The sequence below is a fragment of the Pelodiscus sinensis genome, chromosome 28 (assembly GCF_052426305.1).
Source record: "Pelodiscus sinensis isolate ZL-2025 chromosome 28, ASM5242630v1, whole genome shotgun sequence".
Classification (NCBI taxonomy): domain Eukaryota; kingdom Metazoa; phylum Chordata; order Testudines; family Trionychidae; genus Pelodiscus; species Pelodiscus sinensis.
The window spans coordinates 11,961,974-12,028,026 of NC_143079.1; the positions used below are offsets into that span (position 1 = coordinate 11,961,974).

General features: G+C 64.9%; 5 protein-coding genes across 7 annotated transcripts in view; 2 read left to right on the top strand and 3 right to left on the bottom strand.

Annotated features, from left to right (window-relative positions):
- The window catches only part of CNNM4 (cyclin and CBS domain divalent metal cation transport mediator 4), a 24,132-nt gene extending 17,889 nt beyond the window's left edge, over positions 1-6,243 (top strand). The window contains exons 4-7 of the mRNA XM_075910701.2: positions 1-120; positions 1,337-1,436; positions 2,566-2,747; positions 5,690-6,243. The exon at positions 1-120 is cut by the window's left edge and continues 50 nt beyond it. Of these exons, the coding sequence (XP_075766816.1) occupies positions 1-120; positions 1,337-1,436; positions 2,566-2,747; positions 5,690-5,896 (609 nt within the window). The 3' untranslated portion in view covers positions 5,897-6,243. The remainder of the gene's footprint in view (positions 121-1,336; positions 1,437-2,565; positions 2,748-5,689) is intronic.
- Positions 6,244-17,735: 11,492 nt separating this feature from the next.
- On the top strand, positions 17,736-27,535 carry CNNM3 (cyclin and CBS domain divalent metal cation transport mediator 3). Its single transcript, XM_075910974.2, is given in 9 exon segments — positions 17,736-17,822; positions 17,824-19,054; positions 23,353-23,496; positions 23,920-24,072; positions 24,310-24,479; positions 24,742-24,838; positions 25,046-25,179; positions 25,617-25,752; positions 26,847-27,535. Coding segments are annotated over 9 exon segments (2,187 nt in total). The 5' UTR covers positions 17,736-17,750; the 3' UTR covers positions 26,897-27,535.
- Positions 27,536-28,105: 570 nt separating this feature from the next.
- Positions 28,106-35,652, bottom strand: ANKRD23 (ankyrin repeat domain 23). Of its 2 annotated transcripts, XM_075910975.2 has the most exons (9): positions 35,521-35,652; positions 33,605-33,760; positions 32,384-32,527; positions 32,132-32,239; positions 31,456-31,554; positions 31,194-31,292; positions 30,694-30,792; positions 30,483-30,581; positions 28,106-30,118 (listed from the first exon to the last, which is right to left on the bottom strand). In XM_075910975.2, exons 1-9 carry the CDS (start codon positions 35,545-35,547, stop codon positions 30,017-30,019), a joined length of 933 nt encoding a protein of 310 aa, XP_075767090.2. In that variant the 5' UTR covers positions 35,548-35,652; the 3' UTR covers positions 28,106-30,016. The 2 variants fall into 2 exon arrangements, with proteins under 2 accessions (XP_075767090.2, XP_089630012.1); XM_089773886.1 differs by lacking the exon at positions 31,194-31,292.
- Positions 35,653-35,802: 150 nt separating this feature from the next.
- Positions 35,803-40,418, bottom strand: ANKRD39 (ankyrin repeat domain 39). The gene is made up of 4 exons (XM_075910976.2): positions 40,242-40,418; positions 39,684-39,787; positions 38,423-38,626; positions 35,803-38,038 (listed from the first exon to the last, which is right to left on the bottom strand). The coding sequence occupies exons 1-4, from the start codon at positions 40,339-40,341 to the stop codon at positions 37,886-37,888; spliced, it is 561 nt and encodes a 186-aa protein (XP_075767091.2). The 5' UTR covers positions 40,342-40,418; the 3' UTR covers positions 35,803-37,885.
- An 11,110-nt stretch (positions 40,419-51,528) lies between these two features.
- Positions 51,529-66,053, bottom strand: part of SEMA4C (semaphorin 4C) — an 18,073-nt gene continuing 3,548 nt past the window's right edge. For both annotated transcript variants that reach the window (XM_075910661.2, XM_075910662.2), the window contains exons 2-15: positions 63,543-63,720; positions 59,130-59,278; positions 58,930-58,992; positions 58,668-58,766; positions 57,824-57,920; positions 57,613-57,729; positions 57,147-57,298; positions 56,797-56,972; positions 56,437-56,581; positions 55,879-56,101; positions 55,604-55,719; positions 55,182-55,339; positions 54,792-54,862; positions 51,529-53,324 (exon numbers count right to left, since the gene is read on the bottom strand). In XM_075910661.2, coding sequence (XP_075766776.2) covers positions 52,489-53,324; positions 54,792-54,862; positions 55,182-55,339; positions 55,604-55,719; positions 55,879-56,101; positions 56,437-56,581; positions 56,797-56,972; positions 57,147-57,298; positions 57,613-57,729; positions 57,824-57,920; positions 58,668-58,766; positions 58,930-58,992; positions 59,130-59,278; positions 63,543-63,720 — 2,580 coding nt within the window. In that variant the 3' untranslated portion in view covers positions 51,529-52,488. The remainder of the gene's footprint in view (positions 53,325-54,791; positions 54,863-55,181; positions 55,340-55,603; positions 55,720-55,878; positions 56,102-56,436; positions 56,582-56,796; positions 56,973-57,146; positions 57,299-57,612; positions 57,730-57,823; positions 57,921-58,667; positions 58,767-58,929; positions 58,993-59,129; positions 59,279-63,542; positions 63,721-66,053) is intronic.

A 66,053-nucleotide genomic window follows, 5' to 3' on the forward strand; every position in this document is an offset into this window, starting at 1 on the left:
CTGCTCAAACACCCCGACGTCGTCCACGAGCTGAAGTTTGACGAGCAGAACAAGAGACTGGCCCGGCACTTCCTGTACCACCGGAACAAGCCGTCCGACTACTTCATCCTCGTCCTGCAGGTGCTGCCCAGGCCGGCCCGCGGGGAACCACCCCTTCCCCCCACGAATGTGCCCGACGTGCCAGCAGCCTGCTTGGCTACCAGGCGGACTCGCGCCCAGCTTCTCGCCCACTGCGGTCCCAGGCCCCTTTCTGCCGATCGGCGCCCGGCTGGGGACTCTGCCCGCCCCGGGCAGGACTCCGCACCTGTCCTCCAGCCTCGTCCGATTTCTTGGGGCCCAGCCCGCCAATGTGTCCGGGCCCCATCTCTGCCCCCCCAGCTTAGCGCCCCCTGCGGATGCGATCCACCCCCTCGCCAGGTCATTAGTGAGGCTGTCGCCCCAGGCCTGCCCCTTGGGATCCCGGCTGCCGGCTGGACGGCACTGGGGGGCCGCAGAGACGCTGGGGGAGGTGTGGGAATTAGCCTGTTGGGGGCCTCGGAGCAGCAGGTGCCGGGCGGCCTCAGTCCTGCCCCAACCTGCCTGGCCAGGCCCTGGTATCCCGAGAGGAGGCCTCTCACCTGGGCCATCGCCGTCAGCCCCTCTGGAGATCCCCAGTGCCCCTCTGTCTCCCTGCCCCATAGCCTGCTGGGCTGGAGTCGCCCACAGACACCCACCTCCCCCACTCCCCTGCCAGCACCTGTCCATGGGGAAGGAGGGGGCAGGCTGGGGGGCTGCGGGCGAGGAGGGGGGCTGCACAGCTGCGGGGAAGCAGTGGAGGGGGCTGTGGGAGAGATGGGGACCTGTGGAGGGCTGTGGGGGGGAGGAGAAGGCTGTGGGGGGGGGGGGGCTGTGGGAGAGATGGGGACCTGTGGAGGGCTGTGGGGGGGCTGTGGGAGAGATGGGGACCTGTGGAGGGCTGTGGGAGGGAGGAGGAAGCTGTGGGGGGGCTGTGGGAGAGATGGGGACCTGTGGAGGGCTGTGGGGGGGGGGAGGAGGAGGCTGTGGGGGGGCTGTGGGAGAGATGGGGACCTGTGGAGGGCTGTGAGGAGGAGGCTGAGGGGGGCTGTGGGAGAGATGGGGACCTGTGGAGGGCTGTGGGGGGGGGGGGAGGAGGAGGCTGTGGGGGGGCTGTGGGAGAGATGGGGACCTGTGGAGGGCTGTGGGGGGGAGGAGAAGGCTGTGGGGGGGGGGAGGGGGGGGGCTGTGGGAGAGATGGGGACCTGTGGAGGGCTGTGGGGGGAGGAGGAGGCTGTGAGGGGGGTGTGGGCTGGGCTCTGACAGTCCCTGTGCCATGCAGGGGAAGGTGGAGGTGGAGGCCGGCAAGGAGAACATGAAATTTGAGACGGGCGCCTTCTCCTACTATGGCATGATGGCGCTGAACCCGCCCCCCCAGCTGGGTAAGTGTCCACCCCCCACAGGGCCAGAGCCTGGGCACCATTGGGAAGGGTGGACTCGGTGTCTCCAGGGGCAGTGGGAGCAACCAGGCAAGGCTGCGGCTCACAGGGACAGCGTGCCAGCCCTGCCAGTGCCCCTCAGTCCCGACCCACAGCCCCCACCAGCCCAGTCCTCCTTTCCCTCCCCCCCCCAACGGTGCCCCTCACTCCTGCCCCACAGCCCCTCCCCCCCGCCCTGCCGGGCCTCCCGCTACCCCACCCCGGGGCCTTTCTCAACACAGAATTGGGCAAAACTTGTCTGATCCGCGTGTGCCTGGCGCCACCTCGTGGTCCCAGGCGGGTGTGGCAGCACATCACGCTCTGCTGGTGGCCGTTCCCGCGTAGGGCCCTGGGGCGCCACTCTCCGTCTCCCTGCGCGGCCGGCCCTCGTCCCCAGGGAGATTTCCGCAGCTTCGGCCTGGTTCCCTGGCTCTCGCCCCGGCCTGGCTGGGCCTTGCTCACGGGCCCCACGCATCTGCCTCGGGGACTGGCCCACCGGAGCCGCCCAGAGACAGGCGCGCCAGGGAGGTGGAGAGCATCTGACCAGGCTACAGCCCCCCGCCCCCGCCAGGCACCCAGAGGGGCAAGTCTGCTGCCCCCCCCATAGCGGGGCGGCTCCTCCCAGGCAGAACCTCTCGGAAGGCCTCCGCGGACCATGGGGAATCCACCCCCAGACCGCACGGTCATTGGCGTTTCCATGGGATGGGCTCCGGGATCCCGAGGGGAGAGCTCTGAGCAGGGCCCCGGGGCTGGGCCAAGTTCTGTGGGCTTGCAGCGTCCCCATGCTGGGCCAGACTCGGGCCTCCCTCCCTGCAGCTTGCCTGGTGCTGAGGCCAGACCCAGGGCGGCCTGGGAGGAGCTGGGGCCCAGGATGGCTCTGGGGATGAGGCTCAGAGCCCGGGTCCAGTGGTCCGTGTGCGGGGAACGGGGCTTGGCCGGCTCCCAGCAGAGGGCAGGGTGGTGCTGCTCCCTTCCAAGAGCGGCCCCAGGCCTGGGGCTCTCTGGACGGAGGGTGCTGGCTGCAGCGCCGGGCCTGGGGCGGGGGCTGGCTGGCGAGGGGGCCGCACCCGCTCAGCTGCCCGTCTGTCTGCAGAGCTGCACTCCCCATCGCACATGAGCAGCCTGAACCGCTCGGCCTCGCTCATCTACCACGAGCGCTCGGACTCCATCGTCTCGCCCATCAGCGGCAGCGCCAACCAGCTCAACCTGTGCAGCAGCTCCCAGTACATCTCCGACTTCAGCGTCCGCGCCCTCACCGACCTGCAGTTCCTCAAGGTGAGGGCTGGGCCAGCGGCGTGGGGCGGGCGGGGCGAGGGAGCGACGCAAGGGGCCTCGGACTGCTGGCAGAGGGACCCGAGGCCCTGAGCTTCGTAGTGCTGGGATCCTGGGGCCCGGTCAGTCCCGGCTGGGTTCCCTTTGAGCCCTGCTGGTCTCCTCGCCCCGCCCCAGGGGGCTGCACCCCGGGCTGGCTTGTGACCGTGGGGGGGTCTGGAAGGCAATCGGGCCCCCCCATGAGACGTGTTTTATGGGGGCCAGCTGCAGCGTGCTCCCTTCACAAGACTCAGCCGCACGCAGGGCCCAAAGCCCCAGATCGTTCCTGTAACCAGGCCAACGTGCGCCGTGTGAAAGGCTCCAGCAGACCAGCCACGCGTGACCCCGTCACGTGTAACAAGCCGGCAGCGTCTGCTCACCTCCCGGCTTTGAACTAACCCGTCACGCCTCTTTCCAAGTCAGCGCGGCAGGAAAAGGCCCTTTCTGCACCAGGCCTGGGCTGGTCTTCCCACGCCCAGCCAGAATCGGGGCTTTCCACCGCCTGGACTGCCTGCGCTGGGAGAGCACTGCGCGGCCGGAGGCGGCAGAGGAGGGCTGCGCTCAGGCTTGGCGCCCCGGTGGAGGCGGTGCGGGGAGACCAGTGGGCTGGGGGGGATGTGGGAAGCAGAGCCTCCGGCGGGGCTGGCTGGTGTGAGCGCCGTGGGAAGCAGCGGGACTGTTTGGAGACGATGCCCGGAGCCGCAGATACCTGGTCCCGGGGAGCACGGTTAGCGCACAGGCGGGTCGGACGCGCGGGGGCCTCGTGGACGACGACGGGGAAAGCCAAAGGAAGTGGAATTGGCCTGGTGGCTCTGTCCCCTTTAGCTCAGACAGTGGAGGAGGAGGAAAGTTGTGGGAAGACCCGAGTCCGACTCCGCTCACCTGCTCAACGACGGGCGAGGCAAAGGGCCTCTCCTCCCGGGACACGTCAAGCCGCAGGGTGTTCGTCGTGCCGCCCCACCGGCCGTGCGCCTGCGTTCTCGGGGAGGGGCAGAGGGTGGGACTGAAAGGTGCACCAGGAAAGGAGGAAGAGGTTTTGCTACTTGTGGCCATTTGAAAGATGCAGCCCGAGGAATATCTGCCGTCAGTTCCTCCAGACACTGCAGCGTCTGCCCGTCAGCCCCGGGGCCAGGGAAAGACCAGAGCTGCCAGTGCCCACGGGAGTTGACACTCGGAGGATGCTCAAGAACCCCGGCTCCGCGCCGAGAGGGCTGGTCGTAGCGCCCAGGGCAGAGCCCCCGAGAGCACAGCAGCCCCGGGGCTGAGGAGGGGCTGGCGTCGGGGACGAGGCCTTCGCGGCACAGCCCACCCTGCTGAGGGCCCCTGCGACTGGGCCCAGAGACCGACGGAAACGAAACCCAAATGACGAAGAGGCGGCGCCGAACGCGACAGCAACTTGACAAGTGGCCTGTGGCGCAGGGGCTCGGGCAAAGGCCGGCGACGGTGCAGCCCGGGGAAGTGCGCAGCCAAGTGCCAGACGCTCCGCTGCGGTGACAGGCAGCAACACGCTGAAATCGGCGCAAACGTTCCAGGCCGCCTGGCTGGCTTAACGGGAGGGGCCTGTGCTGGGCTGCAGTTGGGGAGATTGGTAACTGGCTCTGCGGCTCCGAGGTGTCTCGCTCCGAAGGCTGACGCCTGCTGGGCAGTTGTCACAGGCTGCCCAGCAAGTGCCTCGAATAAAGGCACCAGACTGGGGAAAACAGGCTGGTCCACTGGCAAGTGGGGAAGGGTTTGTTCCCTGGGGAATATGTTTAAAGTCTAAAGTCCGGGTTCCCAAGCTGGGGGGCATGAAGAAATTCCAGGCGGGGCACAAGGGATTTTTGAAACCCTCTTCCCCCCACCACCCCCACAATCAAGTTTTACAGCCCCGGTCAGTTCAAGTTTTGACAATTTGGGGGTGGGGGGAGGGGCTGAGGGTTTTTTCGAAAATCAAAAAGGGGGCGTGATGCCAAAAAGTTTGGGAACCTCTGGTCTAAAGTATTGAACTCTAGTAACTGACGTGTTTTCAGCTGGGGAGAAAGCCGGATGTTTACAGCGTCACGGCCAATTTCATGCGTTCTTTGTAATTCTGCTTATAAGAACCAAAGTGTCCAGCACAGACGCAATTCTTAGAAAAGGGAGTGTGCGGGATTATCCTACTGGGGGGAATGGAGCATGGCATGCTGGGATCTGTAGTCTGGTAGAGGTGGGAGGGATGGAGCATGGCATGCTGGGATTTGTAGTCTGGTAGGGGTGGGAGGGATGGAGCATGGCATGCTGGGATCTGTAGTCTGGTAGAGGTGGGAGGGATGGAGCATGGCATGCTGGGATTTGTAGTCTGGTAGGGGTGGGAGGGATGGAGCATGGCATGCTGGGATCTGTAGTCTGGTAGAGGTGGGAGGGATGGAGCATGGCATGCTGGGATTTGTAGTCTGGTAGAGGTGGGAGGGATGGAGCATGGCATGCTGGGATCTGTAGTCTGGTAGAGGTGGGAGGGATGGAGCATGGCATGCTGGGATCTGTAGTCTGGTAGGCGTGGGAGGGATGGAGCATGGCATGCTGGGATCTGTAGTCTGGTAGGGGTGGGAGGGATGGAGCATGGCATGCTGGGATCTGTGGTCTCTGGAGGCAGTAGGAAGGGCTGGAGCATGGCATGCTGGGATCTGTAGTCTGGTGGGGGGTGAAAGAGGAGCTGGAGCATGGCATGCTGGGATCTGTAGTTTGGTGGGGGTGGGAGAGGGACCAGAGAGTAGTGTGCTGGGATCTGTAGTCTCTAGTAGGAGTGGGAGAAGAGCCAGAGCATGCTGGGTTGTGTAGTTTGGTGCTGCTCGTCTACACTCAAGACGGCAGTAGCCAAAGGCCCGGCTCTGGAGCTCTGTTGGGCTCGTCCGGCTGGTTGACCACGTCTGCCCTCTCCCCCTCTGCAGATCACACGCCAGCAATACCAGAACGGCCTGCTGGCCTCGCGCCTGGACAGCTGCCCTCAGTCTCCGGACAGTGGTGCCCCCAAAACGGACCCTGGCACGACAGAGAAGGCGGAGCCCTCGGCGGCCGAGGAGACCTCAGCCCTCCTGAAGGAGAGGAATTGCCAGAAGCACAGGAGCAGCCACAGTCCCCAGGAGAACGCCATCTGAGCCGGCCTCCCCGCCGGACACTGCGCACCCTTTGGGAGGGGGAGCTGGGGGCTGCCCTCCCTGCACCCACCAGCTCTTAGTGCTCCCCCCGGTGCTTGGATCGCCCGGGGCAGCCCCCGCCAGCGCTGCTGAGGATGCGGGTTCGTGGCACCGTGGCCACGGCAGGATGCACAAGGGAACCCCCAGCCCTGCCCGGAAGTGGCCAGGGAGCTGCTGGGTCCCAGCGCCCGGCTGGACCTCGGATGGGGCAGAGAGGGGCCCCCAGAGGGCTCACCCAGAGAGCCCAGTTGCTGCTGTTTCTAAACTGGCTTTTATTTAAATGAATAAAGATGGAACCAAAGGGATGAGCTCTCAAGGCCTAGGCCTGCTGGAAGAGCCCAGCCAAGGGCAGCTCAGCATGGCCCCGGCCCAGCAGCAAATCCGTCCCTGGCCAGGCAGCCTGGGGAGGGGGGGTCGCTGGCCCGACTCTGGCGGGGTCTTGGGTTGTTGTGGGGTTGTCGGGGTCCGTTCAGAGGAGCCGGGGCTGGGCTGGGACTGGCAGGGCTCCTCAGCCCACCCCCTGGGCTCTGCCCTCCCTGCCTAGGGCCCAGCTGGGGCCAGGGGGCCCGGCCCAGCAGCTCTCTCCCCGCGCTGGGCAGGCTGGGCCCCTGCATGGCCTCAGCGGGTGGGGCGGGGCGGGAGCGCAGGTGTGGGGGGGGAGGGGAGTGGAGGGCCAGGCCATGGGGGCGAGTGCCGACCCCCTCTGGCAGCACGGCTTCTGGTGGGCCTGCTTGCCGGCTTCGGCTCTGGCGGCGCGGGCCTTGGTGCCTGGCGCTCTGCACTCGCCCGCGGCCTGGCTGGCCAAGTCCCTGGGGCAGACCCTGCCTCGTTCGCTCTCGCTGGGGTCTTAGTGCGCCCCCTCCTGCAGACTCAGGGAATCTGCTGCCCCCCATCTGTGTCCCCGGGGCTGCGGCCTGGTCTGGGGGCACCTCGGGGAGAGGGCTGGGCAGGGAGCACTCCCCAGGCAGCTGGTCGGGTGTCATGGGGCGGTGGCCTCTCCCAGTCCGAGGTGCCAGCTCAGGGCAGTGGAGCCACCATGCTCAAAAGCCCCCTGGACAGCGAGTGGTGCCCCCGTGCCCTGTGTCCCGCTGCTCCTTTGTGGGGCAGAGCCCCCTTCCCGCCTTCCTACCCCCTTTTCCCGCCATCCCGCCCGCCCCCCCCTTCCCGCCTTCCCGCCCCCTTTTCCCGCCATCCCGCCCGCCCCCCTTCCCGCCTTCCCACCCCCTTTTCCCGCCATCCCGCCCACTCCCTTCCCGCCTTCCCACCCCCTTTTCCCGCCATCCCGCCCGCCCCCCCTTCCCGCCCCCTTTTCCCGCCTTCCCGCCCGCCCCCCTTCCCGCCTTCCCGCCCCCTTTTCCCGCCATCCCGCCCACTCCCTTCCCGCCTTCCCGCCCCCTTTTCCCGCCATCCCACCCGCCCCCTTCCCGCCTTCCCACCCCCTTTTCCTGCCATCCCGCCCGCCCCCCTTCCCGCCTTCCCACCCCCTTTTCCCGCCATCCCACCCACTCCCTTCCCGCCTTCCCGCCCCCTTTTCCCGCCATCCCACCCGCCCCCCTTCCCGCCTTCCCACCCCCTTTTCCCGCCATCCCGCCCGCCCCCCTTCCCGCCTTCCTGCCCCCTTTTCCCACCATCCCGCCCGCCCCCTTTTCCCGCCATCCCGCCTGCCCCCCTTCCTGCCTTCCCACCCCCTTTTCCCGCCATCCCGCCCGCCCCCCCTTCCCGCCTTCCCACCCCCTTTTCCCACCATCCCGCCTGCCCCCTTCCCGCCCCCCTTCCCATGCTCCGCGGCCCCTGGCTGGGCAGGGCTGTCTCAGGTTCTCTCTACCACAGACTCATGGAGGCTCTGGCTGGGGCTGCTGCTTGGGCAGGTCTGTGGGTGCCTTGTTGGGGTGGGCGGGAAGCTTGTAAGGGCCTGGCCCCTGTGACCGGGCCCCTGGCAGCTGGCAGAGCAATACGCCGGCACCCAGCTGAGCCCTGGATCGGTTCCTGGGGCCGGCTGCAAAGTGGCGCCGTGACACTCCCAGATCCCCCCTGGGCCCCCGAGCCGTGGGCCTGAGGGCAGAGCTCGGTGGCACCGGGGTCTCACCCATCAGCTTGGTGGCCCCCTGGCCCAAATGCTGGGGTGCGGCAGTTGGCCAAGGGGACAGGGCAGTTGTCTGAGGGGGGCAAAGTGGTTGGCTGAAGGGGAGGCAGGATAGTTGGGGGGCAAGGCAAGGCTTGAAGGGGGCTGACTGAGGCAAGGACTGTGGTACGCGAGGGGCGGTTGGCTGGAGGACGAGGCCATTGGCATGGAGGACCGGGGGCACAGGGCTAGAGGGCGCAGCTGGGGGTGCAGGGCTGGGGGGGGCAGGGCCGGGGGGGGGGCAGGGCTAGAGGGAGCAGGGCTGGGGGGGCAGGGCTAGAGGGAGCAGGGCTGGGGGGGCAGGGCTAGAGGGAGCAGGGCCGGAGGGGGCAGGACTGGGGGGGCAGGGCTAGAGGGTGCAGCTGGGGGCGCAGGGCTGGAGGGGGCAGGGCCGGGGGGGGCAGGGCTAGAGGGAGCAGGGCCGGAGGGGGCAGGGCTAGAGGGTGCAGCTGGGGGCGCAGGGCTGGAGGGGGCAGGGCCGGGGGGGGGGCAGGGCTAGAGGGAGCAGGGCCGGGGGGCAGGGCCCCGCTTGGGGCTGACCTAGCCCTGGCTCCTCGGGGGGCGGGTTGCCCAGGATCTCGCTGCCAGGGAGCTGCTGTAGCTGTGGGACACGCCAAGGCCGGCCCAGGGGTGCAGCCCCTCCTCAGTGGATCCAGGTCTTCCCCCTGGGACAAACCGCTCCGCTGAGGGCAGGCTGGGACCTCAGTGCAGCACCCGAGAGGACTGGGGGGCCCATGATGGCGGAGCCTGGGGACCCTCAGTCCCTGATCCGCTGGCTGTCGGGCTCTGTCCGTTCTCAGCCAGTGATCCAGGCAGCCCCCCTCTCGTTCCAGGCGCCCACCCGGCTGCCTAACGAGCAGAACTGTGGAGTTCTGGGCTCCGCCGCGCTGCCCGGGGACCTGCCTCGGCGCCAGACATTGCGCCTCACTGGGAATTGTTAATCCCAGGGGAGACGGCTGCTTGGAGCCAAGAGAGCAGAAGCCGGCCCGATCTGCTGCAGGGTTTTCCGGCTTGGCTGGCTTCATCTGTTTCCATTTGCTGACACTAACCCTAGGTAAAAGCTCCGGGGGGGGGGGGGGGGGGGCGCGTTGGTCTGTCAGTGGAAAAACTTCAGCAACAACGAAGAGTCCTGCAGCACTTCAGAGCCCAGCAAGCCATGGCGATGGGCTCATGAGCTTCTGGGGGCACAGCCCCCGTCTCCAGACGACCGGAGTTATTAACGGTCCAGTTTCTAAATAAATAGGCGATTGGGGGGGGGGAGAAGAAAGGGGAAGAGAGAGTCAATGTCAATAGTCTCTGTCTCTAATTGACTCCCCTTTTTTCTGTTTTTTCCTTCCCTCCCCCACCTCCATTTATGTAGAAACTGGACCTGTAATGACTCCGGCCATGGGCAGGGCAGTGCCCACGAAGGCTCGTGCTGCCGCCTGCTTGTCTGTTAGTCTCTGAGGTGCTGCAGGCGATTTGTTGGTTTTTACGATTTTCCTAAGTAAATGGCTGTTGCACCTGACCCTTCGGGGGGACTGGGGATTGCTGCTTTGAGCCGGGGTCTCCAGCTGAGATTGCCATTGGCTGCTCCGGGGTGGCCGCAGGCTCGGAGGTCAGCACCTGCGACGTGCCAGCAGGGCTCTGGCTGTCGGGGTTGGGAGATTGGATCAAATAAGCGGCCAGGCTGCAGCTGTTGCTACGTGTCTGGAGCTGTCCAGCTCTCGGGGGCCTCCCCTGGCCCCTTTGGCCTCCCTTGTCTGGGGCTGTAGACTCGCTTTAGAAGTAGCCAGGCCAACTCTCAGGGATGAACGTGGCCTGAGCAGATGGGATAGGGGAGTCCGAGGCAGCAGCACAGACGGTGCTTTTGTGCTACGGCCTTGCCCGTGTCCTGCCACCACCTGCTCAGGGTTAGGAGGATCGGGCTTGAGTGCCCACGCCATCGGCGATCCTGTGCGGCTGCTTCGGAGCTCTGCCTTGGCCGCTGGACCTTCCTCACGAGGGAGGGCTGGCGGCTTAGTCACTCCTTAAACAGGCCGCGGCACGCCTTGCTGCTGGGTTCATTCTGCTCAGTGGCCGGTGTGCACAGAGCGGGTGTCGCACACGGACGTGTGACCTGCGAGGCCCCAGCTCGGCTCTGGGGCCCTGGGCCGTGATCTGGGACTAGTGCAGGGTTGGTTTTGTTTGTGACGGAAGCTCTTCAGGGTCTAAGCAGAAGTCGCGTCTGTTCCACAGGAATCCTCCGCCTCGGGGCAGGTCAGAAAGCCCCATCTGCAGATCCAGGCAGCCTCTGAATTTCCATCTGAGTTTTGGAAATTGTTTTCTCATGGAAAAAATTGCTCTCTTGCGCCTCACCTTTCAAGCTGGAATCATTCCAAGCTGGAGAAACGTCTCCCTTCAGAGCCCCGGCCGAGCGCTCCTGGGAAGTGTCTTGTCACCGTGGGGTTCGTGTAGAACCTCCCGTCTGGGGTGCAGGACTCTCCGATGCCAGGCAGCATCTGCAGCTTAATGGAAATGGAGCCGGTGTGGCTTCCTGACCCACCTTTTCCAGGCTAATTACAGACCTTTGGTCCTCAACATCTCATCACCATTCATGGCACCCGGCATGAAAATGGGAAAAGCTGCGAGTCCCCCCCAAGCCTCTTCGCAGGGCACCCCAGGGTGACGGGTAATTTGGGCCATTAGGGTGAGCAGCTCTGGCGAGGGACTGGTGCAGGGAGCTGGTCTTTCGAAGGCAAACAAGCCATTTTTACATAGTCACTCATCCGGGGAGACGCACCCCGCAAAGCCGCTGTGCACTCCAGCTTGGTTTCCACAGGAGCCTGAATTTTCTCAGTCATGATCAGTCTCTTGCTGAGACCCCATCTCCGGGTATGTCTGCACTACAGAATTTTGTTGGAAAAACAGTCGTTTTTCCTACAAAACTTGAGGAACATCCACACTGCAATTACATTCTTCCGCAGGAAAATCGAAAGAGCAGAGGGGTTAATCCTCCTTCTACGAGGAAAAAGCCTTTTTCCCAAAGAGCCCTTTCGCAAGCAGCGTGTGTGGCCGGGGAAGAGGGAGCTCTTGCGGAAGAAGAGGAAAGAGGAAAAAGCACAGGTGCCCTGCTGGACACGCCGTCCATAGCAGGGAGCCTCCATTCGGTCTTGGACAGAACCTGCAGGCCTGAGCCTGTGGGGAGGCCTCTAATGCAGACTAATAGGGTGGGAGTGGGAGGATCCCAGGGGAATGAATGTGGCCAGGTTAGAGGAGAAGCTGGAGGGGGGCAGGGTGTTTAAGTCCCTGATTGTGCAATTGGATGCAATGGAGGTGGCCCTGGGACCTAGGCAGAGCCCATCCAAGTAGCAGAAATACCTCACGAGCCGCGATCCACCTGTGGGGAGCAGGGTTCAGGATTGGCGCCAACCCGGCTCGCTCCTCAGCATTTTAAAGGAACACTCCAGTGACCGGACTTCTTGCCCCCATTTCCCAGTTCTACTTGCAGAATTGGCTTTGTACGTCTGTTGCATTCCAGCGGCAGTGTCCGTGGAAAGGCAGGGGCTGAGACACACTGTGCACCTCCAGCCCCCCCTTCCGGAGACGTGGGGCAGCCCCCAGCAGGGGCCAAGGCACAGACACAGCTTGCACAGTGTGGTGGTGTTCCTGGGAATGTCTTCCCTTCCCATGGACAGGCTCTTGTTGGCTGTTGCTTCGATCTGGTGGCGCGAGGTACTTTATTGCAGACAGACGCCAGCAGCTCCCAAAGGGGGTGACTTTATAGCGGGTTGTGGGGAGCTTGATTCTCTAAGTTACACTGGTAATGAGGAGAGACGCTCGAGGTTTTAAAAGTCCATGTTTTCAAGAAGGAATGTTGATCTCGGCGACGCTTGGTTGAGAAAAGCCAGTGGGTCTTCTGACACCGCTTTCTGCCGTCCCTCGTGGCCGTGCGGGCGCAGCCCCCATGCTCCTGTCACCTGCCTCGTCAGAGGGGTGTGGGCAGCCGCTCTTCGACTGCGGACTTATGGGGCCAGTCCAATGAATGACAAGAGGCAGGTTTCTCTTTCAGTCCATGTGTCCTTGCTGTCCCCTGTGGGAGAGCAGGCAGGGACCTCAGAAGCAATGATGCTTTGATCGTGTTTTGGGCCAGCTTGGCTCCAATCCAGCAAAGCACCCCCTGTATTCAGAGCTGCCCCTGGCTATGTGCTTCAGCCCCTGTGCAGTTGGGGGGAGTAAAGCACATGGCCCGTGGAAGCCGACCCATTGGTGTTTCCCTGCATCTGGGCTGCACGCACCCCTGGACCTGCTTTGGCTGGGGGGCGTGATCTGCTGACATTAGAGGACTGACTCCAAACCCATGCTGCTGGGAGAGCAGACTGGAGTGGCCCCTCCTGTCCTTGCTTATCAGAGTCTAGGCCTGTTAGGAGGGGCAGTGGGTTCTGTGCAAAGGCCCAGCTGATGCTCTCTGGTCACTTTCATGAGTCCTGTTGAGCTTTTCTCCAGGGTAGTCCATGAAACGCTGCCTAGCCTACCCCTAGCAAGGGCAGTGGGTTTGGCAGCTGCTGCTGGCACTGACGTGCACAACACCCGGACATGTGCCAGTCTTGCTCAGTCCTTTCCCCACTGGCATCGCTGGGTGAAACCCAGATCAAGACGCCAAATGCCCTCAAACGTAGCGGCCGTCCCATAGTCTGTGGGTCTGATTCTGCCCTGCTTTGCATGCAGACAGGTACAAAGTGTTGCATTCGGATGCGGGTGCCTTCTCTACTCTTGTGCACCAGTGGGAGTGTCTCACACATCCTCTGCCGGGACCTTTAGCTCCTCTCCCTGATTCCTCTGGCTTTCCTCCCCTGCCAATCAGCAATAACCCTGCACTGGACTCCCCAGCATCCTGGCTTTGCATAGCTGAGGGGGCCAAGCGCCGCAGATGGGCCGTGCCAGGGAGCAACTGACGAATATTTATTTTGCCCCAGAGGTAATCTGTACATGTTTGTGATTCTTTGGGGGCCGTCGTTTCTCGGACGATACTTTTTCCATTGGTCTGAGTTGTGCCCTTTTGGGAGGGGATTTTGTTTTGTTTCATTTCTGAGTCTGCGTCTCTGTTGCTAAGAAATGATATTTGCTAAACGAAATATGGAATTTATTTTTGATTGAGTAATAAAATCTCTCTCTCTATTCCCCTCCTGCTGTGCTCTGTGCGCCCCCAAGATTCCTTCCCATCCTGTAGGCAGAGGGCAGGAGGCAGAGCCTGCATCTGATTTCACAGGCAGTGGAGAGCCTGTTCCCGTTTAATCGTTTCTGGTCACATGTGGTAGGAAGCGAATGATGTCATGTCACAAGCGCTGGCGTTTTGGGCCAGATCCACAGTAGATGGAAGCTGCTGGGATTCCCTTGAAGTCAGTGACGCTCAGCCCTGTGCTGTTTTCGTGTCTGTATTCAGCTCTAGGGGACAGGCCACCCGCTGAGGCAAATGGGCCATCACCCTGTGGGAGTCGATGGGCCAGATCCCAGCTGGGGTCCATGCACATAGCCCCACCCCCCTCAGCAGTGCTGCTTTACCTGGCCCTTGGAGCTTAGTAAAGAGATGAAGTGGGAACTGACCGAATCCAAGTTTCTGATGTTTGTTGAGTTCGGGAAAGAGAAGACATGGGGCAGGACAGCAGCTTTCAAGCACCTAAAAGGGTGTCACAGAGAGGAGGGAGAAAACTTGTTCTCCTTGGCCTCAGGACAGGACAAGCAGCAATGGGCTTAAACTGCAGCCAGGGAAGTTCAGGCTGGACATTAGGAAGAACTTCCTGCCTCTCAGGGTGGTTAAAACTGGAATAAATTGCCTGGGGGGTTGTGGAATCTCCATCGCTGAAGATATTGAAGAGCAAGTTAGGCAGACACCTGTCAGGGATGGTCTAGATGGAGCGTGGTCCTGCCGTGAGGGCAGGGGACTGGATTCACCGACCTCTCGAGGGCCCTTCCAGTTCGAGGATTCTGTGATTCACTGATATTTGCTTCTTCATTTTCCATTCGCCCAAGCTGGTAGGGCCTTGGTTGAGTGACAGGCAGCCGCCTCCAGAGCTAACCTGCTCCCTGCCCTGCTCCTCAGCACCCAACCTGGCTCCAGGCGCTGCTAAGAATGCAAAGGGACAGGGCAGAGTTTGGGTTCTAAACCTACTTTACAACTAAAACAAACCCTCATCTTCCTGCTCTGACTGTGGGGGCTGCAGCATGGGGCTGCTTTCACCAGGGCCTGCTCCGTTGCTGCCTGGGTGACTGGCCAGGGCTGGGGGCTGTGTGTGCAGTGCCCTCGAGGCTTCCTGTGTAAGACCCCAACAGGAAAAGCAGGTTCCGCACGAGGCCCTCGAGCCAGATGGAGTCAGAGAAAAGGCCCGTTTAGCTCTGTATTCTCTTTTCCGACAGTGGCTGGTGCCAGATGCGTCAGAGGGAATGTACAGAACAGGGAAATTGTAAGTGATCCACCCTGTTCTCCATTCCCAGCTTCTGGCAGTCAGAGGTTAGGGACACTCAGAGCTTGGAGTTGCATCCCAGGCAATCTTGGCTAATAGCCATGATTTTCCTTTTTGAACTCCGTTAAAGGTTTGGCCTTCACACTATCCCCTGGCAAGGAGTTCCACAGGTTGCCTGTGCCTTGTTTGAAGTACTTCCTTATTTTGTTCTAAGCCTGCTGCCTATTCATATCGTTGGGTGAATAATAATTCCTTATTCACTTTGTCCACACCAGTCATGATTTTATTGATTTCTATCACGTCCCCCTTAGTCCTCTCTTTGCTAAGCTGAACAGTTCCAGTCTTTTTAATCTTCCCCTGGCATGGAAGCTGTCCCAGACCCCCTAATCTTTGTTTGCCACCCTTCTTTGTACTGTTCAAATTCTAATCAATCTTTCTCAGATGAGGCAATGGGAATGGCACACTTTATTCAAGGTTGGACTCACGATGGATGCCTGGTGTCCTGGGGCTGCTCATCGATTTTCTACCCTGCCTGGCTTCTGCTTTCTAGGCATGACTGTCAACATTCCCTTTCTCCCACCCCCCTCGAAATAGCTGCCTTGACTCCCCCCAACCCAGGCTGACTTCTTACCCAATTCCGCCTTCTCCCTTGGCAATGGGCTTGAGGCTTTCTTGTGAGCTGGTAACATTCCCATGATCATTCTTGCTTTTCTGAGTAAATCCTTCCTCCCAGCTGATTTGGCTCCTCATCTGTTCCAGCCTTTTAAAGCACCAACTGTGTAGATCACGGGGCTGGGCTTCCTGCTGTCTGCAGGCTAACCATGGCCAAGGGGAAAAGGAGGTGAGATCCTGCCCTTCTGAGCCCCTGGGCCCTTCCAGGTTGCTCAGCTCTGCCTTGGGCAGGGAGAAGTTCCTCCAGTCCCGGACTCAGGCATGGGCAGGTCTCATGGCCACTGGATACTGGAGGATGGGGGACAGGGCTTGGTTTGCCTGCACAGCCAGGTCTGTACCTCCCCCCACAGGCCCCGCGGAGGCCCCTGGATGTTCACACCGTCCAGCCAGGAGCATGTTGGCCTTTTTTCACCGCCTCCGAGGGCTCCAATTCAACCGGCAGCTTTTTCCCTCCTGAGAGGTCTGCGAGAGCTCACTGAGCTCCAGTGTTCTGCCAGGGCCTCCTCCGGCCCTCGATGCTCTTCTCAGGGAGCCCCTGCTACACAACCTGTCTTTGCAGGCACAGGCTGCAGAGTCCCCCTCGGTGTGTTAGAGACTGGTCCTGGCAGGAACCACCAGGGCTCCTGGACGTGACCGAGGGACTGGGTAGATCCCCAAGTGCTCAGTTGCTGCATGGGGCTCTCCGCCCTTCAGAGCCCCCCAACATGCCTTAGAAGGTGCATGTCCCTCTCTCGTTTTTCTACAGCGGGCCCCATGGGAGGGGACGTCCTGCTCCCCCTCACTGCAAGCTCTCCAGCCTTTTTCTTGGGCCCCTGTTCCGCGAGTCCTCTCCCTCCCCCCCCCCCCACACACACCTGGCTTCCTCCCCTTTGCAATCCCAGCCGGCTGTGAGACCTGCACCCACGGACCAAGTGTGCACACGCTCCATTTCCTGACCCTCACGTCCTGGCCCAGCCCCAAGTGGCGGGATTGCTACCCCCTGTGGAGGGTGAGGACCCCCAATGGGCCAGTCTCTAGTCCTCCCTGATTCCACGGTTGGCCAGGGATGTCAGTGGGCAGCTTCTTCACAGAGCCACGAGCACAGGCGTGGACTGGGCACGGTTCAGCCCCATCCCTGAGGCCTGTCCCCTTAGAGGCGTGAGGTAGAAGCTGGCGCCCGCCTACCTCCAGTGCATCAGGTTGCAGCCCCTAATCTGTCTCCTCCTGCTGAGGCTCTGGCTGCACCTTTCCCTGCACCTCTTTACTTCTGCGCCCTCTACGTGTGGCCCCACAAAGCCACAGGGCCTCCTTGCCAAGGCCGCCAGCAGCAGCAGCAGCAGGAGGATGCTGCGCAAGGAGGTGCTCAGGGACGGTGGGTCCTGTTTCCACTCCTCCCTAATTTCATGTATCTGGGCGGAGTTCCCCAGGGCAGTGTCCACTGGCTGCCCAGATGACTTTGAGGATCAGTGGGCGTGGCTGGGGTTCCCCCTTCTGGATCCCTCGCTTTGAACCTCTACCCAGCTGCCCTGAACCTGCTTGTCATTAATTGATCCCTATATTTATTTGGAACATGGGTCCAATGGCCCTGCCCACAGTGCTGGGGGCGGGGCCTATAGAAGAGGATTTTCCAATAAGGCCCCTGGATACAGGCAGGTGCCACCTGTCCAGGTTTTTTCAGGCTTGTCCCTTTTTGAAGGGGCTAGTTAGATGCACGGTGCAGCCCTTGGGGGGAGGCTCTGTACCCTCTGACCTGCTGTCCCATGGCTTTGGGGGGAGCCTTGCTGTGCGCTGCCCTGTACGTGGGGGCTCAGTACCCACTGCCCCACAGGTGTGGGGGGACTCTGTACCTACTGCCAGGGGGAGGCCCGGGGGGGCTGCCCCATTTGTGGGGGGCTTGGTAGCAGGGATGTTAACATATCTGTGTTTAAACAATAAGCCTGGGGCACACTCCACACCCCACCCCTGCTGCCTCCCTGTCAGTGGCAGCAGCACGGGGCCAGGCCGGAGCCGGGAGCCATCTTAAAACCTAACGAGTGTGACCCCCCCCCCCCCCCCCCCGGTGTAAATGTAACTGCTGGAAATTCTACAGAAAACCACAATCCTTAGCATCCTTGTGGCACCTGCTGCCCATGGGGGTGGGAGGGGCTCGCTGGGCGCTGCCCATGGGTGTGGGGGGGTCTCCAAGTGCTGCCCAGGGGTGTGGGGGGGCCCTCTAAGTGCTGCCCATGGGGGTGTGGGGGGGGCTCGCTGGGCGCTGCCCATGGGGGTGGGGGGCTCGCTGGGCGCTGTCCGGGCTGTGGGGGGGGGTCTCTAAGTGCTGCCCATGGGGGTGTGTGGGGGGTTCGCTGGGCGCTGTCCAGGGGTGTGGGGGGGGCTCTAAGTGCTGCCCATGGGGGTGGGGGGGCTCGGTGCTGGCTGCGTTCACTGGCCCTTTAAATCCAGCCCGCTCGCCCCGCCCCCTGCTTGTTTATATCCCGTCGCAGCCCAACCTGCGCTCCCCCCGCCTGGGCCCGCCCCCTCCGCCCATTGGCCGGAGCCCGCCGGCCCCGCTCCCCGATTGGCCGGCCCCGCGCGGCAGGCGAGGCTGTGCGCGCGCGGGGGGGGGGGCGGTCAGCTGACTGGCATGGCGCGCGGCTGGGGGCTGCGCTGGGCCGTGGCCGCGCTGTGCCTGGGCTGCGCCGCGGGGCGCGACGGGCCCCCCCTCCTCCGCCCCCCCCGCGCCGCCCCCTCCCCACGTGCTGGGCTTCCGGCTGGAGGAGGGGGCCTGGGCGGCGGGGGGGCTGGTCCGCGCGCGCCCCGGGGCCCGCTTCCGCCTGCGGCTCTACGGCACCGGGCTGCGCAACCGCAGCGGGCCCTGGCTGGCCTTCGCGCGCGCCGGCGAGCCCTGCCCGGCGCGCGCCCTGCACGTGCAGCCCGACGAGCGCGCGCCCGGCGCGCCCGCGGCGCTGCTGGTGCGCGTGGCCGTGTCGCCCGCCGGCCCGCCCGGCACCTACCAGCTGTGCAGCCGCGCGGGGCCGGGCCGCCCGTGGGCCCCCGCCGCGCCCGGCGACGCGGTGCTGGTGGGCGACGAGGGGCCGGCGCCCTGGCTGCTGGCCCTGCTGCTGGCCCTGCTGCTGGCGCTGGCCGGGGGGCTGCGGGCCCTGCAGCTCAGCACCCTGTGGCTGGAGCCCGCCGAGCTGGCCGTGCTGCGGGAGTGCGGCTCGCAGGCGGAGCGCCGGGCCGGGGCCGCGCTGCAGCGGGTGCGCCACCGGGGCGCCCTGGCCCTCTGCGCCCTGCTGCTGCTGAGCACCCTGGCCAACGCCGCGCTGGCCGTGCTCATCGGCTGGGCCCTGCGGGCCCTGGCGCCCGCCATCCTGGCCGCGGCCGCCTTGGTCTTCCTGCTGGCCGAGGTGCTGCCCTTTGCCCTCAGCGCACGGTGGGGGCTCTGGCTGGCGTCCCGCGGGCTCTGGCTGACCCAGCTCTGCATGGTGCTCACCTTCCCCATCTCGCTGCCGCTCAGCAAGCTGCTGGAGCTGGCCCTGCGGCACGACGCCAGCACCTGCCTGCTGCGGGAGAAGGTGCTGGACATGGTGCGCAGCAGCGACCCGTACAGCGAGTTCGTGCGCGAGGAGTTCAGCAAGGGCGCCCTGCGCAACAAAACGGTGGAGGACGTGCTGACGCCGCTGGACAAGTGCTTCATGCTGAGCGCCGGCGCCGTGCTGGACTTCCACAGCATGTCCGTCGTCATGCAGAGCGGCTACACCCGCATCCCCGTCTACGAGGGGGAGCGCACCAACCTGGTGGACATGCTCTACGTCAAGGACCTGGCGCTGGTGGACCCTGACGACCGCGTGCCCCTCAGCACCATCATCAAGTTCTACAACCATCCCCTGCACTTTGTCTTCAATGACACCAAGCTGGACGCCGTCCTGGAGGAGTTCAAGCGAGGTAACTGCCCCAGTGCCCCGGGGCCTCAGGGATCCCCTTGCCGACAGCGCTCCAGCTCCATGCAAGGGGGTGCTGTCCTGCGGGGGCACCAGGGGGCTCTCTCCTTGCTGGGCTGGGAACTGTTAACCGGTTACCCAGGAAGCATCACCCTTACCAGGAGATACCCAGGAGCGGCCCCTGCAGTGCTCAGGTAGCTGGGTAAACAGGAGTTAACTCCTTCCACACTGCTGGGCAGCCAACTTCCCATGTTCCCTGGGGGACGCCCAGGGCTGGCCTCTCTCCATGCACCAGCCGGGTGGGTCAGAGCCGGAGCATGGACCGACTGCTGCCCCCCTCTGACTGGGGTCTGCCCCTGCTAGCGATGGCCGGGCAGGTTTGGCCCTGGCTGGCTCCTTGCTGCCGCTCGTGGCAGACGTGCCCTCCCCAAAGCGGGGCAGAGGCTGGGATTCAGTCGGATTTCCCTACCCAGCTATTGTGCCATCTAGTGCCATGCCTGGAGCCCCGCCCTCAGCGCAGTGAGCCCTGTCTCCCACCTGGCCTGGCTGGGCCAGAGCAGCGGGAGGTGAGGGAGTGCTGCTCTGGAAAGGGAGGAATCTGGTGCCTGGACCTGTGGTTAGCGTCTGTGGGATGCCTGCAGCTCCCGTGCTCTGGCTTTGGCCCTTGGGAACATCTTCCCGGTTCGGTGTCTCTTGGCTTCGGGGGGCACAGCTGGGCAGTGGAGTGAGCACGCTCAGCCCTTGGCGGAAGGACTGTGAAAGCGTTAACACAGAGAGCTTTGCTCCCAAGTGGTTCTTGGGCTTCTGAGTTGGCAGAAGCTAACCAAACCACACAGCCCAATTGCCAGCCCTGCTCCGCGGTCCCCCCATCGCCTGCAGGGGCTGGTGGACAGCAATCCGCAGCAAGCCCATTCGCGCTGCCCTCCCCTGATTTCAGTCCAGTGCCTCCCTCCCTCCCTCCCCATGGGTCCTGGGGAAGGTCACCTTCAAAGCCAGGCTCTTCCCTCCAGAGGCAGGGAGAGCGCTTGGAGGGCCTGCCCCTGCTGCCATGGAAACGTTTGGCAGGGCCAGCTCATGGCCTCAGGGCCCCTGGAACCGGCTGCTTCCTTCCTGGGCCTGGAGCGGAGCCCAAAGCCCCTGCCGCTCCGTGTGACCGTGGGCCAAGCCAGCCCTGGGCCGAGGGCGAACCAGAGGGTGGGCAGGGCGGGGCCTGCAGGAGGGTGGGTGGCCCCAGTTCAAGCCAGGCTCTGCCGCTGCCCTGCAGTGACCTTTGGTTGGCAAGGCTGGGGGGCCGGCGGTTGGGACTCCCGGGTTCCATGGGTGGCTCTGGGGGGCTGGCGGTTGGGACTCCCGGGTTCCATGGGTGGCTCTGGGGGGCTGGCGGTTGGGACTCCCGGGTTCCATGGGTGGCTCTGGGGGGCTGGCGGTTGGGACTCCCGAGTTCCGTGGGTGGCTCTGGGGGGGCTGGGGGGCCGGCGGTTGGGACTCCTGGGTTCCATGGGTGGCTCTGGGGGGGCTGGGGGGCCGGCGGTTGGGACTCCCGGGTTCCATGGGTGGCTCTGGGGGGCTGGCGGTTGGGACTCCCGGGTTCCATGGGTGGCTCTGGGGGGCCGGCGGTTGGGACTCCCGGGTTCCATGGGTGGCTCTGGGGGGCTGGCGGTTGGGACTCCCGGGTTCCGTGGGTGGCTCTGGGGGGGCTGGGGGGCCGGCGGTTGGGACTCCTGGGTTCCATGGGTGGCTCTGGGGGGCCGGCGGTTGGGACTCCCGGGTTCCATGGGTGGCTCTGGGGGGCTGGCGGTTGGGACTCCCGGGTTCCGTGGGTGGCTCTGGGGGGGCTGGGGGGCCGGCGGTTGGGACTCCTGGGTTCCGTGGGTGGCTCTGGGAGGGCTGGGGGGCCGGTGGTTGGGACTCCCGGGTTCCGTGGGTGGCTCTGGGGGGGCTGGGGGGCCGGCGGTTGGGACTCCCGGGTTCCGTGGGTGGCTCTGGGGGGGCTGGGGGGCCGGCGGTTGGGACTCCCGGGTTCCGTGGGTGGCTCTGGGGGGCTGGCGGTTGGGACTGTTCTATTCCCAGCTCTGCTATTGGTTGACAGCGTCCCGCCCGCGAGTGCAGGTGACAGTCGGGAGCCATGGCACTAAGTGCTCTGAGCTCCCCTGAGGTGCCGGGGCTGCTCTGTTCTGCCATCAGCAAACCAGCTCTCCCAGGCCAGAGGGGTGGGATTGGCGGCGAGAGAGCGACCTTGTCAGCCTCTCTGCGCTCTGGCCAGAGCCCGACTCGGCAGTCGGAAGCGGCTGAGATGCCCGTGGGGGGTGGAGTCCATGTAACTTGCATCCAAGAGTCTGAAAAGAGCTGGCCCTGGGCCCTGTGGACTCTGATTTGATTTTCATTAACTCGGGGCACTGGGGAGGTTCCCGCAGGCTTGAGGAAAGCTGACGTTGTGCCAATATTTCACTTGGTGAGCTGGCTTACCAAGGCAGTCCCGGCACTGCCAGTATGACACTGACCCTGTGCAAGCAACCGAGTGGTCGATGCAGACTCGAGGAATAACAGATGAAAGGAAGCTGATCTAATTATTGCCAATTAACATGGGCTTTTGGAAAATCCATCCTGTGGAACTAGCCAGTCGCTTCTTGGGTGAGGTTACGAGTCTGGCTGAAAACGTAGCAGGGTGGACATAGCGGACGTGCGCTTCTGCTGGGAGGTTGATTTAGCACTGCCCAGCGTTTGGTTACGGACTGGGAGGAGGCGCGATGAGTGTGGCCCATGTTAAATGGACTGAAAGCTGCTAGGTCTTGGGGGGTGAGGTCCTCTCCTACTGGACTCACTTCTGTGGCTGAGAGGGGAACTTGGGAGCTCGGGGCACGTCTTCCCTGCGGGCTGGGCCAATGGGCAGCCGTCAGTCCAGCAGGGGTCGCAATGACTCGCCCGCCGCTTGCTCCCTGGCCTCCGTACAGCACCTCAGCGGGAAGTGCTGGGGGCGGCGAGAGCGTCCGCGGGCGCAGTGCAGTGCAGACGCTGTAGTAAGTAACACTAGGGACGTTGACTTTGGCTACACTGAGGGTTGAGTGACACCCCATCGCCGGCCCCAGCGCAGACCTGCCCTCAGGAGTTCCAGGGGCAGGTGGGGTCCCAGCTGGGGGCAGGTTTCCTTTGCAGATGAGGGCTGAGGGTGGTGGCTTTGTGAGCAGTGTTTGCCCACAGGGGATGGGGGGGGTTGCCTTTTGCCATTTCCCCGTGTGCATTCGGTGGCGAGCGAAAGTGAGTAGCAGTCCTGCTCCCCCCCCCCCCGAACAGCTTTGGGGCCTGTTTGGATCAGGAATTTGAGATGTGAACATCTGAAATCATGACACTGACCAATTTTAAGACACCGCAGCCGTGAAATCGGCCAAAGTGACCCGTGAATTTGGCAGGGCCCTACCCTGTGGGTTTCAGTGGGGGTGGGAGCGTGTGGCCTGTGGGGGTCTCAAGCTGTAAGCAGGAAACCCTCATTGGGCAGGGGTGTTTCTAGCAGGGGCCTGTAGGGATCACGTTAAGGCTTCTGTCTGTGACCTGGTCAGGGCTGCAGGGGATCCAGACGCTGGGAGAGGGGAACAGCGAGAGGGCCGATACAGAGCAACCTGTTCACCGGCTAGTGGGTGCAAGCAAACAGGATGCGTTTGGCACGTGTCTGGGCGCCTCTAGGGACAGCGGCTGCAGGCCGTGTTTGTGGGGTGGGGTCCTCTGGCCTGGTGGGGGCTGTGCCCCCCACCTCACCTGCACAGTGCACCCAAAGTTGCCCCGCATGGAGCGAGCCATTCGGTAGCCCAGCATGGTACGAAGCCAGACAGGATGGTCCTGAGGGCCAGATCTGGGCTGCAGATGGCCAGTTGGACCCCCACATCCCTTCTGTGGGAGTCTGAGTCCCCTAGCCGGGGAAGGGGGCAGGGCGGATGCCAGCCACTTGAGGGCTCCAGGAGCCCACCTGTGGCTCCAGAACAAGCGTCTGTGATGGCTGTCCACTCCCCGCAGTGTAAAGTGGCCCCGTGCGCTGCTGCTGAGCCCCAGCCAGGAGAGAGAAGGCCCCCACACCGGCCTGGAGGTAAATCGCCCCCGTCGCTGCTGCAATGCCCTGCTGGAAAGGGGGGGGACACGGCAGCATGGGGGCTGTTGCCTAGCCCCTTGCCCCCCTTGCTGCCTGCGGCTCCCTAGCTGGATAGGAACGGGGTGCGTCTGGGCTGAGCCAGAGTTCTCCGGTGGTCGGCGCATGAGGCGGGGCGCCGGACTCCTGGGTTCTCTTCCTGACTTGCGGGTCCGGTGACCCCCCAGGCAAGTCGCACCTGGCCATCGTGCAGAAGGTGAACAACGAGGGGGAGGGCGACCCCTTCTACGAGGCCATCGGCCTGGTGACGCTGGAGGACGTCATCGAGGAGATCATCAAGTCGGAGATCCTGGACGAGTCGGACGACTACAGTGAGTGAGCCCCACGCGGGGCCGGGGCCTGCCGAGCCCTTGGGACCCGTGGCTTGGTGGGCAGCGCTGCGTGCTTGGCCCTCCTGCTCCTACGTCTCCCCCAGCCCCTCCCGTACAGGCCAGGCTGGCCCATTGCTCCCCAGCATGTCGGGGGCTGGTGCACCAGGCCGCCTGGGGCTGTTCCCAGCGGGGGGTGGGGGGTGTCAGGCTGCCTGCAGAAGGGGGAGGCCCTAGTAGTGGGAGAACAGGGAGTGTGGCTCCTGCATGACTTGAAGCATGTCCTCCCCTGCTCCGTGCCTCAGTTTCCCTGTGGGGGGGTGAGGGGGTGCCGAGCTCTCTTTCCTGTGCTTTGACCTGCCAGCTTGTGGCTGCTCGGGAGGGCTCTGGCCCCCCAGGGTTATGCTGCCTTCTCTTGTGCCTCAGAGGAGAATAGGGTGCGGAAGAAGCCAGCCCCCGTGGGCACCCTGCTGGAGCACAGGAAGGAAGATTTCTCCTTGTTCAAGGAGGCTGACAATGAGCACAAGGTGAAGATCTCCCCACAGCTGCTGCTGGCCACGCAGCGCTTCCTATCCCGAGGTGAGTGTGGGCAGGCAGCCCGCGCCCAGCCCTCCCTGGCTCTGCGCCCGGCTCGCCCAGCGCCAGTACGTCCAGGCTCTGGCTGGCAATTCCTGCGGCAGGAGAGGGGTCTGGGCTCTCCCTATGGGCCTGCTGGGCTCGGGGCAGGGGAACCCAAAGTCCCGTGTCCCGGGAGCGGCTCGGATGCAGCGCCCGCCCCGGCTGAGGCTGGATTCTCTGCCGCTCGCTCCCCATCAGAGGTGGATCTGTTCAGCCCGGCCCGCGTTTCCGAGAAGGTCTTGCTGCACCTGCTGAAGCACCCCAGCGTCAACCAGGAGGTGAAATTCAACGAGAGCGACCGCCTGGCGCCCGAGCACTTCTTGTACCAGCGCAACCAGCCGGTCAACTACTTCGTCCTGGTCCTGCAGGTACCGGCGCCTCCTGGGCCTGCCCCCGTCCCTCCCGTCACCCCAGCGCCGAGCCACTGGGCACATCCCTGGGCTCTGGCCTGGCTCCCCACCCCCGCAGGGCCCCAGCTGGCATACGGGCTGACGCCGGGTTTGCAAGCGCGCGGGATCTCGGGCGGCTGTGCTGGCAGCACGCCAAGGTGTCTGCCCACCCAGTGACCAGAGAATGCAGCATGGGGGGGGCTCCGCTGAGCCGACCTGACCCGGGGCCTCTCCTCCACAGGGCAGGGTGGAAGTGGAGATCGGGAAGGAGGGGTTGAGGTTCGAGAACGGAGCATTCACGTACTACGGCGTCGCAGCGCTGACGGCGCCCTCCTCGGGTGAGCCCCCATGTCCCTGAGAGTCCCCGGCTGAGCTGTGCTAAGTGCACCCCCCTGGCTGGAAAGATGCGGGGACTCCAGGCCCCGGGCTCCGCATGGCTCCTGGCCTAGCTGGGGGACCAGGCTGGCCCTGGATTGCTGGCTGGGGGCTGCGGGTGTTGGGCTCCCCGCTGGCTGCTTGGCCCACTGGCTTCTGCCTCCTCCCAGTTCACCAGTCGCCAGTGTCCACCCTGCGGCCGAGCCGGCGGGACCAGCCTCAGGACTGCAGCGAGAGCCCCGCCTACTCCACCTACTGCCCCGACTACACCGTGCGGGCGCTCACCGACCTGCAGCTCATCAAGGTACGTGCCCCGGCTGGGCTGGCTGCCGGGCGAGCGTGTGGGGCTTGGGCCTGCGGACGAGCCCCGTGTGCTCTGAGCCAGCGGCTGGGAGGTGCGATTGTAGCCACCGCTGCTCTGCCCCACTAGGTGTGATTGGGGGGCAGCACCACCCTGCCCCCGGGCAGCAGGGCTGCAGTGCCGGTTCCCCCGGGATGCTGGGCTCAGTGACCCCACTCTGGGAGGGCCAGGGCTGGGGCGCTTCCCTGGGGGGGGGGTCTTTGCTTTGGGGCAGCCCCTGCTCCTTGAGGATGCTCCACTGCTCCCACCTGCCCCGCCCCTTGGGGGTGTCTCTCCCCAGTGGCCTTTACCCAGCCTGGCCCTCGGGGGGCAGGATCCGTGCGGGGAGGGCGCCGGCACACAGGCCCACGTGCTCAGGGCTCTGGCTCACCCCTCCCCAGGTGACCCGGCTGCAGTACCTCAACGCCCTCATGGCCTCCAGGGCGCAGCTGGCGCCCCAGGCACCTGACAGCCTGGAGCTGAAGATGGTCCCCACCAGCCAGACGAAGCTTCTGGGAGCCAGGCCCACGGCGTCAGGTACTGTGGGCAGCTGGGCCAGGGCCCTTGGCACCCTGGGAGCCAGCAGGACAGGCTCTGTTCCCACTCAGCTGCTGGCATGGCTCTGGGGGGCTCCCACCCCCATGGCTCCCTGCTGCATGGCCCTGCCCTCGGTTAGCCCCTTGGCTGCCTGTGTGGGAGGACACCGGCTCCTCCCCAGCACCAGCCCTCCTGCCGCGGGGTGAGCGCCGCCCCATGCCAGCAAGGAGCTGCCCCAGCTGTGCCCCTGCCTGTGCAGCTGCTGGTCCCAGCCCCCAGGAGATGACTGACCGGGCAAGGGGGCGTTCTGGGACCTGGCTGGGGCGCCGAGGCCGGGGATGGCTGCAGGCAGGCAGTGCCTGTCTCCAGCACCCCCTGGAATCTCCGTGCTGCCCCATCTGGCCTCCCCAGCAGCCCAGAGGTGCCCCCGCTCCCCTGCTCTCCAGGTGAGCCGCTGGGGGTGCCTGGCAGGGGCATGAGGGCCCTGCCTGTTTGGCACATCTCTGCCTTGCGCTCTCTGGCAGCCCCACCCCCTCGGCCACAGCTGGGCAGCACGTGACTGGGCGTCTGCGGGCTCCCTGGCTCAGTAAGTAGCAGAGCCTGCCTCTGCCAGGTGCCTGCTGGGCGCTCGGCCTGGGCCCACCACAGCCCTGCCCGTGTGAGTTGGGGGGGGGAGTCCCTTGGATCTTCTGAGTCCTGGGCTTTTGGCTTTTAACTCCCCTGGCTGGGAGCTCTGACCAGCCAAGGACACCCCCGCCCCTCCCCGAGACCTTAGTCACGCGCTGCAGCTCGGGCCCTGGAGCCCGTAGGCCTGGCTGGCCCCGTGTGTGCTTGGGAAGAAGGGCCCCAGCTGCCACATAAGCAGGCCCGAGGGAGAGCAAAGCTGGCCTGGCCTCCCTGGGGAGGAGCCAGGCCTGGTGCAGCAAACCCCTGCCCTTCCCGTACCTCAGTTTCCCCAATTGTAAGTGCTTTTGGGTCCTAGAGATGGAACGTGGCTAAGCCCTTTCCCGCGTGTGCCGTGGGGCACCAGACGTGAAAGCCCCCAGCCCGTGGGGCCGACGGGGGGGTCATGGCTGTCTCTGCTCTGGTCCCAGGAAGCAGCAGCAGCCAGGCGCTGGGGGAAGAGGCGTGCACGAGCATCTAGCCCTCGCAGGACCCGGTGACCGCCGCGTGGGAGCTGGCAGCCGCCCATGCTGGCTCGTGGGGCGAGGGGCCCCAAAGGAGGCCGGCCCCTTGGATTCTAGAGGACCCTGCGGCATGGGGCAGGCAGAGCTGGAGTCCAGCCCTGGAGAACATCTCGTCCCCCGCTCAGGGGCCAAGAAACCCGCAGGGGCAGCCCGCCCGGCTGGGGGCCGCAGCAGCCATGCAGGTTGTGGGCGGGTTCCTCGCCGGGGGGTGGGAGGCCTGGCCCTGGCTGTGGGGTCAGTGAGCCCCCACCCCACCCCCCACCCCATGGGGCATGGGGGTCAGCCCATGCTGCCACTCAGGGCCAAACACCTGCCTTCCTGAGCCAGGCCTGGGCCAGGCTTCACCAGGGGCCTTTCCTCCCCGGGCCCCCGAGAGAGCGCGGGGCCCACATGGGGCCTGGAGTGCAGACTGCGGCGGAAGGGCCCGGAGCAGCCCTGCCCCTCGGACATGTGCAGGTGCTGTGGCCCCAGGACTGACGGACTAAAATGGACACAGGGGGCCTGCAGCTCAGGGTGCTAGTTGCAGCCTGGTGCAGTCAGCGCCCCGGCCGTGTGCGCGGCCCCGTTTGAAAGGCACTAAAAGCTGGTGTCACGCAGGTAATGGCTCCAGCCCCCTTTGTACTGGTGCAGGGGCTGGGCCAGGCTCGCCCCAAGGGCCTGCGTGGGGCCAGCAGCCACCTGGGGCAGGAATGGGTCCCAGCTGACAGGGGAAAGGTCCCATGCAGTGTGGAGAAGGGAGGGGCTGCGAGCCCAGGGCCTTTGGGCAAAACTGCACAAGCCTACTGCCTGGGTTGCTGTCCCACCCCCGACTCCCCCCCCCCTTGATGCCCGCGGGGGCCCCCCTGCCCTCGCAGATTGACAGGCATAGCAACGCAGGCTACTGCTGGCAACAGAGCTTTATTGCACCGGGCTCTGCTGTACCGGAGAGCACAGCCCTTGCCAAGAGCCCGCCCCAGGGGCGTCGGGCACACGCTGCAGGCCCCGCCCAAGGGCGTCGGGCACACGCTGCAGGCCCCGCCCAAGGGCGTCGGGCACATGCTGCAGGTGCCACCCTAGAGCATTGGGTATGTGGCGTGGCAGGCACATGGTGTGGGCCCTGTCTGGGGTCATTGGGCACCAGGTGCAGGCCAGCCCGGGGTCATTGGGCACCAGGTGCAGGCCAGCCCGGGGTCATTGGGCACCAGGTGCAGGCCAGCCCAGGGGCATCGGGCACATGGTGCAGGCCTGCCTAGGGGCGTCAGGCACATGCTGCAGGCTAGCCTAGGGGGGTCGGGTACAGGGTGGAGGCCCTGTCTGGGGGGCATCAGAGCACAGGCCTCCTCCAGGGGCACTGGGCACACGGCACAGGCTAGCCTAGGGGCACTGGGCACACGGTGCAGGCCAGCCTAGGGGCACCGGGCACACGGCACAGGCCTCCTCCAGGGGCACCGGGCACACGGCGCAGGCCAGCCTAGGGGCACCGGGCACACGGCGCAGGCCAGCCTAGGGGCACCGGGCACACGGCACAGGCCTCCTCCAGGGGCACCGGGCACACGGCGCATGCCAGCCTAGGGGCACCGGGCACACGGCGCAGGCCAGCCTAGGGGCACCGGGCACACGGCACAGGCCTCCTCCAGGGGCACCAGGCACACGGCGCAGGCCAGCCTAGGGGCACTGGGCACACGGCACAGGCCTCCTCCAGGGGCACCAGGCACACGGCGCAGGCCAGTCTAGGGGCACCGGGCACACGGCACAGGCCTCCTCCAGGGGCACCAGGCACACGGCGCAGGCCAGCCTAGGGGCACTGGGCACACGGCGCAGGCCAGCCTAGGGGCACCGGGCGCACAGCACTGTGCACACAGCCCCCAGGACGGTCACTCAGGGTGCTGCCTGGCAGAGGGGGCTGTGCCTCTGGGAGACCCAGGCTTTTCTGCTGGCACCGTCCCCAGGAAGGGCGTGTGGGCTGCTCCAAACAAGCCTTTGGGGGGGAGGGTTCTGGCTGGGGAATGGGCCCATCAGCGCCCCAGGCCCATTTACAGGAGGAAACGCGCTGCCTGTGCCAGCGTGAGCCGGCCTGGGACCCTGCCCGGGACCCTGCCCTGAGCGGCAGCCACAGGCACTGTTGCCTCAGCCTCTTGCTGTACAGAGGGAAACTGAGGCAGAGTTTACCCAAGTCAGGTGCCCTCTCAGGCCAGGGCTGGCCCCCAGGGGCACAACTGCAAAGACATGAGTGAGCCCCCCAGGCTGCTAGCCTGCCACTGGCTAGCTCTACCCAGGCCCCCTCTGCTGGTGCTACTGGCTGGATGTTCTGATCCCCCGTCCCTCCTGCCACAGCCACCCTGCTGGGGGCACAGGTCAGGCCACACCGGCCCTACGAGGCCTGGGCCAGGTTGGAAGGGGGCACCTCCCCCCTGCTGCTGTAAGCCACATGCTGGCTGCTGCCTGGGAGCCCCCAGGCCAGGGCCAACGCCTCAGCACCAGGAGGCCTTTGGCTGGTGCAGCAGGACCCAGGGGATGGGGGGTGGCTGCCGTGCCCCAAGGAGGCCAGAGGACGCGGGGGGGGGGGGGAGCGAGACGACTTGGTTAGGGCACAGCCACTATGAGATCTGGCCAGGCCCAGGGCAGCTCTCCCCTATGCCTGGGCTGGCTTGCGGCCAGGCCCTGCACCCCACTCAAGCCCCCAGGGCCAGCTCCGCCCCCTGCCTCCAAGGCGCAGCTGGGCTGGGCTGCCCTACAGCCCAGGGCCAGAGGAAGGGGGGGGGGGGGGGGCAGATCATGGTGCCTCCTATGGGCTCAGGTGAGGCTGGGAGAGGCCACAGGACTCCTGGGTTCAGCTCCAGCTCCCTCCTGCAGCTGCCCCTCCAGGCCTCTGCATCCCGCAGGGCCCCCCCCGCCCCCCGTGCCAAGGAAAGGGCTGCAGCCCTGGTGGGTGGGGGCAGCAGGAGCACTTCACTGCCCAGGACCAGCCTCACAGCCCCCCACTGGGGCCAGGGTCCTGCCTTGGGGAGGAGCAAGTACTGCCAGCAGGGACAGCTCAGGGCTGGGGCCCGGACCCCCGTGGTCACTGGGGGAGGGGGTTGAGAGCTGGTCCTGCTGCATCAGTGCCTTCGAGGGGGGCGCTGCTGGCTGGCACACACCTGCAGGGTCTGCCGGATGCCCCTCTGCCAGTCCTTCACCAGGTCCACGGGGCTCAGGCCCTCCTGCGAGGAGCAGACCGTCAGCTTGGCTGCCCGCGGACACAGGCTGGGGTAGAGCACTAGGCAAGAGCAGGGCACCGTGCAGGTGGCACTCCCTGGGCATAGGGAGGCACCAGGGCTGGGGGCCTGGACCGGGCCAGGCTGGGGCACGGTCCCACCGCATCCTGCAGCAGGAACCACTGGGAGGAGGGGCTGAGCAGGGCTCCCACCGCAGGTCCCATAGCAGCATCGTGGCTCCCAGCCACTAGCCCCATCCCCCTCCCAGGGGCAGGGAGGGACCTGGAGCCGCCAGGTCCAGGCACTGCTGAGGTGGGGGGTCCTTCTGCCAGTGGCTGCAGGGCCCTGGGGGAGCCCTGCCCGTGCCCACCTGGTTCCGGATGCTGAGGTTCGCCCCGTACAGCAGCAGGGTCTTCACAGCCTTGAAGCGGCCCAGCCGGATGGCGTCGTGAATGGGCGTGTCCCCCTCCTGCGGCCAAAGGCATGGGCAGCTGATTGGAGAAGGGCCTGGGGCTGCCCCTGCCCAGACCCTGCCCTGCGGCTGCCTCTGGGGTGCAGCTCGGCACCGTGCCCGGCGCTACCTTGTCCTGCGCGTTGAGGTCGGCCCCGCAGGCGATCAGGTGCTCAGCACAGTCGCAGTGCCCCGTCCGCACAGCCACGTGCAGCGCCGTGCTCCTCAGCTGCAAGGCAACAGCCCGTCACGGGGCAGCCTTCCCCGGAAACGCCCCGCAGAGCGCGGTGCCCACTCAGCCCACGCCACGAGGGAGGGGCCGGGCACCTTGGAACCCTGCCTGGTCCCTCGCTGGCTGGGGCCTGGGGACACTGGCCATGCCCAGGGGAGGGGACTTGGGACCAGCCCTGCCCTCCCCCCCCAATCTCTGCCATGGAGCCATGCGGGGAAGGCGCACGTCTCTTCCCACTGGTGCTGGGCACAGGGCGAGAGCCAAGCAAAGGCTGGCACCCAAACAGGACCTAGAGAGCAGGGAAGAAATCTGCCCCATGGGTAGGTGGGGGGCCAGAGCCCCAGGGAAGCCCCCCCCCCAGCAGAGCACAGACATGGCCACTGGACCCAGCCCCTCACCTTGTCCCGCACGGAGACCTTGGCGCCTCTGTCCAGCAGGCGTGTGAGGATCTGCAGGTGCCCCCCGCGGCAGGCCCAGAGCAGGGGCGTGGCCTCCAGCTGGGCAGAGGGAAGGCCGGGTCAGGAGCTGAGCCCCCAGGACACGGCTCCAGAGGCTCGGTCACCGTGCTCAGGCTGCTCTGCCAGCCCTGGGAATGCAGGGCCCAGGGACATCGGGGGGGGGGGGGGGAAGCAGAGGGCCCCTGGGCACTCGCTCACTCACCATATCCCTGGGCTCCAGCCGAGCTCCAGCTGCCAGCAGCTTGTCCACGAGCTCGCCGTGGCCCCGGAGGCAGGCCCAGTGCAGCGCTGTGCAGCCAAACTGCAGCAGAGACGTGTCACCAGGCACGGTCAGCGTCTGGGACGGCCCGAGCCAGCCCCTCTCTGCCCCCACGACTCTTCCCTCCTTGCCTGCACTGGGCCACAGCCCCCGAATCCCTCCGGCAGAGCGTCTCCACCCCCACAGCAGCGCTGGCAACAGATACGCACGCACCCCGCAGGCCCCAGAGCCTCCCCCCACACACACCCCCCACAGGCCCCAGAGCCCCCCCACACACACACACAAACACCCCCCCCGCAGGCACCAGTGCCCCCCACACACACATCCCCCCCACAGGCCCAGAACCCCCCCCCCACACACACACCCGCAGGGCCCAGAGCCCACCCCACAGAACCCCCCCAGGCCCAAGAGCCTACCCACCCACCCCCTACAGGCCACAGAGCCCTTGCAGGCACTAGCGCACTGGATCCCTTGTCCCCCCTCCCCTGCGCCATGCCCTGCCCAGTCAAAGGCCACAGCTGGACCCCCGGCCACAGAGCAGGGACCCGAGGGGCTCAGAGGGCTGCGCTTTGCTCAATGCACATCCTGGGTTCAGGCCCCAGAGCCCCTCCCCCCGCACCTGGTCGTGAGCATTGGGGTCCCCGCCGTCTGCCAGATACTTGTCAATCAGGGGGACTTGGTTCTCCCGCACGGCCTGCAGGAACCGCGCTGCATCCACAGGTGCCGCCTAGGGTGGACAGGGAGGGTGAGTGCCTGGGCAGTGCCCCCCATTCTCAGGGGGGGCAGGCGCTAAAACCCCCAGCCAGCCTGCAGGCACCAGGGATCAGAGCCCCACCCCCGGCTCTGGGCTGAGCCCAGGGGCCTTGCTCACCTTGACGGCTGGCTTGGGCTCCGGCTCCGGCTCCTTGGGGCGGACCACCCTCCTCAGTCTCTTCTTGTGCTGTCTCTGCTTGACGATGGCCTCCAAGTCCTGGAGGCTCTCCAGCCGCAGCCGAGAGCTGCTGAACGTCTCTATCTGGCCGGGGAAGCCACAGCCCACTTAGGGCAGGGCCAGCACCAGCCCAGCCGCCCCTGCCCTGAGTGTGGCACAGGAACTAAGGCCCCCCAAGCTGCACAGCTCCCCGGGGCTGCAGAGAGATCCCCGAGCCGGCGAACCCCCTACCCCTGCTCTAGCCAACCCCCCACCCCCCACTCAGAACCCTTTGGCCTCCCTCCCACCACGCTAGTTCGATTGCACCGATACGCAGGTGAGGAGCTGCACGCCCCCTGCACACAGCTGCAGCCCCGTGTGGATACACAATTTCTATCCGCAGCTGAAGCCGCCCAAACGAGCGGCAGATTTCCACAGCCCGAGCAGGACACGGAGCCGGATTTGCAGGGTTCGACATGACAAAACTCACCCACTTGGGGTGGGGACAGTGAGGGAGCCCTGGAAAGGAACCAGGCTCACAGGTCACCCCAGACATCTCAGTAGTGACAGATGCAGAACAAGGAGCAATGGTCTCACGTTGAGGTGGGAGAGGTCCAGGTTGGATATTAGGAAAAACTATTTCCCTAGGAAGCCCTGGGATGGGTTCCCTAGGGAGGGGGTGGAACCTCCATCCCTAGAGGTGTTTAAGTCTCGGCTTGACAAAGCCCTGACTGGGATGATTTAATTGGGATTGGTCCTGCCTAGGGCAGGGGGCTGGACTTGATGACTCCTGAGGTCTCTTCCAGCTCTATGGTTCTATGATCTCGGCCTGTGAGCTCAGTTCAAGGGAGACAGAGTCTAGGACGATGGAGGAGAATTCCTGCCCCCCAAAGACCCAGTTCCACCAGCCCAGAGACCATCGTGGATCAATTCCACTCTGCTGAACGGGAGATGGGAGTGGGGGAGCCTAGGGCTGAGAGGGGCACAGCAGGATGGGGGAAGCCCAGGGCTGCCAGCCGGGAGGGAGGGGCACCAAATGCCATTCTGCCCTTCCCAGAGCAGGACAAGCAAGCTGGGGCTCTGCCCATGAGCGACCCAGGGATGGGGGACAGACTCTGTGGATCCAAAATGATCCTGCCCCCTGAAGCCCATTTACGGCCATGCAGGGTTCCGGCCACTCACCTTCTTCCTCCTTTCTTCCTTCACCTTCTGTTTCTCTTTGCTGACGGCATCCCGGACCCCAGCCACGCTGTGCCGCCAGCCCTCGGGCTCCTGCGCTGCGCCCCTCGCCAGCACCTCGTAGGCCCGCACCTCCCCCTCATACCTGTCACCACTTATCTGGGGAGAAGGGGACAGGAGAGTGAGAGGGTGGAGCCAGGACATGACATGCAGGCGACAGAGCATCCCCATGGGGCAAGGGATAGGCAGCCTTTCCCCTTCCTGGGCCACTGGCTCCAGCAGTCGGCCAGGAACTGGTGGCCCAGGAAAGGACAGTGGCTGAGAAGCTAGGTCCGAGTCACCAGTGAGCCCCTGTAGCCAGGAAGGCTAACAGCACATTGGGCTGCATTTGTAGGAGCAGCAGCACCAGGAGATGGCAGAGCAGGGACTAGACACCCCCCTGCCTCTGGGTCTGAGGAGCCAGCCAGCTGGTCAGTACCACCTGGGGAGGCCGAGCCAGCCAGGGTGAAGGGAGAAGGGATTCCCTGCATTCGGCACTGGTGAGGCCACACCTGGAGTACTGCGGCCAGGTTTGGGCCCCCATTTCAGAAAGGATGTAGACGCGTTAGAGAAAGTGCAGCAGAGCACAATGAAAACGCTGAGGGGCTGGAGCACGTGGCAGAGGGACTGGGGCTCGCTCAGTCTGCAGAAGAGCAGAGCGAGGGGGGATTTGAGAGCGGCCTGCACCTCCCTGAAGAGGGCTCCAAAGGGGCTGGAGAGGCTGTTCTCATTGGGGGCTCAGCTCGCAGTGGGGGAGTCCAGGTTGGATATTAGGAAAAACTCTTTCCCTGGGCAGGTGGGGAAGCCGTGGGCGTGGCTGGAGTCTCCATCCCTAGAGGGTTAAGCCCTGGCCTGACACAGCCCTGGCTGGGATGACGGAGTTGGGGTTGGTCCTGCTTTGGGCAGGGGGCTGGACTCAATGGTCTCTTCCAAACTCCATCTTCTGCGACTCCGATTAGGACACCAGGCCCGTCTCCTCCAGGGGGTGCTGGCCCCCACGGCTGGCTCCAGGGGCAGGGAATGGGATACTCCTTCCAAAGACAGTGACGCTCACTGGGGCAGGCTGATTGACAGCTGGGAACCAGGGGCACAGAGCAGGGAGGGCTTGCCAGGGTCCTGGCAGGTCAGCTGCAGAGCCGGAGCCTGGCTCACAAACGGATGCGAGATGGACATGCTGCAGCCCCTTGCTCATTCCTAGCTCCGTGCCCACAGCTGGTGCCAAGAGGTGGGGGGATGGGGCATTCCCAGGCTGCTTGGCCCTTGGCAGGCTTGGCTCCAGGCTGTGCACAGCTCTCCCTGGATCCCTGCTCCTTGGCAGGCTGGGCCTCACGCCCAGGGGAAGGTGTCTAGTTCCTGCTCCGCTGTCTCCCATCGCTGCTGCCCGGGCGCCTTGCTGGCTGCAGCTGGCATTCCGGCTGCGCCCTGCTACCCCTGCAGACCCAGGCACCTGTCCTGGCCCTGGGCAGCGTCAGCCCCTATTTATACCCCGCCGGGGGCTGGTGGGTCTAGGGCGAAACTAACACCATGTGCAGCAGACGCTGCCCAAGGGCGAACAAGTGCCAGCCAGCCCAGCGCCGGGGGAAGCCGGGCAAACGCCCCATCCCAGGGTGGCCCGACCCGGCCCAGCCGAGAGGGACCCTGCAGCAGCTGCCCAGACAGACCCCCTCTCTGAGCCCGACCCCCAGCTGCCAGCCCCGGCACTTTAGCCACCCAGCCCTGGCCGGAGCGGGGGTGGCACGCAAAGGGGAAGGGGTGACCAGGAGACAGGGCCCTGCAAACCCCACACTCAGCTCGGCTTCGCTGGGGCCCTGACACCGGGGCTGCCAGGACAATCGCCCCCCAACCAGCCCCGCATTGGGCTCCCGCCGGCCCCCGCTCACCAGCTGCTGGACACTGATGAGCTCCATGATCCGCCCGCTGCGGCGCCCGCGCCCGCTCCCGGCCTGCCCCGCCCCGCCCCTTTTATCTCCACGGCCCGGGGGCGGCTCCGGGATGCCCCGCCCCGAGCTGGCCAAGCAGCCCCCGGGAGGCGCCCCGGCCCGGAGCTGGGGCAAAGGCGGGCGGGCCAGGACGGACCCAGCCCCGGCTCGGGAGCCGCCTCAGCCCGGCGCATCCCCTGCCCCACCGCGCCCGGCCGGAGTCACTGCTGGCGGCAGCGGGGCGAGCGTCACAGGCCACGGATGCGGGCGATTTATTGTGAATCTGTGCGGAGCCCGACGGCGCGTCCCCTCCCCGCCTGGAGACTGTCACGGCAGGGGGCCGGCAGGGGGCGCTGTGCACGGCAGGGAAGGGGGCCGGCAGGGGGCGCTGTGCACGGCAGGGAAGGGGGCCGGCAGGGGGCGCTGTGCACGGCAGGGCAGAGAGGCAGCAAGAGGGCTGCGCATAGAAGAGGGCCGGCAGGGGACGCTGTGCACGGCAGGGAAGGGGGCCGGCAGGGGGCGCTGTGCACGGCAGGGAAGGGGGCCGGCAGGGGGCGCTGTGCACGGCAGGGAAGGGGGCCGGCAGGGGGCGCTGTGCACGGCAGGGAAGGGGGCCGGCAGGGGGCGCTGTGCACGGCAGGGAAGGGGGCCGGCAGGGGACGCTGTGCACGGCAGGGAAGGGGGCCGGCAGGGGGCGCTGTGCACGGCAGGGAAGGGGGCCGGCAGGGGGCGCTGTGCACCGCAGGGAAGGGGGCCGGCAGGGGGCGCTGTGCACCGCAGGGAAGGGGGCCGGCAGGGGGCGCTGTGCACCGCAGGGAAGGGAGGCAGCAAGAGGGCTGCGGATGGAAGGGGGCCGGCAGGGGGCGCTGTGCACGGCAGGGAAGGGGGCCGGCAGGGGGCGCTGTGCACGGCAGGGAAGGGGGCCGGCAGGGGGCGCTGTGCACGGCAGGGAAGGGGGCCGGCAGGGGGCGCTGTGCACGGCAGGGAAGGGGGCCGGCAGGGGGCGCTGTGCACCGCAAGGAAGGGGGCCGGCAGGGGGCGCTGTGCACCGCAAAGAAGGGGGCCGGCAGGGGGCGCTGTGCACGGCAGGGAAGGGGGGGCAGCGCAGTGCTTTAGAGCAGGGAGCAGACAGCCCAGCAGGGGGCTCTCTGTCCTATAGTCAGTGCTAGCCCCAGAGCAGCACTAGGGACACTGTGCTCCAGGGAACAGGGCAGGGAGCCCAGTAGGGGGCGCTCTCCCCTTCCCCCAGCTTGTGATGCTTGCTAGGATCCCCCCTTACCCTCCCTGCAGCCTCCAAAGTGCTCAGCCTGGAGGCTGGGCTGGACCTGCTGGGGCAAAGGGGGAGCCCTCCCCTTCCCACTCTGCTTAGCACTGGGAGCAGGAGGCAGCTCTCCTTGGGCCTATGGTTAAAGCCAGTCCCTTTAGTATGGAGTATGGGGGGCACAGAGAAGCCACCCCCTGCCTGGGTCGATCACTATTCAGTAGAGGGGGGGGGGTCTGGGCTTGTTCTGTGCCCCTTTGCTCCGCTCCCTCTTTGGCAAGTGGAGGTACATTTGTAGGACTTCACCCCCAACCTGCTTTCCGATGGAATAGGGTTGGGATGGGCACTAACCCCGCTCCACAGCAGAGGGCAGACACGCCCCACAGCAGCCCCCATAGCTGGGACTCTGCACACTGCCACCAGCCCAGGTGGGGAAGAGTTAACGGTTCTGAAGCCCAACATCCTGTCACCAGATCCTGGGGGCTCCGGTTACAGGCCTAGTGCGAGGCCTGAAATAGCGGCAGAGGGAGACACCCTATCCCAGCCCCCTCCCCTCTCCTCAGGGCAGAGGAGCCACAGACTTTGTCCTCCTAAGAGAGGCTGCCATCTGCTCTGGGCAGGGAGCAGGTTGCTGGCCTTCACCCTAGCCAGACTCCTTCCAGGGGAGTGGGCCTGCAGCCCCTGCCAGGGTGGGGTCCATGGTGCCAACCTGCCTCTCGTAGCTGGAAGGGAGTCGGTGCCCGCAACCAAGATGGCTGGCTGCCTCAGTTTCCCACCAGACTTGGTGGCACAGTGCAGGCTGGGAGCAAAGGAGCTTCGGTGGCTCTTGGAGTCCCTTTTATCTCGGCAGGGCCTGGCCCTGGACACAGCTTCCCCCCGCCAGTGCCACGTGTGGAATGCCAGCTGTGCCAGTCCCTGTCTCCTGCCGCTGCAGCACATTCCTCGGAGCAGCCGCCCGGAGCCGGCTTGGGAGAGACCTCCAGTCAGACCACAGCAGGCTCGGAGCCCGGGGGCACGATGGCTGCCCAGGGGGAGACACCCCGGACAGTGCCGCCCCGCCGCATGCTATGGCCTGGCTGTTTCCAGAAGGTCCCGCAAGGCGCCGCTGCTGGGGACCAGGTCACATGCTCTCCTGGCCTTCCTGTCCCGAAGGCCCTTCAGGCTGGGGCTGTGCTGCAGCAGCAGCTCACAGAGCTCCAGGTGCCCCTTCTCGGCAGCCTGCAAAGGGAGAGCAGGAGTGAGGCTGGGTGGGGACTCCAGGGGGGCAGGGGTAGTGCAGGCCCTAGGGGAGCATTCGCTAGACCTGGCTGCTCATGGAGGAGAGGGGAGAGACCCAGGGCCCAGCAGGGGGGCAGTCCAGGCCAGCGTCTCCAAATCCCACAGCCTCCAGCAGAGCCACTGTGGGCCAGGGGCCAGGGCACAGACCTGCTGTGCTGCAAACAGGAGCTGGAACAGACCTTTCCCGGCTGCAGCCCTGGAGCAGCGCTGTCTGCTCCAGCTGGTAGAGGGCGAACCAGGCCTGCTGGGGCAGGTTTGCCTGCAGGGGGCAGTGGTGCGCACTGGGAGCCCCCCGCCAGCTGGGGGAGGGGCCCAGCCCCGCACCTTATGTAAGCTTGTCATGTCCTCATCATCCGTGATGGTGGGGTCGGCTCCCTGGGCCAGCAGCAGCCTGACCACATCCAGGTGGCCCCCATAGCTGGCGCGGTGCAGGGCGGTGGCCCCGCCGTGGGTCTGGGCGTTGCACTGCGCCCCGCTCTGCAGTAGGAACTGGCAGACGGCGCTGTGCCCATTGCGGCTGGCGTAGTGCTGTGGAACGCAGCAGAGAGGGCGTATCAGGAGCTGCTCTGCGTGCACAGCCCCTGCCCCCGGCACTGCAAAGCACCCAGCGCACCCAGCACAAGGGTGGCTCAGTCTGCACTGATGTGCAGCTGGCTCTGGGGAGGGACGCCATGATCAAGCCTAGCCCATAGAGCCAGTTTCCAGGGGATCTGGCTAAGAACCTCCATGGAATCTCCCAGCCAAGCGATGGCGTTTAGCACCACAGCTCTCCTGTCCCCAGTCCAAATTCCGGCTCCTGCCCGGGGTAACACTGGCCCTCTGTGCCCAAGAGGAGCAGAGCAGCCCTCTCCCATGAGCACCGGGGCTGGGAGGGAGAGAGGAGAGACCCAGGGCCCAGCTGGGGGGCAGGACAGGGCAGTCTCCAAAACCCACCCCTTGCCCACAGCTTCCAGGATAGGAACTGCTGCCTGCAGAGTAGGAGGAACTAGCCTCCATCAGGCAGGGAAGCAGCATGCGCCACCCCGCCGGGCCGATCCCTGCTGCCCGGCCACACGTTGCTCTCCCCGGGACACAGCGCCAGCCTCCCATGGGGTGGAGGTCACAGGACACTGAGTCCTGCCCCACCCTCCTTCTGAATGCAGCTAGCTGGCACCATAGGCACATACTCCTGGAAACCCTCCTGCAGCATGCCCCTCCGGCGCCAGCTGGGGGAGTCGGCGCCAGCTGGGGGAGTCGGCGCCAGCTGGGGGAGTCGGTGACAGGGGCCAAGTCTAGCACTGGTGCCCACCCCTGAAATACCGCCCCCCACACGCTCTCACCCCTGCCTGGCCGACTCCAAGGCAGTGTTACTCTGGCACCTCTGCTCAGGCTGAGGCTGCCCTGGACCATCCTGAGCGCAGCTCCTGGCATCTGCCCACAAGGAGCTGAGACCCAGCAAACTCGTGTCACGTCAGCCTGCTACCCAGGGAGCTCGGGCCACTGGCCAGTGGTCACTCCAGCCCAGCGCCCCCTGCAGGCCACTTGGTGCATCCCCCGAAGTGCCCTGGCTTGCCAGGGGCCGAACACGTGGCCCCCGCGGACTCACCAGGGCGGTGTATCCTGCCCGGTCCGGCTGGCTCGGATCCACCTGCTTCCCCACCAGCTTCCTGACCCGGCCCAGGTCTCCGTCCAGGGCAGCCGACCAAATCCCTAGAGAGGGGGGCGAGAGCTGGCGAGGCGGCGCTGGGAGCTGGGAGCTGGGTCCCGTCCCCCCCCGACGGCCCTGCCACAGCGCAGCAGCAGGAAGAGCCCCCCTACCGCTGCCAGCAGAGCCCGGGGCGGGAGGATGGGGGCCTGGGGGGCCAGCCCAAGCTGGGGGAAGGGAAAAGGGGGGCTCGCCGGGAGAGGGGGGGCAACCCTGGCCAGGGGAGGAAGGGGGGCTGGACTGGCCGGGAGGGGCGGGGCCAGCCCGGGCAGGGGGCGGGGCCAGCCCGGGCGGGGGCGGGGCCAGGGGCGGGCGGGGGGGCGGGGCCAGCCCGGGTGTGCGGAGGGGGCGGGGCCAGCCCGGGCAGGGGGGGGGCGGGGCCAGCCCGGGCGTGCGGAGGGGGCGGGGCCAGGGCGGGCGGAGGGGGCGGGGCCAGCCCGGGCAGGGGGCGGGGCAGACCTCTCTCGAAGTCCATCTCCTCCAGGGTCTGGTGCACGCCGGGCGCGGCGGCCCCGTGGCAGCAGCAGGCGCCGGGCGCGGGGGGCCCCGAGGCGGCCATGCTGGGGGGCGGGGCCCGCGCAGCCCTCTCGTCAGTTCCGCTTCCGGCCCGCGTCGCGCTGGCCCCTCCCCCGCGGAGCCGCCAGGGGGCGCCCTCAGAGGGGGGCGGGGCCCGGCCAGACTCGCGTTCGGGGGGGGCTGAGACCCGGGTTCCGCTGGGGGGAGACTCCTGCCCCCCCGGAGCCCCCCCCCGAGCCGGGCACCGCCCCGCCCGAGAGCCACGTGCGCCCCCCGCCTGGTGCTCCAGCCTCGGCCCCGCCCGTCGGCGCCACGGGACAGGGGAGGGGGAGCTGCACCCCGCTTCCCCAGCTCCACACGCGCACACGCACTTACACGCATGCATGCACACGCACATGCTAACACGCACGCACACACTTGCACACACGTGCACATGCTAACACGCACACGCACGCACTTACACACACACGTGCACACGCACATGCTAACATGCACACGCACGCACTTACACACACACGTGCACACGCACATGCTAACATGCACACGCACGCACTTACACACACACGTGCACACGCACATGCTAACATGCACACGCACGCACTTACACACACGTGCACACGCACATGCTAACATGCACACGCACGCACTTACACACACACGTGCACACGCACATGCTAACATGCACACGCACGCACTTACACACACACGTGCACACGCACATGCTAACATGCACACATGCACTTACACACACGTGCACATGCTAACATGCACACGCACACACTTACACGCACACACGTGCACATGCTAACAGGCGCACGCACGCACTTACACACACACATGCACACGCACATGCTAACACTTTCTCTCTCCAGTCTTCTAGGGGGTTGCCCTGACGCAGGCTCAGCACCGATCAGGAACCCCATGTGAAGTGGGGTTGCAGCCGCATCCCCGCTTGCTGCCCAAGCGCACCCTGAAATCAACCAGCCAGCCTTCCGGGCACACGTTGTTCTGGAGCTGGAGCTCTCCGGCTTAATTACAGCCTCTGCTCACATCCTGGGCTGGCTCCCTCCTCCACGCTGCCTGGTTGCAGCCCAGCCCAGCCTGCACTGGAGTGGCTGGAGTACTGTGCCCCCATTGGTGGACTGAACCTCCATAAATCTAGCTCTTTTTTGAATCCTGTTGAAGTCCTAGTCTTCAAAACATCCTCTGGCAAGGAGTTCCACAGGTAGACTGTGTGCTGACTGGCGTTAGACTTACCGGTCTGTAATTGCCAGGATCACCTCTAGAGGGATGTTACATTTTATTACATTATGGTCACTATTTCCAAGCAGTCCAGTTATATCTACCTCTTGGACCAGATCATGTGCTCCACTTAGGACTAAATCAAGAATAGGCTCTCCCCTTGTGGGTTCCAGAATCAGCTGCTCCAAGAAGCAGTCATTTAAGGGATCAAGAAATTGTATCTCTGCATCCCATCCTGAGTTGACATGTACCCAGGCAATATGGGGATAGTTGAAATCCCCCACTATTATTGAGTTTTTTGATACCCTCTCTAATCTCCCTTAGCATTTCACTGTCCTGATCTGGTGGTCGATAATTTAGCCCTACTGCTATATTCTCATTATTGGAGCATGGAATTACTACCTGTAGAGATTCCATGGAGCATTTTGGCTCATTTAAGATTTTTACTTAATTTGATTCTACATTTTCTTTCACGTATAGTGCTACTGCCCCACCAGCATGACCTCTTTTGGCCTTCCAAATTCAGTGTTGATAAAGGCAAAGTAATGCACATGGAAAAATATAATTCCAGCTACACATGCAACATGATGGGGTCTGAATTAGCTGTTACCACTCAAGAAAGAGATCTTGGAATCATGTGGATAGTTCCCTGAAAACATCTGCTAAATGTGCAGTGGCAGTCTGAAAACGAAAACAACTAACAGAATATTGGGAAGCATTAGGAAAGGAATAGATAAGGAGAAAGAAAATATCATATTGCCTCTATATAAAGTCATGGTATGCCCACATCTTGAATACTAAGACACAAATTAGGTCATCCCATCTAAAAAAAGACTTGGAAAAGACATAGAAAGGGCAACAGAAGTGATTAGGGGTAACGAACAGCTTCCATAGGAGGAGAGATTAAGACGACTGGGACTTTCCAGCTTGGAACAGAAATGACTAAGGGGGGGGGGGTTTGTTAGAGGTCTAGAAAATCAGGAAGGGTTGGGAAAATAGAATCCGGAAATGGTCTTTACTCCTCACGAACATGCCACAAGGAAATGTATAGGCAGGTTTAAAACAAATTATTTCTTCAGAAGCTTCAGGGGGTAGCCGAGTTAGTCTGTACAGGTAAACTGAAAACAACAACAAACAGTCTGGTAGCACGTTATAGGCTAACAAAACATGTCGATGGTTTCATGTTGGTACATGAGCTTTTGTGGGCACAGCCCACTTCTTCAGATGACCAGAGTGTTGGATGGGAGAAATGGGGGGAGGGGCAGGAGGCTGGAAGAAAGGAAAATTGGGAGGCGGGGAAACAAGAAAAGGCAGTGGGTAAAAAATATATCAAGGGAAAGCAGAGTCTATAAGCACCTAAAGACTAGATAGTCAAAGGTGGCAGATAAGAACCATTAATTAGCAAACAACAAAGTCAGGAAACAAAGACTGATGAAACATCTATGGCATGGGTTCCCAAACTGGGGTGTGTGACGAAATTCCAAGGGGGGTGTGAGGTGACCCATCCCATCCCATCCCATCCTCCCCCATCAGCCCCCCCCCCCCAAGTTTTGCTATTTTTGTTTTTTGTCCTCGGTCAATTCCTTTTTTTTCCCCTCAAGTTTTGCTGCTATTTTGGGGGAGGCTCCTTTTTGGGCAAAACCCCCCTCTTGCACAAGAGCCGTTCTGCCACTTTTTTCAAGGAAGAACGGCTCTTTCGCAAGAGGGGGGTTTTGTGCAAAAAGGAGCCGTGGAGACTGCTGCTTTTTGCGCAAAAGGCCCTTGTGCAAAAATGACGGCTCATTAAGTATGCAAATGAGGCATGGCAATATTCACTGCTTCACCGCATTTGCATATTCTCTTGCATAAGACATAGCCCCCATGTAGCAAAATGTATATTTTAGTATTGGTCATAAGACTATCTGTATGATGCATAAGGATTTGATGTACAATGACTTGCTTGTAAGTTCTGTAGCTTCTCTTTCTCTGTCTCCTGATTAGATAATGCTTCGGGGGTAGCCCAGCTAGACTGTACAGAAGTGGTCGCCAACCTTTTTGAGCATGAGATCACTTTTTGAATTTAAGTGCAATCCAAGATCTACCTCAACTATAAATACCCTTTCCCCGCCTCCTTCCCACCCCTTCTCCCAGGCCCTGCCCCGGCTCTCCCCGTCCTCCCGCTCTTGCCCATCCTCACTCACTTTCCTCAGGCTGGGGCAGCGGGTTGGGGTGCAGAATCTGGTCTTGGACTAAGGGATCTGGAGTGCGAGAGGGGTTCTGAGCTGCTCTTGAGTCAGGCAGTTGGGCTGCTGGAGGGGGCTCTAGGTGCAGGCTCTGGGAGGGTGTTTGGGTGCAGGGGTGCTTGGGGCTAGGGCAGGGGCTTGGGGTACAGGAGGGGGTTCATGTCTAGGGTCGGAGTTTGGGATGTGGGCTCCAGCTGGGCTCTGCGGGTGGCTCCTGGGTGGCGGTGCAGTGGGGCTAAGGTGAGCTCACTCCTTCCCTGGGCCTGGACCACTCGCTAAAGCAGCCAGCAAACTCCATCCCACGTCCTGCTGTGCCCCCTCTCCGCTCTGTGGAGAAAGGGTCCAGAGTGGGAGGGGGCATCTTGACATCAGCCCCCCTCCTCTCTCCCCTGCCCTGCACAGAAAGCAGGTGGCTCCCCAGAGGAAGGGGCAGCTCCAAGGCAAAGGGCAGGAGATGAGCAGCGGGGGTGGGGAGGGGCATCTGAAGTGCTGGCACTTGGTAGCCTCTTGGCCAGACTAGTCAGGGTCACCTGGCAGCGGCTCCAAGATCTACCAGTAGATCCAGCTGGTGACCACTGCTGGGCAGGGTAAACAACCAACCAATGGGCTGGTAGCACTTTCCAGACTAACGAAACGTGTTGATGGAATCATGAGCTTTCATGGGCGCAGCCCCCGGCCTTGTTAGCCTGTAACGTGCTGCCAGACCATTTGTTGTTTAAGTTTATTTATGATTAGATACTGTTACTGTAAGGCAGTGGTCCCCAACACGGTGCCCGCGGGTCCATCTGTGTGCCGGAGCCGCGAATTGGCCGCTCGTGCCCCGGGCGTGCGGCACTTGGGGGGAGGGGGGCGCCGGCCCCGAGCACGCGGCTATGGGGGGGGCATCCGCCCCCGGGCATGCATGTGTCCCCGTCCCCTGGCACCCGGCAGGCGAACGGCCACGCCCCCTGGCGCCCGGCAGCCTCTAAAGGTTGGGGACCACTGCTGTAAGGCCTTGCCCCCGTTAGCATTACAAACTAAGTAGTGCCCCTTGTCTGCATCACAAACTAGGTTTGCTGCATCTAGACTGGTAAGTTTTTCCACAAAAGCAGCTGCTTTTGTGGAAAAACTTGCCAGCTGTCTACACTGGCCGCTTGATTTTGCGCAAGAACACTGACTGTGTAATGTACAAAATCAGTGCTTCTCGCGCAAATGCTTTGACGTTCCCGTTCGGGCAAAAGCCCTTTTCCGGAAATGCTTTTGTGCAAAAGGGCCAGTGTAAACAGCTAAAAACTGTTTTACACAAAAAAGCCCCGATGGCGACAATGGCGATCGGGGCTTTCTTGCACAAAACAGCATCTAGATTGGCACGGACGCTTTCCCGCAAAAAGCGCTTTTGCGGAAAAGCGTCCGTGCCAATCTAGACGCTCTTTTCCGCAAATGCTTTTAACGGAAAAACTTTTCCGTTAAAAGCATTTGCAGAAAATCCTGCCAGTCTAGACGTAGCCGTTGTGTCTTCTAGTAACTATTGACCTTGTCTGAAACTCTGTACAATTGTTTGGTGTGAATGGAGGGTGTGTGAGTGAAAGCCATCACAGCTCCAGGTGGTCAAGAAGTGGAAACTTTGAAGATAACGAGGAAACAGCCATTGTGTCTTGAGGCTGAACTGAATTAGCAGCATTGACAGACCCCTGGAGACAGGCAGAGACCCCCCACCAGTGAGAGACAAGTATGGGAATCCTGACAATCCCCATCAAAGGGTAACTCTGGAGAACACAGATTAACACCTCCACAGGGTGGATGACTCTGGGTTCAGTCCTGCAAGCCGAGCCCCATGGAAACCCCAATTGGATTGATCACTGGTTAAAAGGCAGGAAACAAAGGGTAGGAATAAATGGTCAGTTTTCTGAGTGGAGAGAGGTAACTAGTGGGGTCCCCCAAGGGTCTGTCCTGGGACCCTTCCTATTCAACCTATTTATAAATGATCTAGAGAAAGGGGTGAGCAGGGAGGTGGCAACATTTGCAGATGATCCCAAACTGCTCAAGTTAGTTAAGAGCAAAGCAGACTGTGAAGAGCTTCAAAGAGATCTCAGCAAACTAAGTGGTTGGGCAACAAAATGGCAAATGAAATTTAATGTTGATAAATATAAAGTAATGCACATTGGAAAAAATAATCCCAACTATACATTCAATATAATGGGGACTAATTTAGCTACAACTACTCAAGAGAGAGATCTTGGAGTCATTGTGGATAGTTCTCTGAAAACATCCACAATGTGGTGGTAAGGTGGTAGAGTGGGTTACCACATAGCCTAGAGGATAGGGCACTTGCTGGGGGGACAGGGTCATGGGTTCAAGTCCTGCCTCCCCTGGGTCTGGTTGGGACAGCCGAAGCCAGTCATCCTCAGGGCAGGAGGGATAAGGGGCACCCTGACAGTAAGGTGATAGGGTGGGTTCCTGCATGGGCTAGGGTGCTCAACTTGCAGCAACAGTCAACAAAGCAAAGAGAATATTAAGAATAATTAAAAAGGGATAAGCTGCATGATTTTGCACAAGTACTTTTAACAGAAAAGTTTGCACAAAAGCATCCATGCCAACGTAGATACTCTCTTGCGCAAGAAAGCTCCGATGGCCATTTTAGCCATCAGGCTTTCTTGCACAAGAAATTAACTTTGCTGTCTACACTGGCCCGCTTGCCAAGAATACTTGCACAAGAGGGCTTATCCCTGAGCGGGAGCGTCGGAGTATTTGCGCAAGAACCACTGATTTTGTACATTATAAAGTCAGTGTTCTTGCGCAAATACTTGTGGCCAGCGTAGACAGGCAGCAAGATTTTGCACAAAAGCAGCCGCTTTTGCACAAAATCATGCCAGTCTAGACGCAGCCATAGAGAATACGACTGAGAATATCTTATTGCCTCGATATAAATCCATGGTAAACCCACATCTTGAATACTGCGTACAGATGTGGTCGCCTCATCTCAAAAAAGATATATCGGCATTTGGAAAAGGTTCAGAAAAGGGCAACAAAAATGATGAGGGGTTTGGAATGGATCCCATATGAAGAACGATTAAAAAGACTTGGACTTTTCAGCTTAGAAAAGAGAAGACTAAGGGGGGATATGATAGAGGTCTATAAACTATGACTGGTGTGGAAAAAGTGAATAAGGAAAAGTTCTTTACTTATTCCCACAATGTAAGTACTAGGGGTCACCAAATGAAATTAGCGGCGAGGAGTCCTGTGGCACCTTATAGACTAACTGAAGTGTTGGAGCATAAGCTTTCGTGGGCAAAGACCCACTTCGTCAGATGCAAGTACATGTACATGCATCTGATGAAGTGGGTCTTTGCCCACGAAAGCTCATGCTCCTACACTTCAGTTAGTCTATAAGGTGCTACAGGACTCCTCGCCGCTTTTGCAGATTCAGACTAACACGGCTCCCCCTCTGATACTCAAATGAAATTAATATGCAGCAGGTTTAAAACAAACAAAAGGAAGTTTTCTTAACTCAGTGCGCAGTCAACCTGTGGAACTCCTTGCCAGAGGATGTGCTGAAGGCTAGGACTTGAACAGGGTTCAAGAAAGAGCTAGATAGATTCATGGAGGTTAGGTCCATCAATGGCTATTAGCCAGGATGGATATGAATGGTGGCCCTGGCCTCTGTTTGTCTGGAGGTGGGTGACAAGAGAGGGATTGTGTGAGGATTACCTGTTGTGTTCCCTCCCTCTGGGCGTCTGGCATTGGCCACTGTGCTCAGACAGGACACGGCTAGATGGATCATGGGTCTGACCCAGTCTGGCCATTCTGCCCTTGTGTTGCCCAATCTCCCAGTTTGGTGAGACCCCTTTGCAACTCTCTCCAGTCAGCTTTGGACTAAACTACTTTGAGTCATTCCTGCAAATTTTGCCACCTCACCATTTACCCCTTTTCAAGAATATTGACACGTCGACCAGCGCAGCTCCCCATGCAGATCCCAGCACCACACTCACTGCTCCTCCCCGCCCCCAGCTGGCAAGCGCCCGGCTATGCTTTCACACTGCTCTAGGACAGTGGGCACCAAGCAGTAGATCGGGATCTACTGGTAGATCTTGGAGCCTCTGACAGGTGATCCTGACTGGGAGGCTGTCAGGTACCGGCACTTCCACTGTCCTTCCTCACACTCCTCACCTTCGCCTTGGAGCTGCCTCCCCCACCCCTAGGAGCCTCCTGCTTTCTGTGCAAGGCAGGGCGGAGAGAGGCGCTGATGTCAAGGTGCCCCCTCTCCCACCCTGTGTCCTATCACCACAGAGCAGAGAGGGGGCATATTGGGACTTGGGATGGAGAGTGCTGGCTGCTTTGGGGAGCGGTGCAGGGCCAGGACAGGGAGCCTGCCTTAGCCCCACTGCACCACCACCCAGCAGCCACCTGAGGTCAGCAGTGCCCAGTCGGAGCCCACATCCTGAAACCCTGCCCCAGCCCCCTCTTGCACCCCAGGCTCCTGCCCCAGCCCCAAGCACCCCTGCACCCAAACACCCTCCCAGAGCCTGCACCTAGAACCCCTCCTACATCCCAACTGTCAGCCCCAAGGTGAGGTCAGAGCCCCTCTCACACTCCAAATCCCTTCGTCCAAGACCAGAGCCAGCACCCCCACTCATTGCCCCTGCCTGGTGAAAGGGAGGGAGAACGGAGTGAGCAGGGGCGGGGTCTGGGAGAAGGGGTAGGAAGGAGGCGGGGCAAAGGTATTTGGGTTTGTGGTAGACCTTGGGATTGCGCTTAAACTCAGACAGTGATCTCGTGCTGAACAAGGCTGGAGCCCCCTGCTCTAGGAGCCTTCAGTGACCGGGCTGCCCGGCCCTTCCTTATTCTCGGTCGCCTGCCTCCCTCTCCTTGCAGCAACCTCCCGGCCCCAAGGCAAAGCTGCAGGCAGCTCCCCCGCTGTTGCATTTAAGAGCTGCCTCTGGAGCCAGGGCCTGCAGCTTTGTATGAAATCCAGAGATGCAACCCATAGGTGGGGAGCCCTTGCTGCTCAGGTTCCCATGGGGCTCAGAGGGGGCCACCTGGCCGCTGCAGGGGGAGCTGGGGCCTCCCACAGAGCAGCCAGCCCGTCTGATTCCCAGCGAGTGTGGAGCTGCCACCCTCTCCCTCCCTGGCTGGGAAGCCAGGCCATGGGTGCCGAGCTGGGCTCCCCCAGGAGCTCTGTGCTGCCTTCTCCAGGGAAATGACTCCGCCGCGCAGTGCCAGGGCCCCGCCCCCCGCCGCATGGAGTCACCCACTCACCTGGACACACAAGACTGCTGCTGACAACCCAGGAGTCCTGCAGCCTGCCCTAACCACTAGACCGCACTGCTTCCTGGAGCCTGGCCCAGAACCCAGGCATCTTGCCCTTGCGCCAGTCCTGGGCCATGGTTACAGGACTCAGCCCTTTGCAACGGTCAGTGACAGCTCCGCTCACAGCTGGGGACACTAAGGCACGGCCCGGGGCAGAGCGCGGGAGCCCATCCACGCCACTGCCAGGCCAGGGACTGGAAGCCAGGCAGCCTGTGCCCAGCCCCAGCCAAGCCATGAGACACTGGTCCCTGCTTGCATGGAGAGCGGATGTGGGGCTGGCCTCACCCAGCCCTGCCTGGGTCCAGGAGAGGCCTGGACTGAGCTTTCCTGGCAGGTCGGGGGCTTGCAGCCCCATCGCCCGGGGTCTGTCCCAGCCCCCAAGCCAGGCAGCAGTGCTGGGAAAAGCCCGGGTCCCATGGCTGCCCTGACCCCTCTCCCGCCCGGCTGGCCAGCAGCCAGGCTGCGCTGCAGGGCCTGCCGCCTCGGTGGGAAAGGCCAGGCAGGGACCGTTCCTTTCCCAGCCCAGCGCCTGTTTGTTTCCTCAGCGGCCGGGCCTGACGCACACACTGCGCCCTGGCTCCAAGCCAGCCCTGCCCCCGGGCGCTGGGGGGGCAGGAGCCTGGAATTTCCCCATGGAAAGACGTGGGGCAGTCCCAGCTGTGGGCTGCTGCTGAACCAGTAGAGGGTGCTGCAGCCCCAGTCATGCAAGTGGAGGGACCGGCCTCGCTAGGGCACTGCATGGGGGTCGCATGCCCCCCCAGGGCCCAGGCAGGCTGAATTCACTAACCTTGCGGGGGGGGGGGGGCGCCTGGGAGGAAGGTGCCCTGGCCCCTCTGCCCGCTATGAGCTGAACACGGTGCCAGGCTGGCCCGGAGCCTGGGGAAGTCCTTGGGCAGGGAGGCAGAGGGGGGAGCGGGGGGGCAGCCCCGGGGACACTGCCCCAGACCCCAGCCTGGCCACCACGAGCTCACGAGGCTGGGGCTCTGACAGAAGGCCCAGCAAAACCAGGCAGGGGCCCGCTCCAGCACCACAGGGCCCCGGGCAGGGCCAGCCTGCACAGGCAGCCACCTGGGTGGGGCCCCCATGGAAGGGGTGGCTCTAGGGTGCAGCCCCAGCAAATACCGCTCCAGCCCTACAGCCCACACTTCCCAGCAGCTCCTGCCTCCCTCCCTGCCCTCTGATGTCCCCCCCCACCCGGAGCACGGTCCAAGCCCCTCACATGCCTTAAGGCAGGGACCCCCCCGCAGCTGCTGGGAAGCAGGGCAAGCAACCAGGCTCACTGGGTTCTCAGCTCAGCTTGTTTGTGAACGTGCTGGGTGGCCCGAGCCAGCTCTGCCTCGGTTTCCCCAGCTGCAAGGGGTGGGCGGGAGGAGTGAGTCCACACTCCCCTGAGGATATTGAGGAAAGCAGCCTGGGCTGTTCTCCAGCTGCAGAGGGAGCGTGATGGCCCGTGCGCCCCCTCCCCCTCCCTGGCTCCTCGCTCCCAGCTGTTTCCGGTAATTAATTAGAAAAACCAGGGAGCCAGGCCTGGCGCTGCCCCGCACAGAGCTGGGATGCTCTCCCCTGCCCCCGCACTGCCGGGCACTGGGTTAAACTGGGCCGGATGGGGGTCCCTGAAAGCAGCCAGTGCTGGGCCAGGGCAGAGGCTGGGGGGGATCGGACAGTGGCCAGCTGGCAGCAGGGCCTGTGCTTCTGGCCTACGAGTGGGGAAACTGAGTCAGGTGCAGCCCCTGCCAGTCCCACGGCCCCCCTCCAGCACGGACCCTGGGCATCAGCCCCGCACGAAGCCTTAGCTACCCGCCGGGGCCTGGCTGCGTGCCCGCTGCACCTGGGCTGGCGCCAGAGGGGCAGCTGCTGCTTGGCTGCTCCTGGCTCAGTCCCCCGGCGGCACCTGGGGAACGGGGGCAGGACCCGGCCCACAGCAAGGCCCGGCGCTCGCCCGAGGGAGACAGTTGGAGCCGATGCCACAGCAGAGAATGGCTCTCAGGCTCCTGACTTGTGCTGGGGGGTGCACCCAAGCCCGCCTGAGCTGATCCCATGGGGGGAGCAGAGGGGCTGGGGGGGAGCTCCCCCCAGCCCAGCAGAGGCAGCCCCCCGTGGCTGCTGCTTCCGCAGGGCTCCAGGCCCTCCCCCTTGGCAGGGAGGCCGCTCCCAGGGGAACAGGGCTTTTTCCACTCCGGGAAGGCTCAATGCCCTTTTATAGCCCGCCTGCTCTGTTTTCCATGAGCTCACGGACGGGGCTGGGACCAGCCCTCCACCCAGCACTGGGCCCTGCGCTCTGGCACGCGAGCCGGGCCGGGAGAGCCGGCAGGGCCCAGCCCAGAGCAAGAGGGGCTGGGGCAGCAGGACTAGCTCCAAAACCCACAGCGCCCTTTCCCCCAACTTGGCCTGCCCCCCGAGCCCCTCCCCCGCAGCGCCAGGCCCAGGACAAGCCTGGCCGGGGGAAGGGCCCCAGCCCTGCGCCCCACATGCCAGCTGGAGTCTCGCCCCCTTTTACTTTTAATATAAAAATACTCCAATATTTACAGGCAATAAATACATTTCCATAGCAAATAACTTACACGGGTTCAGGGCCCTCGCTGCTTATTTACACCAAAAAAGGGGAGGGGCAGCAGCTGGGGGGGAGCTGGGGCCAGGAACTGGCTTGACCAGGATGCAGGGAGACAGGTAGGGGTGGGGGGTGGGGGGGGAGATTTACACTAGCAACCCCTGCCCCACGGCCTTGGCCACACGGGGGAGGGCATTGCAGAGTCACCAAGTCCACCTCTGCAGTTGGGGGGGCTGACTGGAGCCCCATGGGGGGCACAAGGACGGCCCCTCCCCCACCCAGGGCACAAGGACACCATCAGTCAACAGCCAGCATGTAGGTCACAGGGGAGGGGGGTCAGGTCTGGCTGCTCCCCCCCTCCCCACCCCTCCAGGATTGTAACCCCTGCCAGGTGACGGGGAGGGGACCCTGCTCCCAGCATGCAATGCAGAGCCTCTGCCCTCACTCCCACCCAGCCGCGGGCGGAGGAATCCATAGAATCAGAGACCTCGGAGGCCAGTCACATACCCGCCGCCTCCAAATCGGCCAGTGGCCAGCACCAGGCCAGCCAGGGTGGGCAAGCAGCCAGCGACACGGCGCTGCACCTCTGGGGCCAGCCGGCCTCCACCCGCACATGCGCCAGGCACGAGGCCCAAGCCGTCCATCTGTCCGTCCGTCCGGGGCCTGGGGCAGACTCGTGGGTCCCTGCCCAGGGATCCCAGCCTGCTGCTTGCAGGCCCAGTCCTGTGGGGTCCGGCACAGGCCCAAGCCCCTGAAATACTGACAGCGGCCACGGGGCTCTGGAACCCCTGAAGTCCAGGCCCCCGGCGGGGCGGGGCAGGCAGGGCGGGGAGCCCGGAGCCCCCGCCCTGGGTGAGGTAGCTGTGGCTGGGCCAGCGGCCCTAGGCCGGGCTCACACGGACGACTCCTCGGGGTTGGAGTCAGGCAGCGCCTGGCGCTGCTGGAGCTTGCGGCGCAGCTCCTCCGCCAGGTCGCCGTACCCGGGCCGCTCCTCGGCGCCCAGCTGCAGCCGGATGTAGCCGTTGGAGGAGGAGCCCCGGAGGCTGCCCAGGTGCATGCGGTTGGGCGAGTGGGGAGGCGGGGAGGGCAGGGGCTGGCCGGGGATGCCGTTGGCGGGGGGCGAGGGCGTGGCCGAGCCGTTCTGGCACACGGCGTGGCCTGGCACGATCTTGAGCGAGCCGTCCGAGTAGTAGTAGCTGGCGGGGTCCCAGAGCTTCTCGTCCGAGTCCGAGGTGGCACTGGGGACGAGCTTGGTGCTGGCCGGTTCCTTGGGCAGCTCGATGGGGTACACCAGGGCGCTCTCCGCCGCCTTGGAACCTTTGGCCAGCTCCTCCCGCAGCCGGCGCCGCAGGGACAGCACCACCAGCAGCAGCACCAGGCACACGGCCCCCAGCACGATGGCCACCATCCACACCAGCCCCAGGCTCTCCAGCGGGGCCCGTGCCTCCAGCGTGGCAGCCGGGCTCACCACCACCGCCACGGCGTAGCCTTCGCCTGCCAGGCGCACTCCCTGCTCTTCCGAGAAGCACCGGTAGGCGCCGCCGTGCTGGGGGCCCGCGCCCAGGATCACCAGGGCCTGCAGGCGGGCGTCGTAGTGCACGGAGGCCTCCTCCGTCAGCTCCCGCCCATTGAGGGTCCAGCGGGCCCGGGCCAGGTTGGAAGTGAGGCGGCAGGGCAGGACCAGGTCTGTGCCGGCAGCCACTGTGATGTTCTTGGGGGTGACTTTCACTGGGGGACAGAGGGGAGAAGGGGTCAGCCCCACCCTGGCACCAGGGCAGCCCAGGGCCTGCCAGGCCGCTCTACTGGGACTGGCGCATGCCGCGTGGCCAACACACTGCCGGCTTCCCGCAGGAGCTGGGCACACGGTGTAGGGCAGCGTCTCAACCTCTTCTTCATACAGTACCCCCCATACCTACAGTTTTCAGACAAACGTTTTTCTACCGTTGCAACACACTTGTTTAAACAACTTAATCGTAGCCGGGCGGGCAATGACATTTTTGGGTGTAAAAAGTACAAAAGTAATAAAGCGCTGAAAAAAACTTCAGTTCTCTCCAGATGTCAGTTGCGTGGACGTACCCCCCAGACTTGTCGAGTCCCCCCAAGGGCACCCGTCCCGCTGGCTGAGAAACAGCGGTCCAGGGCAGCTTGGATGGCCCTGCCGTGACCACAGTGCAGCTCTCCAACAAGCAAAGCCCAGGCCTGCCCCAGTCTTGTGCGTGCAGCACACAGGCCAGGCCGAGGAGAAGCTCTGCGAGGCAGGAAAGTTTGGATAACAATGCAGAGGGAGGGCTTCAGCGACACATGACAGGCAGCCTTGGACGGGAACCTCTGGGTCTGATGAGCAAGTGACAGACGCAGCCAGAAAACCCAACCGCGCGCAGAGCAGCAACACCCCGAGGGGCAGGCTGCTAGGGGCACTGGGCATTGAGGGATCTTACACACGACGGAATCAATGATTAGGACGACCAAGGCTGCTCGGCTGTGCCATGGGCTTAGCGAGACGAACCGATGGGAGGGAGGCAGCAGTAACTAGGCCCTTGCGTGGCGTCCCAACGGGTGGGAATCAAAGGGACCAGGACGAAGCGTATGAGGACGAGGCTCTAGTGTTGTATTCTAGATCTCCTAGGCACTGTCTTAGCTGCTTTAGAACTTACAGGATTCCAGGTTTAAATTGTACAGGGATTGTGTTTCAGGCTTGTGAAATTGAAACAACTGTATTAACTGCTTAACGCTGGCAATAAATAAGGAAGTGGCTAAGTCTCGCGGGAGACTCCTGGTTTCCCTTGGATCTAAAATCAATCAAACCACACGACACACGGGCACAGCCAGGCTGTGCCAGGGCAGAAGGGGGAGCTGTGGCCTGGAGGACGGGGACAGGAGACGTGGCCGTGTCACGGGCTGGACTGGCAGCCACGTGCCAAGTGCCCTTCCTGGAGGCTCCGGACCACCCAGGAGAGGCCCTGGGATAGGGGAACCCAAACATGCAGCCCAGGGCAGCTTCCACCCGGCACCTCCCAACCCATCGGCCGCGCTGTCCTGCAGGGGAGCCTGAGCCCCGAGAGGCACCGCAATCGGCAGCAGAGCCAGAAGTCCTCCCCCAAGGCCATGCTGAGATGGGCCCCCGAACGAAACACTGCCCCCCTACGAAACACTGCCCCCCTACGAAACACTGCCCCCCTCACCCCGGCCTCTCACCTGAGGGGGCTGCTCGGAGCAGGCTGCAGAGCGCCGTGTCAGAGGTCACCACGTCCTGGACCAGCAGGGACCTGAGAGAGACCCAGCGTCAGCACAGCCCCACGCCCTGCCCCTGGCCCGCACTACGCCAGCCAGAGCCGGGGGCACCGCACAGCACTCAGCAGCCAGATCCGGGCACAGCCGGGGGGCACCGCACGGCACTCGGCAGCCAGATCCGGGCACAGCCGGGGGGCACCGCACGGCACTCGGCAGCCAGATCCGGGCACAGCCGGGGGGCACCGCACGGCACTCGGCAGCCAGAGCCGGGGGGCACCGCACGGCCCTCAGCAGCCAGATCCGGGCACAGCCGGGGGGCACCGCACGGCTCTGGGCAGCCAGCCCCCCCCTCACCTGTCAGCGCCCTCGGCCCGGAGGCAGCGGCTGGCGTTGCGGCTCCAGGCGCAGTAGGGGTCCCTGGCCAGGACGCAGTCAGCGCACGAGTGGTACTTGGCGCAGTCGGCCAGGGGCAGCCGCGCCACCTGGGAGCGAGAGCCAGCGAAGAGCGCCTTCTGCGGGGGGGAGGGGGGGGGGGAAATCACATCAGTGCTGGTGAGCAAGGCCTGGAGACACGACACCCCCCAATGCCTGGGGCATCACACCCTGCCCCCCAGACCTCCCCCAACTTCCTGGGGCACCCCCACCACACCTCCCCCAAATCCCCACCCCCCAACTTCCTGGGGCATCGGACCTCCCCCCCAGCATCCCTGCCCCCCACAACAGCCTGGGGCAGCCCCCACATCCCTCCCATTGCCCCCAAAGTGCCCTGCCCCTACCTTCTGGGGGGCTAGCACAAGGCTCTCGATGGGCTGGGCCGGCTCGAAGACCTGCAGCTCCTCCACGAGGTGGACATGGGAAGGCAGGACCAGGGCCTTGTGCAGCCAGCCATCACCTGGTGGAGACATGGGGCAGGGTTGAGGGAGCTGTGGGGGGACTCCCCATCGCTCCTGCACCAGCCCCATGGCGCCCCAGTAACCCGCAGGCCCCGGGCTGGGCAGAACTGGCTCCAAGGTGGAGGCAGGACGGGCCCTGGCAGGGGAGGGGTGGGTACCTGTCCCAATGAAGAGCACGGTGTAGGAGACCCCGTCCAGCCCACGCACCCGGTCCACCGCCAGCTGGGTGAAGTTGGCGCCCTTCTTGAGCAGCAGGGGCCGGCCGTGGCGCGGCAGCACCGGCTCGTCCATCAGCGGGTGCTTCTTGGCGAAGTTCAGGGTGTTGTCGGGCAGCTCCAGCGAGCTGACGATGCCGTTCTGCCGGTGCCAGTCCGTGATGCACTGCAGGGAAGGGGAGAGGGTCACCGGGGCCGGGCACCAAGGGCAGCAGCCAAGCTGGGGGGCAGGGCATAGCTGAGCCGGCAGCATGGGGAGCAGAGGCAGCGGGAAGCACCAGTGCTGGGGGAGGGACCCTGGCAGGCAGGGTAGGGGTGGCAGAGAGGAGGTGCCCCATGCAGCCGGGGGGTGGGGAATCAGTGAGTGCCCACCAGACCCCAAAGGGGCACATCTGAGCGCTCTGGGGGCGGCGTTCAGCCCCCTTTGTGCCCAGCAGAGACGAGTGCCGCTGGCACTCCTGCGGGGATGACCGGGTACCTCCTGGTCCCCACGGCACTTACCGCCCCAGGCCGGGGGCTGGGCACCTGGTCCGAGTACCTGCCCCACTTCTGGGCCTGCTCCCGGTACTCCTTGTAGGGCCCCTCGAAGACCTTGCGCACGTCCTCGATGTGGTACTGGCAGACGGCAGAGACGTCCACATCCCCCCTGCAGGGAAGGGAGGGTGAGCCCCGGCCTCGGGGTGGGGGTGGGGCAGAGGGAGCCGGGGGACATTTCACAGTCCTGCCCTGCCCGGGGAGGGGTGCGAGTTGGGGGGCAGCGCTGGGGAGAGGAGCTCACAACAGGCGGGCGGGACGGAGGCAGCAGGAGCCCGGGTGCCCAGGGGTCTGGGGCTCCACATTTGCCCCCCGCCCGGTGCTCACCAGCGAGCCTGGAAGAGGCCGAAGAAGGAGGTGTCGCGCCAGCCGGCCCCGCCCAGCGTGTGCACGGCCTGCAGGCGGTGGAAGTGCAGCTGCTGCTCGGGGATGGAGCACACCAGCCGGGCCTTGAGGAACGTCGTCCACTTCTTCTGCAGGGTCCGGGCGCCGCCCATGTCCCCCTGGGCAGAGGGAGGCACCGTGTGAGGGGCAGGGCCCTACCCCAGAGCCCCTGCCCGCTCCCCGGCCAAGCCCTGGCACAGCCTGCCTGGCAGAGCCCCAGAGAGCCGGGTCTGTGCGGCTGCTGCCAGGCCAGGCCCCCGCCCTGGGCTCCCTCCCCGTGCCGCCGGCCGCACCTTGCAGACCCGGGCCACGCGGGCCACCGCCTGCTCGGCGTAGCAGTCGAACTCCACGGCCCGCTCGCTGAAGAAGAAGTAGAGCTTGTCGTCGTCCCCGCTGCTGCTGCCCTCGCTCTCCTGCACGTAGGCGGCGCCCACGAAGTGGGGCTCTGGAAGGGGGGGCGTGTGAGACCGGGGCCTGTGGGGACCCCCCCCCAGGCTGCTGATGGCCCCTCCCCCCGGAGCCCCGCGCCCCCGGCCAGGCCCAAGCTGGGCTGGGCCTGTGGGAATGGGATTCCTCTCCAAGCCCCTTGACAGTCCCCTCCCCCCCACAAAGGGGGCTGCTGGGCCCCCAACGCCCTTCTCCCCCATTCAGCCAGGAACCTCCCCCCCGCGACTGCCCCCCCTCACCGTTGAGCCTGGACCCCCCCATGACTGCCCCCCCTCGCCCTTCCGCCAGGGACCCCCCCGAATGCCCCCTCACCGTTGAGCCAGGAGGCCAGGTACTCCGTCTTCATGGAGTAGCGGGGGCCCAAGTTGCGCAGGATCACGGGCTCCGTGCCCAGGAAGTTGTTGAGCGTGGCCGAGTACAACTCGCCATCTACGGCAAGGCAGAGCGTCAACCGGGGCAGACACCCCCAGCAGCCTCCCCGCCCCGCCCCGCCCCAGCCGAGCCCCACGTGGGGGCCACCTACCCACGATGAGGCCTGTGTGTCCCTTGGCCGGGTCGTAGGGGCACTTCCCCTTCCCGTCTTCGAAGGCCAGCCTGTTGAGGGAGAAGCTGGACAGCTCCTGGAAGAGACGCCCCACACACAGGGTCAGGGGGCCCCGCGGGGAGCAGCCGGCAGAGGCAGGGCCCAAGAACGCCCCCCGTCAAGACAGCTCCGCGCTGGCCGGCAGCCCCCGGGGCACAGCCCTGCTCCTCCCCCACTCGGCTGCGTCCAGACGACACCGGTCGTTGGGACCATGGCACGCGGCGCCATGGGCGCGCCTGTTCCCGCTCCGCCATGGGCGCGCCTGTTCCCGCCAGAGGCTTTCCCCTCCGCACTGGGCCGAATGTCGGAAAACCCCTTTCGGCAGATCCCTGCACGCGGACGCCAGGGCTTCCGAGAGCGCGTCTGCTCTTCTGCTTCTTTTGCGGAAGAACAAGCGCGTTCCCTGGGCGCGGCGGAGTGTCCCTCAGTCCAGAGGTACCCCCAGGTACGCCCAGCCTGCGGTGGCCCCACCATCCCAGCAGGGGGCGCTGCAGCCTTGGGGGCAGTTCTTGGCTATTCCTGTCCCAGCCTCTCCCAGCAGGGGGCGCTGCAGCCCTGGGGGTAGTTCTTGGCTATTCCTGTCCCAGCCTCTCCCAGCAGGGGGTGCCATAGGGAACGGGGCAGGAGCTGGGTGGGGTGGGGGGCTTCGAGTTACTCCAGCCCAGCCTCTCCCAGCAGGGGGCGCTGTGGGGGGCAGGAGCTGGTGGGAGGGCAGCTCGTGGCTCCGCCAGCCCCGGAGCGCCCCCCGCCAGCAGGTGAGCGTGTCGCTCCCGCCCGTACTCACGATGTAGGTGCACTTGGGCTGGAAGGCGAAGGTGCCGCACACGTACATGTGGGAGCTGTTGTAGCTCTGAAGGAAGCGGATGTAGTTGAAACAGTCGGTCTGGGGAGCAAGGGGCTGGTTAGCGGGGATACCGGTCTCCCCACCCTGTTCCCGCCAGCTGTGCCAGGGCAGGGACGTGCTGGCCTGGGCCCAGGGTGGCAGGCCGCAGGGCACAGCTGGGAGCGGGCAGGGACGCTGGCGCCCTTGTACCCAGCTGGCTTACCTGGTTGTTCTTGCCCTTCTGGATACATTCCACCTTCTTCTCTGGCGGTGCCTCCCAGGAGATCTGTCAAGGCAGGGGGGTCGGGGTGAGCCAGGAGCAGCCTGGCCCATCCCAGCTCCTGCAGCTAGGCCAGACAGACCCATAGCTCCATCCCGCCAGACGCGGGCACAGGGGCCACGCCAATGGGACTGCCCCCTTACCGCTGCCTTGAGCTCCATGGTGCCCGTGGCGAGGGCGAAGACGGCCTCACGGGCACCCACGTACAGAACCTTCTCGGCCTCCCCCAGCGTCAGCGTCATGTAGTGGGACACGCCAGCCTTGGAGAAGCGCTTGGCCACGTCCTTCAGCTCTGTGGGGCAGTGAAAGGCCTCAGGGAATCGAATCGGGGCCTGCAGACTCCAGCCCAGGCCTGGCCCTGCCAAACCGACCCCACCCACATGCTCCTGGCAGCCCAGACGCAGGTTACCAGGCCCCACCAGCCAGGGCACAGGGCAGACACGGGGCTCCCACCCTGCCCCAGCCATCAAGCACGTCTGCGCCCCGGGGCAAGTGGGTCACGGGTGTTGCAGCGTCCTGCTGGCTGCCCAGCCCTGGGCCAATGGACTGGAGGGCACAGGGGGTCCCAGCTGACACGGGGCAGAGGCTGAGGGATGCCCAGAGCTAGCAGGGGACAAGGCTGCATCTGGGTTGGCCCTAGGGCAGGACTCCACGAACCACAGTTCCTGAGATACACTCCTGCTGGCCCAGAGAGCTAACCCCCCCACACCTCAATAGCCAACAGCCCCCGCCAACCCCACCCCACTCACTCCAGCCCCTCCCTCCATTGCTCCTTCTCCCCCACCCTCTTTCACTTACCCCTGCCCAGCCCAGGGTGAGGGGCTCCCGCTGGGGGTGCAGGCTCTGGGGTGGGGCTGGGGAACGGGAGGGGGCTCCGGGGAGCAGGCAGGGGCTCTGGCTGGGTGGTGGCTGTCCAGACCCTAGGCATGGGCGCAGGCGGGGCTCTGCGAGGCGCACTGCCCGCACCCACTGCCCCTCCGCCTAGGGCCGAAGGGCATGCCAGCTGCTTCCAGGGATTCTGGTCTGGCAGCCAGCCACAGCCGCCTAGCCAGCCTGGGCTCCCCTGGCAATGCCCCTCATTCCCAACCACCGCCCAGCCCTGAGCGCGTGGCCCCGTCCACAGACAGCCTGAGCCTGGAGACAGACAGCTCCCACATGCCCCTTCCTGGGGCCCAGGCCCACGGTGCACAGAGCCAGTGAGGGCAGGGCCATGCCCCCCCGCAGGCCGGACAAGGGAGCCATTGTAGGGGACGGCGGGGGGAGGAAGGGGGCTCAGCTTGGCCCTGGTAGAGGGGCCCCCGCCCCGCCCCCAGGGCCTGCGCCACTCGGAGAAAGGACCCATTGACTCCCACCGCACTAACTCAGCCAGGCTGGGCCGGGGCAGGGAGGGCTGCCAGGTGTCGCCCACGCAGCCCCGGTTTGCTCCCTTCCAGCCTGGCGCAGCGCGCGCCCCGGGCAGCCAGGCGGACAGGGGAGCAGGGACCAGCAACACCGGCCTGTAAGCGGAGCTGGGCCAAGCTGCCAGCCCGCTCGCATTCCCAGCTGCAAGCCGAGCCCACGTCGCCCTGCGAGGCTCAGGGAAGGACGCTGCCCAACCCCCGGCTGGTGCTGAGGCCACGTACAGCCCCGCGCCTCGGGGAACTGAGGGACCCCACTTCCAGGCCCCTCCTGTACCCCAGTCCCCAGAGCACAGCAGCCCGGGGCAGGACCCGGCTCTGCATGGCCCCTGGAACCGTGGCTCTGGGGCAGGGGCTGGGTCCCAGATGCTGCCACCTGCAACATGGCAGCTGGCACCGGAGGGACCCGCTAGGCCACCCAGGGGCGTCTCCCCAGCTCCCGAACCCAGGGCAGCAAAGGGCAACGTGGGTCCAGCAGGCTTCAAGCCAGAGCCCCACGGCCAGCTCAGCCCTGCCCCCGGCTGCGGGCAGAGTCTGGGGCAGCCCCAGTCAGACGGGCACGAGCCCCCCCCCCCCCGCACAGGCACCCACAACCAGGCGGGAGCACTGCGGGGGCAGGGCCAGCCCCATGGAGACCAGGCCTCCCAGGGCAGAGAACCGAGGCCTCAGCAGGGAGGGGGCTGGCTGGGCTGCTCCGCCAGCTGGGGCCCATTAGAGCCGGGAGCGGCGCGGCCACAGGCCCCGGCCCATCAAAGCGGGCACCTGGCTTCAATCAGCCGCGTCCCCCACTCGCCAGGGCGGGGGAGGGGAGCCTGCCGAGATGCTGTTCCAGGGCCCAGCCCCCACGCGGGGGGCACAGCCACCCCCAGTGACCAGGCCTCAGACCCCCAGGCACCCACCCCCGGCCGCGCCAGGAAATGGGCCCAACCAGCAGCCCCCACCCCCAGGCGAGGTAGGGCACCAGCAGTGGGGGAGCCTGGGAGGAGGGGCGGGGGTCGCACATGCCCTGCCCACACTCCAAGGGGCCGGCAGGGTCAGACCCCCAGGGCGAAAGCCAAGGGGGGATCAAAGGCGGGTTTGTGCCCCTCCCCCGGCTCCGAGAGCCCCGCCACGGGCCCCAGGGATCAGAGCGCCCCTCCCCTCCGGCCGGGCGCCAGGAGCCAAACTGGGGCCTGGGGGCCCGTGGGAGGGACGTGGCCCCGGCAGGAGGCAGGCCGCGGAGGAGGGACGTGGCCCCGGCAGGAGGCAGGCCGCGGGGGAGGGACGTGGCCCCGGCAGGAGGCAGGCCGCGGGGGAGGGACGTGGCCCCGGCAGGAGGCAGGCCGCGGGGGAGGGACGTGGCCCCGGCAGGAGGCAGGCCGCGGGGGAGGGACGTGGCCCCGGCAGGAGGCAGGCCGCGGGGGAGGGACGTGGCCCCGGCAGGAGGCAGGCCGCGGGGGAGGGACGTGGCCCCGGCAGGAGGCAGGCCGCGGGGGAGGGACGTGGCCCCGGCAGGAGGCAGGCCGCGGGGGAGGGACGTGGCCCCGGCAGGAGGCAGGCCGCGGGGGAGGGACGTGGCCCCGGCAGGAGGCAGGCCGCGGGGGAGGGACGTGGCCCCGGCAGGAGGCAGGCCGCGGGGGAGGGACGTGGCCCCGGCAGGAGGCAGGCCGCGGGGGAGGGACGTGGCCCCGGCAGGAGGCAGGCCGCGGGGGAGGGACGTGGCCCCGGCAGGAGGCAGGCCGCGGGGGAGGGACGTGGCCCCGGCAGGAGGCAGGCCGCGGGGGAGGGACGTGGCCCCGGCAGGAGGCAGGCCGCGGAGGAGGAACGTGGCCCCGGCAGGAGGCAGGCCACGGAGGAGGAACGTGGCCCCGGCAGGAGGCAGGCCGCGGGGGAGGAACGTGGCCCCGGCAGGAGGCAGGCCGCGGAGGAGGGACAGGACCCTGGGGAAGGCAGTGAGCAGCAAACAGGATGAGATCACTGCGCAGGGACGCGGCTGGCACAAACACCTGAGGTCACCTCCGGAGGGGCAGCCCCCTGGGCAGGGCAAGCAGCAGGCCCAGCCGAGTCCCGGCGGGCGGGTCAGCTGGGGGAGGGGTAGGGGCGCCCGCTGCCATGCCAAGGGAGCTGCTGCCAGCGGCGCCTGCGCCTGGGAAGCCCAGCGCCCACAGCCTGGCTGTGCCAGGGACTGATCCGGGTGGGCAGTCGCCTGCCCGCTGAGGAGAACGGGCCATGGGCGCCACCCAGTGTCCCACGGTCCAAAGACGCCCCCGGGCAACGGGCTGGCCCCAAACCAGTCTCCCCCCCCCCCCATGTGGGCTCACAGCAACTGTGGCACCCCCTCTAGCACGTGGCTCTGGGGCGGAGCACACCCCAGCTCACCCCCACCCTGTCCTCTGCATCCCCCAGCTCCAGCTGCGGAAGCCAGACCCGGGGCCCTGGGCCACACGGCCCCCCCGAGGGCACAGGCTCCAGAGGCTCCCCCGGACACACGGGAACGGGGGGCAGTTCTCCCAGCTCAGCCGGCACCTGACCCCTGGGCCCCCCTTCCTCTCCGGGGGTGGGTGCAGGCCACACTAGGAGCCGCCCCCAAGGCGGCGATTTGTGGGCACAGGCCCCTCACGCTCACATGGCCCCGTGGAGCTGCCCGGGATTTGGGGGGTTCCCTAGGCCCCTCTCAAAGCTACCCCGATCTCAGCACTGGGGGGCTGGACCCCAACTGCTCTGTTAAAGCACATTGCCCATCCCAGACCCCAGCTCTGCACCACAGGGCCGGCCCCTGGGGGCCTCTCTGACCAGGCATTCCCAGCCCCACACCTCCCAGCCCCTTGGCCACCTTCCCGCCCTCTAGCAGCCGGTGTAATGCCTGATCAGACAGGCCCCCAGAGGACGGGCCCCGGGAGCATCAGCCCCATGGTGCTGAGCCAGGATGCCCAAAAGCCGAGCCAGGCACAGGGCACCGCAATGGTGCTGTGCTAACAACCGGGGCTGGGCGTACCCGACATAGCTGGGACAGCCCCCCAGCCCGGCACAGGGAACCCCGACAGAGCCAGGACACCCCCCAGCCCGGCACAGGGAACCCCGACAGAGCCAGGACACACCCCCAGCCCAGCACAGGGACCCCCCCATATTGACACGGGGCCAGGACACGCCCCCCCCCCCCCTTGCCCAGGCGCCACTCACCATTGTAGGGGATGGTTTTCCTGGGCACCAGGTTCCACCAGGTGGCATGAGCGGTGCCCATGCTCAGGCAGACGGTGAGCAGGGCGAGGCCGGGGAGGGTGGCATCCATGCTGCCCCACGGCGCGGCTGGTCTGGCCTCCCCACACCCAGCTCCACTTGTGCCCTGGCTGCTCTGGGCCTGGGGGAGAGAGAGAGGCAGGTTATGGGGCAGCCGAGTCACATGGGCAAGCAGGAAACAGGGACAAGGGAGCCATTGAGATGCACTCAGCTGGGGGAGGGGGAGCCAGAGACAGACCCCTCCCCCCACACCAGCTCGGATTCCCCACCCTCCCCCGCAGCAAGCTCCCTGCCAAGCTGCGCAGCCCCCAGCCCCCGAGCTGAGCCAGCCCCACAGAAGAGTAAGTGGCCTGACCCAGCAGCCGGGGAACCAAGATGGGGGGGGTTGCCCAGCGTCAGAGAGGAACCCACGGGCAGCAGGACACCTGGGTCCCTGCGGGAGCAGCGTCTGGGGGCTAGCAGAGATGCAGCGATCGCCCGGCCCCCCAGGCCTGGGGCTGCAGGACAGGCGCGGAGCCAGGCAGCAGGCGTGTGCACCAACGCCTCCCGCTGGGAGCTCTCCCCACTCTTCCAAGCCCAGCGATTCCCCTTCTTGTGGTCCCTGGTTCTGTAACCACTTCCTGCCATCAATGGGGCTGGCGCTGAGTCAGGACGGGGGGGGGGGAGAGGGCTGCCAGCAAGGCTGCTCCTTCTTCCCAGCTGACTCACAGCTGCCCCCCTCCTTCCCTACCTCACAGCTGTCATATCCTCCGCCGAGGGGCAGGGTGGGTGAGGGGGTTTCCCAGTCAGACGGGGGCCCAAAGGGCCACCTGAACCCACATCAGCAAGTCCCCACAGGCCCCTTCTAAGAGGGAGCCCGAACTCCTAGGCCCCACTCAGCTCTGCCAGCCTCCCTCTCACGACTTTGGACAAGTTTCGTCTCTGTGCCTCAGTTTCCCTAACATGGGGAGAATGACACCAGCCCAGGTGAAGGCCAGTGAGCACACCAATATCAGCAAGGGGCTCTGGAAGCAATTGCCAGGGGAGAGTCTGCAGCCAGCACGGAGTCAGCGCCTGCACACCCGGCACCTTCTGCGGCCGGAGACCGAGCAGCCGAGCGAACAGCTGGGCATTTCTAGCAGGCTGGGCTCTCTCCTGCCCTGTGCTCGGCCAGCACCCCCAGAGCCGGGCTTCCCACTGCCAGCGCGCAGCAGAGCGGGATGTGCCCACAGACGCTCATGACTCTCGACAGGTTTTCAGTCTCTGAAGTGCTACCAGCCCACTGGATGGTTTTTCCCATGTAACTGGTTAAGCCTCAAACCTTCTGTTGAACCAGTTAACTGAGTCAAAAGGGGGGCCGGGGGGGCCTCGGCCACCATAGACGGGGCTGCGGCAGGGGGGCTGGGCCCACCACAGACGGGCTGTTCCAGCCGTGGCGGGAGTCACACCAGCCCCTACCAGTTACCCAGTCAAGCCCTAGCAGAACCATGGGGGGGTGCTGGTGCCCGGTGCCCCTACCAGGCCCTGGGAGTGGCCGCGCGCGCGTGGTGGCCAAGGACAGGGCGGGGCTGAAGGAAAGGGAAGAGCTGGCAGGGTGACCAGCGGACAGTGGCAGGCGCGTAGCGTTTTCGAGAGGGAAGCAGGAAGCTGCCTCCCACCCCTGGGGCGGGGAGAGGACACGGCAGGGGAGAAGTGATTTCCGGAGGGGAAGCGAGGCAGGGAGCTGTGGGAACCCAGCCAGCCCTGCCAGGAAGCCGGCCACACCACTGGCTGAGCCAGCTGGGACGAGTCAAGGGGGCAGCCCCTGCTCATCAGCCCAATGGGGCATCTGGAACTCGCCGGCCCAGTCCACCCTGTGGGGCTCAGACCCTGCTCTGCCCTTCCCCCACGGGGCACCTCAAACTCCCAGCCACTGCCTGGGGGCTGGAGGGGTCAGGTCCAGGGCTGCCCAGGGCACCTCTTGCCAGCCCGAGGGACAGGGCGGGTCCATGGGCAGCGTGAGGTCCAAGCTGAGTCCTTGCTGGTTTCTGCCCCCACAGCTCCTGCTGCTGCTGCAGGCGGCCAGATCCAGTGCCCGGCTACACCTGGGCCAGTGTCGGAGCCAGAGCAGCGGGAGAGCAAAGGCTGCCCTGGACACCTGGCACCCGCCTGCCAGCCCATCACTTGCCTGCCCCGGAGCAAGAGATGGGGGCACTGCTGGGGCAGGGTGACCTCGAGGAGACAAGGGGCACAGGGCTTAGCCTCGTGGGGCATCGCTGCCAAGGGCCAGGAGACAGAGCCCGGGGGGCCACCAGGGCAGAGCAAGGGGCAGTGCCAAGGGCCAGGAGACAGAGCCCAGGGGGCCACCAGGGCAGAGCAAGGGGCAGTGCCAAGGGCCACGTCCAACCAGCCCAAGAGCCCAGTGGCTGGGCCAGGCCAGCAGAGCAGCCGCTGGGAGCAGGGGAGTGGCGCTGCCTTGGTGCTTGGCTACGGGGG

Excerpts from the sequence above, each read along its gene's own strand:
- ANKRD23 (XM_075910975.2), bottom strand. The coding sequence starts at position 35,547 with ATGGAGCTCATCAGTGTCCAGCAGCTG. Across the intron at positions 32,528-33,604 it reads AGGAAGAAAGGAGGAAGAAG|ATAGAGACGTTCAGCAGCTC; the intron begins GTGAGTGGCCGG and ends TTCCCCGGCCAG. Across the intron at positions 30,119-30,482 it reads ACCTCAGCATCCGGAACCAG|GAGGGCCTGAGCCCCGTGGA; the intron begins GTGGGCACGGGC and ends TGCTCCTCGCAG.
- ANKRD39 (XM_075910976.2), bottom strand. The coding sequence starts at position 40,341 with ATGGCCGCCTCGGGGCCCCCCGCGCCCGGCGCCTGCTGCTGCCACGGG. Across the intron at positions 39,788-40,241 it reads GGAGATGGACTTCGAGAGAG|GGATTTGGTCGGCTGCCCTG; the intron begins GTCTGCCCCGCC and ends CCCCCTCTCTAG. Across the intron at positions 38,627-39,683 it reads GGGCAGGATACACCGCCCTG|CACTACGCCAGCCGCAATGG; the intron begins GTGAGTCCGCGG and ends TGCGTTCCACAG.